This window comes from Amblyomma mixtum, chromosome 8 (genome assembly GCF_055824585.1).
Source record: "Amblyomma mixtum isolate Tamu chromosome 8, ASM5582458v1, whole genome shotgun sequence".
Taxonomy (NCBI): domain Eukaryota; kingdom Metazoa; phylum Arthropoda; class Arachnida; order Ixodida; family Ixodidae; genus Amblyomma; species Amblyomma mixtum.
Genome location: NC_143019.1, coordinates 12236346 through 12308434, shown reverse-complemented (window position 1 = coordinate 12308434; position 72089 = coordinate 12236346).

Here is a 72089-nt window from a genome sequence, read left to right as displayed (position 1 = left end):
CGTTAAAGAACCCCAGGTGGTCGAACTTTCCGGAGCCCTTCACTACGGCGTCCCTCATAGCCTCAGTCGCTTTGGGACGTTAAACCCCAATAAACGAAACGAACCGATTTATTGAATGTCATATTCTGTAGAACTTTTGTGGTCTCAGTTTTTTTTTATTTAATACACGAGTTCAAGTCTAGCATAAAAGGCCAAGCGCTTTAATGTTTAGCGCGCACTTTTCTTGCGCTTGAGAGAAAAATGAATCTAGCTTTCAATCGCCTTGTTCTCACACTTTCACCAAGTTTTAGCTCCAAGCAAAACACAGCAAAGGAACACAGCAAGAGGCCACTAAAGCAAGCAAAGAATGCCGACAATTCCTGAATCTGAGTCAAATTCAGTCTTACGTTATCTTCCGGCGGACTTTCAAGATATTCTCTATCTAAAGGGCAAGCCTTCCACCACGTATGCGGAGGATACAGGGAAGTTTCAAGTAACCGGCGCAAAATGTTGTTGTAGTGTTGTACGTAAGCGTAATCTTTGCGGATGCCTACTATCTCGAACACGATGTTTATTCGCTCTTGCGATTCCACGTATTCGCGCTTGTAGTATGCGCGCATGCATTTGGTCATTCCCGGACCGAAACACGCGAAGCCTGGCTGCCCTGCACATCGCATGCAATCTTCCGTGCTTCTGGAGAGAGCGCGAATGCCCTCCTTCCTTCTCTTGAAAGCGCGAGAGAGCTTGTCATATAATGAGTGGCGAAAGACTGTGTTGGTGTCGCTATCTGCCAATAGCATGACGTCGTGTCTCTCAAGACAAGGTGTAACTTGGTGATTGTCTAGTGCTCTTTCCAGATCGTCCAAAGTTTCCCAAAAGTCTGGTTGTACCGTTACGGTCAGACGGGAGGTGAATTATCCTCGCAGGTAGACCGAAAGAGGCATTATTGGTACAAGCCAAAACAAAAGAAACAGCTTGCGACACGACCACTTGCGCAGTAGAGTTCGGCCTTGGCACCGGCTCTCAGTCGGCGCTGAGGTAGAAAGGAACGAGGCTATCAGAAGGAGCAGCGAATCGGTGATCGGGGAAGCGTGGCCGAATTCGAAGATATTACCACTGACGAGGGCCAGCCAAGACGCCAACATGGCAGCAAAAATGAGGACAAATAGCCTGCTGGAATTTGTCAGTACGCTGAAAAAAAGAAATTCGGTGGTTGTATGAGTCCCTGGCTGTATAGAACGCATCCCAAGTGTACCCCAAAACTGGCGAAAAGTAGAAGTGGAGGAAAACATCTTTTGTGGCTTTTAAGGGCGCCATTATGACTTCAACTTCACCGCGGTACAGCGCTGTGATCGTATCAAGTGGAGTTAAATACGTCTTATACCTCAGCGTTGCATTCTGAGCGATAAGCGCATAGTATATTATGTCGTATTCCTCTGAATCGCATGATGTTTTTATGCGCTTGTGATTTCCCACATGAGTGATACAGGCGAATGTAATCCCCTGGTTTTCTTGGGAAAGCGTAAAAGGTACCTTTTGTCTACCGTCACTGAAATGACACATACGAGAGAGCACAGACACTGTCCACCCTTCCCCAGCAGTTTGTTCCGGAACTCGTGAGCTCAAGAGCTGTGGACTGTCTCCGCACAGGGAAAAACCTGCATTGAAGCTGCCTATAATATCGGCAACCACCAAGTCGGGGCCGCGCTTCAGTACAACCCATTCTGTGAAATATGCCAAAAAGATTGTGGACAGAAACTGTCGGACACAAGAAACATTCCCTGTAGAGCCGCTGGTTACTACAACCAGAGTTCGGACGCTCAAAGCTTTGTTGCTCCAAAGAGCATCTGCGAACCCTTTCCTGGAGGAAGACCACCGAGTGGCTGTTACCGGTAAAGCGCGCATCAGTAAATCATCGAAGGTGTCCCTAGGGTCAGCACATGCGAGAAAAGCAACGGCATCATTCGGGCGTATCCTCTCCTTGATAAATGTGGAGGCGCTTTTAGCGACATCTGCCTTAAAGCGCGACCGAACCAGACGCGTGCCCCAGGGCTTATTCTCTGAAGCTCGTGGCTTTACTTGTGGCATTAGGAGTAACATAAATACCGCTCTATAAACCTTTACCATATTGTCTTGACCTTTAGTTTCACCTAGCTTCAGGTATTTTCCAGTTTTTATGCCCCACACAAAATGGAGGAATGAAAGCATAGGCCGCTGCCGGCCATTGAGGCTTCGTACTGAATAAAGTGCGCACAGATAAAGCTGCTAATGGATTGCCTAGCGACGATGATAAAACCTATTTTAGGTTTCGATAGACGGCTTCTGCGGGAAAAATTGACTCGGTGGCGTTGTGTAAAGGTGAGAACTACACTATTTCAACGTATTGCGGCAATGATAGATGACCGAAATTTATGGAAGAGAAACTATCTTCCGGCGCTCACACGGCGAGCGTATCTAATGAAAGGAAGACATATAAACGTCTCCTTTTCGCAAATTCCATAAGCAGTGCCTGGTGCCGCTATAAGGATCTAGTCCTGCTACTGCCAGTGTCTTTGCTTTTTAAGTTTACATTTACTTTAAGCTTTGCGAGGAAAACACATAATAGATATTTTCAGTGTATTATGATTTGTGCGGGGGTATCCAGTCTGAATAAGGGAGAGTGATAGCAAAGGAAAAATAAATCTCGTCATCAAAAATAGAAATAATCTCCAAAAAACAATGGCGAAGATATCTTCTATGATATGAAGCCTTCACTCTTCGGCTGTCGACACCCTCCTCCAACGATGTTGTGGTTCTTTCGCTGGCAGTTCCTCTGCAGCAGGTCAGCGTCGAAGGATGATGCGGTATGGCCTGGAATGGGAAAGGTAATGTAATTCCTGGAATGTAAAAAAAAGTATATGTACCACTGCGATGGCTCTCATACTGTATAGCTGCTTCCTATTTACTGGTTGGTTGGCTTTGTAAAAGGTGTGCGTACTCTATAAGATGCAATTTGAATGGTTTATTGATTGGTTTATTGAAGATTTAACTGATGCAAATGTGCGTGAAGAAAGTTTGTAAAGGATATCCCGCAGCGATACTTTGAGGGCAACCTCCTCTAAAAATACCTAGAGAATGTGCTTTAGAAACAAGTTGGCTAAAATCACATTTTCAAGTAACTTCTCAGGAAAAATAGTGATTACTGATTAATTCTTTTTGTTCTTATACAAAGAGTATCTAAATAATAATACAGAAAGACATTCAGACAGAATTAACAATATAAGCGAGGCGTAGTACAGTACGATATGCAATTACAGTGAAATAATGACTTAATTCAACATGCGGAAATGATCTTTCAGTGAGCTCTGGAATGAACAAAACAAAGACAAGATTTCATGGTTGCAGATATAGTTGAGCGCTACCATGACGAAACATGAAAGATTTAGTTTTTGTTTTTTAATTCCCAGTTTCTAGTAATGTGTTAATCTTTACATATTTGTTATCTTGGCAAGCACTAACAGTACCATGTTATAAAACTTGCGCACCTTGAGTGGGAAAAGCTCAAACTTTGAGCTTTAGGTTACTGCAATAGAGAGAGCTCAATAGGCTTAGCCAACCGCGTACCCTACAGTGTGATGTCCCGCCGCACCATTCATTGCTTGCGAAATGTTGCAAACAGGCATCATAGAATATAATTTGATAATTTCTTCGTCCGATGATAACATTTTGAGGGAGGCGTAGACCACTTGTTTGGATGTCACAGACACGGAATCGTACTCTGCGATAATTTCACTTTGCGCCTTGTGGAAAACTACAAGTTTGAAAAGTAACAAAATCCTCGAACTGAAACGTTTACTGAATAGGACTACAGAGAGCGGCCGTATCCACATCCGTATAGAACAGTAGATTCAGAGAACAGTATCCTCGCCTAAAACATTCTTTTTGCCCAGTCAGCCTTATTAAGACGATTAAATGTATGTGTGAAGTGGCAACACTAAAAAATCAGCGTAAGCCACCTCTTTCTTTACCTGTTTGTGAGCAAACATCAGGAAAGCAAAGGAATGAACTATTTTTATATTAATTGTTTTTTTCACTTCACAAGTCAGAATCATATTTTGATCGATCAATATCTGAATACGTAACTATGGTGCCAAAGTTTCAGACATTTGACATTAACTTAAAAGCACATTTCTCCCCACGCGCGACAGCTTTCTTGAGAAAATAGGCAAATAATACTTGTTTTTCACAGGGAATCACAACGTAGTCCATGCGGTATAACTCGGGCTGGAGTTTGCCTTAGAGATGCCGGATAAAAATTCTCTGTGCTTTCTCGATGTCAAACTCAGCTTCCTTCCGGATCATGTTTGCTGGGTCTATGAGCCCAGGCCTGCAAAATCGATTCTAGGGTACAGATCTTGACTTTGTAAAATCGCCAAGAGAGGAATATACGTTTCAATCCTGGGAGGGGCTCTGTTGCATACATTTACGCATCGCATAGTCGTTGGCTTCTGGAGTACGGTTGTTAGGTTAACGAACGAGAGATTTCCGTATTCTGTTAATCGCTCTGTCTCGGATACACTGCTCAAGAAATTAAGGGTGCGAAAGTAGCATCCCAGACAAGCCGACGGTGTCTGGAGTCCAAAAAAATTGGCAGTCGCTTAGCTCGGATATGCCAAAATGTACCTAGCGAAAGCGAGCGCAGGCGACGAGGCAAGCGGTGTGACGTCATACCAAACGCCGGCGGCGGCTCCGCGGCGAGGCGTGCGGTGTGAGGTCATGCCAGATGGCGCGGCGAGTTCGCGGCGTCCGCCAGCTGCGGCGGTTGCTAGGCAACGGCTCAAGGTCGGTCTCCGTGCCTCCTCGGAGCACCGCCACAGCGAAATGGAAAGTTCGTGGCCAATGTAGCTTTCGCTAGAAAATTTATTCAGAAGAGCACTCGCTGAGCCAGAAGTGAGCGGAGCCGCACGCAATCCGAGTGCGGCGCACCGCTTTCACCCGATCGCGTAGCCGCTGTATACTGAATCGCTCGCGCCAGCCAAGCGTGCTAGTGCGTGTCGTCTTCGTGAATCGGACTGCCGCAACACGCTACAAGGGCGACACCGAGGACGTCTGCGGACTTCAAGAGGACCGAGCGGTAGAGCCCAATCAGCACAGGTTATCGACCCAATATTAGAAATCTACTGGCAAATGCTACAGAGGACCAGAGTGAAGGCATCCATTTCCAATAGTGGGTCGATTATCTGTGCTGCTTGGGAGATTAGCTTTAGTCTCTTGGCGCTCCGAAGTTGGTTCATGGTTTGAAATAATTCGGCACCCGGTTTGGTGTAAAAGTAGTGTTTTTTTTTTGAAAATTTCTAGAATTTGCCCCTGGGTGCACAAGAGAGCTGAAAAGACAAATAGGGCAGCACAGAAATGTAAGGTGTGGGCAGTGGATTAAATATGTTGCTTGCGTTGTCGGCGTAGCGTACTGAATACAATTGTCTGGCGGCAAATGCTGTGTTGAGTGGACAGGTCGGTAATTAAACAAGGACCGTAAATAGTATGATTTGTCGCTTCGTGACAGCTAGTCCTCGCATCTCGCGATTTAATGCACCTCATATAATGGCGGTACGCCCTGCTTTAAAAGGTACGTCCATGTTGCTCATGAATCTCACCCAATGCAGGTGTGAGCTTGTCGAGGTGTATCATATTGTTAAGCCTTCTCCTTCTTGCGTCAGTAAGTCTTCACGCACACTACACTGAAAAGAGATTAGTTTGATCGAGAGGTCTTTTTTGTAATCATGAGGCCATTTTGCTGTAATCTACTGGTCCCTGTTGGTTGCATGCAACGTGCGTATTTGAGTGCATCGCGTCGTTCTTCATCAGTAGAGAAACAGCTAAGCAGAGACCGGACATATAGACAAAGGCTGTCCCCCTGCAATGAATGCATACCATCTCGCCCAGATTTCAACCTTACTCAATGTGCTTCTTTCTTTGCTTGCTTCTCTATATTGCGACATGCGCGGTTGCCGCAGTTTCTTTCTTTGCATATCCATCAATAAAATCAGTGATGTCTTCAGCGCTGGGTTTTCTTCAGTGTGATTGTAGATTACTCTTGGTCAATGATAATTTTTAGCCTCACGGTTCTTCCTTGCCTGTCCAGGTATTCGGTCATGTTTTGCAGTTCGACCTCTACAATATCCGCCAAGGCGGTGCCATCACAAAGCAGAAATTGCTGACTACATATTCGTCATTATCATCATCATCATTATCAACCGTACTTCGCCCTCTGCAGTTCAGAGGACTCTCCTATATCTTTAAAGTTAACCGTGCCATGTGCCAACTATGGCCACCTCAAAACCGCAAACTTCTTAACCTCATCCGTTCACCTAACTCTCTGCCGCCCCTTGCTACGCTTGCCTTCTCTTTGTATCCACTTAGTTACTCTTAATGAGCCTTGGTTTTCTTGGCTTTGTATATTACTTGCCCTGCCATCGCATTGCATGCTCTGTGAAAGCCCAGTCCTTGGTTTCGAATGAGATCTCATTAACCAACGTTTGATCCCTGACCCATTCTGCCCTCTTCCTGTCCCTTAACTTGACACGTATTATTTTTCTTTCCATAGCTCCCTGCGTTTTCATCAATTTAAGTCGAACCCTTTTCTTTAGCCTCGACGTTTCTGCCCTATAGGTGAGTACTTGTATGATGCAGTTCAGATCCATTCAAAAGTTCCCTGGAGGCTACCGCCAAGAAGGCAATATGAAGCTTTTCAAAAGAGCAACCGTTACGCCTCTTTAATTGCTCTAGGTTCGTAGCATTGTTTGTGGAAAGGAAGTCGTACCGTCTCCTTAACAAGCACCATATCCGTGCGAAATTTTAACAATCCAAAAAGAGCCACTCAGAGCATATTTTTTCACAGTGAACCTAAATATGGCTAGCAGAGCCAATGTGGTAATGCTGTGCCTCTAAACACAAAGTAAAAATTCTGTTGTGCAAGCGTTTGCTTTGTCAGGTATGCCGAATTCTCCGGCAGTGTGGTAGCTCTCGCGTTGTCATGGGCAACTAAGGCTATGTTCTGAACTCGGAATTCAGAGTTAGAAGCTTGAGATTGAGAGTAAAATCAAAGTTGCATGTTTCCCAAACGTATTTGCATGCGGTAGGCATATAGACACTCACTAGTTCCTGCAGCCGCTTTCGGCATATTATACCGGAAGAAAAAAACGAAAAAATATTTAGGCTCATGTCCAACCGGAATCTTGTTGATGGGGCTGAGAATTGCGCGGCCTTTAAACTTTGCTGATAGTGTGGTGTACGGTGAGGTGATCCTTCCTGGCCATGTAGAAGTCACCTTAGATGTTTTCGCTGGAAATTAGATGGTAGAGCTGGCGCTTACTAACCCGTGATCAGGGCTAGGTGTAAGAAAATCATTTTTGCTCAGCTTACCTGACTGGCGCTGGCGAGTCCCTTTTCGGCTTGGCTGTTAGATGGTCGGCCAAGAGTGAGAGCCTTCCTGAAACGATGATGATGCTGCCTGTGGGCATCATGAAAAAGAAGGCACTCGCATGGTGCAACGAACAAAAAGACATTTAACACAAGGAAGTAGCCAAAGCTGTGAGAAATAGAAGTTTACGCCCGTGAAGCAAACACATGAAAGCGTTGCTATTGGATTCGCTAGGGATTATCATTGACATTCACATTACGAATCCTTCCTGATTGAATGGATTTACTGCCACTAGAAGGTTTATTCTTGAAGTGTTATATGACGAGTCACCTTTGTTTGCATTTATACTAAAGTATATCAGTTCTCAAAGCTTCCAGTCCACACTTGTTATTGCATTGCTCCTATATCTCAGATTTGAAAATTAGTGTTCGCTCTTGTAATGAACATCTCCCTGGCCACATGAACAAGAGCGCAATGCTACGTTGAACGTCGCTCGAAGAAGAGATTATACCAATGCCTCCATAGTAGTCGGAAAACAATAAAAGCAGTAAATCATGTGCTGGCCGAAATAGCCGACGCTTTCCTTTCTGAAATTGGATCTGCATGTGCTGTCATCCCTGGTGAAACAAAACACAATCTCAACCTGAGCAGAGAAGATGGGGTGCGTTACTGATCAGCGAGGTTTTTTTTTAATGCGCTGCGTACCAACGTTTTATCTAAAAACGTTGCTGCGTACAGCGCAAAGTCCAGCGAAAAGAAAGCAGTCACGAAAAAAATAATTTTTCAACTTTTCATTCTCTCGCAACACATTTACAGAAAAACTCATGTCCCTGGGATTACATAACACCTTTGAGGAGCTACGAGAGGCGCAGCTTGAGTCGCAAAAACTCAGGCTATTGCAAACAACGACTGGAAGAGCGCTCCTGCAGAGGCTCGGATACCGCGAGCATATGCGAGAAATGTCGAGGACGGCAACGATCCCCGACGAGCTTCGCAATACCCTCAAGGTAGCGCCAATACCAAAAAACATGGATCCCAACCTCCATCGAGGCTGAAGAGAAGCGAAAGCCGAATTCATCGAGAAAACATACGCTCCTCAAGCCACGACCGTGTATGCAGACGCGTCTTGGAGAGGAGGAGATACCAAAATCGCTGTAGAGGCGGTGGTCGATTCGTCTTTACGCGAAATAACCAGCGCGTCTCTCCGAGGCTGCACAGCTGCAGAGTCCGAGGAAGTAGCCGTTGCTCTAGCTGTGGCGGAGGGCTATAGAACCGGGTGGTCACTAACAATACTCACGGACTGTCAAACAGCCTGCCGAAATTACATGAATGGCAGGACAGGTCGTCACGCGCTCCGTATACTCCTCGCAGCGAGCGACAAAATTAAAAACCAGGAAGAACAAAACGACAAGATCCCACACAAAATTGTGTGGGTACCGGGGCACACGGGGGTGGCAGGGAACCAAGAGGCCGACAGGATAGCTCGAGGATACATTACTTTCCGAGCATCCGACGAGACCACGGAACTCGCGCCAGCACCCAGGGAATACTCGGCTATACTACAAAACTATAGAGGCAGAAGAATGCGATATCCCCCCCCCCCCCCGTACAAATCTCTCAGCAGAGAGGAAGCTGTCACTTGGAGACAATTACAAACAGGCTCTTTCCCAAACCTGCATATATCAAACAAAATGCACCCTACGATATACGCGGACAAATGTCCCTGGTGCGACCAAAAACCTACTCTGTAACACTTCACATGGGCCTGCCAAAACATAGACGTGGTCCCCAAAATACAAAACTGGAGTGCGGAGCAGTGGGAGACTCGGCTGTCCAGCGACCGCTGTGAAGACCAACAAGGTCTGGTACAGCGCGCTCAACGGGCGGCAGTGGCCAGCGGAGCCCTGGACTGAGGGCAACCGACCACTGATTAGAGGCGGACGACTTCGACAGAGAAGGCTCCTGCGGGTGGAACCAAGACGTCTCTGAATATACCCTCAAACCTCAGGAAAAACCATTAGTGAAAATAAAGTTTTCCCTTCCCCTTCCTTCCTTCCTTCCTTCTGGCGCGTGGGTGCTGGTTCCTTTGCGTAATTTTATCGTTCATAACACGCCGCAGGCAATCAATAACGTTGCGGGTAGTGCACTTTTTTACTAGCGAAGGGTCAGCAATGCTATCTGTGCCACCTGATTGGTTCCCTCAGGTGTTTAAATTGCAATCACGCAAGTAACCGCTCTGCTTGCGTCAATATAACATGTAATCTAGCAGAAGAAATCGATAAAGCGAGTGTTCTCCTGTGTTTATTGGACTTCCGATCTCTGTGTTGCTATTTGCTCTGCGGCCCAGTAGGAAATCAATGCAGCCTTTTCTCTAGGTGCGAGATAAAGTGATGTTTATTAGTCCGTGTGCCATACGGACATATTGATCCATATCCTCCCCTCCTCCACTGCTCCATTTCCTCTCCATATGCTCCATATCCTCACGCATTGAAATTCAAACCCTCTTAGAATGCTCTAGTAGTGTTTTTCCGTTCCATCTGAGTCTGTAATTATGGTGACAGGAGCTTCTGTCGTATCTATGTGATTTCCGCTCTCACTGACTTACCTCATTCTGAGTTGCTGCACAGGATTAATGCGGTGGTCTCCATTTTGACCTCTCTTGCGTTAGCCTCATGGCTATCGTACACTGAACACAACTGTACATGAAAATAAATACATAAATAAAAGTTCCACGCACGACTTCATTATATTAAATAGACAACCTGGAACCACATTACAAAAATCCTTCTACGATGGTATTATAGCGTGCCTCCTATTAGTGGCCACTTTGAAGATGGATCCTGCTGTGACCAATCCAAAATAATCCTTTGGGCAAAAAAGAAAAATAATTTGCTAACAGTGTCCTTTCTTTTAAAACAAGACTGCAGTAATAGCTTGGCGCTTCTCTTCTATGTTCTAGTGAATGCTGTGACATTCTAAATCTACGAAAGCAACATGATATTCAGGAAGAGGTCAGATAGAAACAGTTTTTCGGCCTTTGTTCATGCAATAGCTGAAAGTAGAGGTGGCGCTACAACTACCTCTTCTTGGAAGCTGCGATGTCATACAAACCCAGCCGCCGCGGTGGCTCAGTGGCTATGGTGCTCGGCTGCTGACCTGAAAGACGCGGGTTCGATCCCGGCCGCGGCGGCTGGAATTTCTTTGGAGGAGACATTCTAGAGGCCCGTGTACTGTGCGATGTCAGTGCACGTTAAAGAACCCCAGGTGGTCGAAATTTCCGTCTCTCATAGCCTTAGTCGCTTTGGGACGTTAAACCCCATAAACCAACCATAAACCAACCATACAAACCCAGGTTCTTCCGTGGAGGAGAGGCTGTTGGGATTAGTCTTGCTAATGTTCGGCCGGTAATTGGTCCACCGTAACGACACTAAAACGTAATAAAATCGGCAATTTTGTTCACAGATCGGTCACCTTGCTGGTTCACGTCGCCTTGCGCACAATCCCAACAGTCATCTGCTGAAGATGTCACTATGTGGAGTCGACGACAAAGTCACGAAAAAATTTTAGTCAATGGGAAGTCTCCCTTTTGCATCAATGGTGTCTACTCTGGTGAACAAGGCCTTGAAACGAAGTGTGTGGCGCTCCTGCTTTCGTGATGGAGGCGAGTAAAAGAAACATTTTCCCCCTGAAATGTGGGTAGCATATGACGTAATGTTCTATGTCGCCGCGCACACCACCTGAAGAACACAGTGAATATGACGACAGGCCCGTCTTATGTATCTGCACTGGAGTGCGCGCCGAACCCATGTGAATGCGGCGTAGTAAGTGGCTTTACGTCACTTTGGGCCGCTTAGTCACACAGCGTTGGTTGGTTGGGTGGTGGATACCTCAGGAACTGAATAGGCTGAGAGCGTTTCTTTGGAGCAGTTCTTTGCATCTTGAGCGACTCTTCTTGATGGTGTCAGAGACAGCATTTCATGGGCGAGGTTGTCCACCACTTTGTTGCTAAGGACGCCTACGTTCGAGGGTACCCATTTCAAAATATTGAGCAACATTTGCTGTGTGGATTATGCACCAAACGCAGAGAGCTGAAGATAACCGTTCGTATAGGAACCCGCGATTGAACCTACGAAGGTACGATTTAGAATCTGTAAGGATGACAACTGGTTGAGCCAGACAAGCCGGGAACCTCCGTAAGACTGCCTGCACGGCAGCACTTTAAGACATTGTGGAAGACACGACGCAAGTATGGCAGACAGACCAGGAAATATTCCAAGATTGAATATAAAATGCGCTGTGATAGCTCCGCTAACCTCGTCCACAAAGCCGTCAATGCAAACTTGGAGATGGCTTGCAAAGTCTGCTTCAAAATGCTCGAGTGTGAGCGAGCATTTTCACCAGAGGAGCAATCCACTCAGCGCGAACTCGAGAATGGTCAGTGCACAATCGATAATTTTTATTGACCAAGGTGAATTCAACCGCTGGATTTGTCTCCGTACGTTAAGATCTAGGCTACTAAGAGTGTTGAGTGCCAAGTAAGGCAGGGACAGCAGTTATCTTTTGAAGGCGCTGTAGAAGAACTCGCCCAGCACACTGTTTCCGCGACGGCCAAGCTGCATTAATAACCACCGTGAAGCCTCAAGCCTAAGAGCTTTAGACAGCGACTAATAACCTTGATTTTTCGCGGTCGCATCCTGAACTACAATGGTTTCCTTAGGCTATTTCGGATGAAGTTTTCGAGAGGTTGGAACTGAGAAATAGATGGGGTACTATAGTTTGCTGGTGTACTATGCCGCGGAACACCAGGGCTTCTGGAGTCTGACTATTCAGGAAGGATGATTTACCTATTGTTCACCTTCTACTAGACGGATCGCACTGCGGCGCGAAGACAGAGATAAGACGAATCAGTGTACAGGTCGTCGCCCCAGAAGAACTGAGGGGTGAACGACGCCAAGAAGGTGCAAGTGAATATACTGGCGAAAGCACGTGATGGAAAGTTCTGTCTTCAACCCCGCACATCGTCTTCCAACACCTGGAAACATGGCAGAACCGGACATTTTCACTGATATACACAATCTAACACGTTGAAGGTAATCCTGTACTGAAAGTAGCGTCAGTCGAGCTATCAAGGGCAACCGCTTGTGTTGGTAGGCGGTAAACCAAATAGGAATATCGTCTGCATATATAGGCATACGGGCGTTCTCGTGATTTTTCTTCAAGGCTTCTAGCAGACCAGCAATTGCAGTTTTGAAAAGCATGGGGGAAAGAGCTTTTCCCTGAGCCACACCTCACTATTAAGACCTTTCGTGCTTGAAGTAGTCCCTAACCAAACGCGGACGATCACAGATGATTGAGTGAATGAATCGTAGAAGATATCCCATTACACCCATGGCTGGCAAACTATTAAGTATTGAGCTTTCAAGAACTCTGTCATAAGCTTTTGGTGCGTCAAAAAAAAATGGTTAGTGTCGAAAGGCCAAAAGTTCTCTGTTGTTGTAAAGGGCTTACCAGGTCCGATATGACATCTTGGGCTCTCAAACGTGGGCGGAGTCTAGACACGTAGTTTCTTTCCTCTAGCCGCCTTGCTCAACAAGCACTTGCCAGCTTCTGCATCAGCTTAGTCACACTGGATGTGAGGACCACAGGACCTTACGAAGCCAAGTACGTAATTCCCTAGGCAAGCTTAAGCACCGGTACAGTACAAGCCACCTTCCATGACTGTAGACCATCGGTGGTGTCTCAAACGTGATTAAAGTCCTTCAGAAGATCCTTCTTGTGGCCAAGAAAGAAGTTATGCAGCATTTGGCTGCTGAAACCGTTGGGACCAGGTGCACACCGATGCCGAAGGCCGTTCACAGCTGTTTGGAGTTCCCTAAGTATAAACAAGGATTCCATGGCAGTCGTAGACAATGCAGGAGGAGGACAGGGATCAATTCCAGAATTCTTTTCTTTCTTCCTTTGTTTCTTTCTCTGCTTCTTTCCTTCTTTCTTTCTTCATTTCTTTCTCGATCTCTTTCCTTCTTTTTTTTCTTTCTTCCTCCCCACCTTCCTTCCTTAATTCCTTTCTTTCTTTCTTTTTCTTTCTTTCTTTCCTTTGTACTTTCTTTCCTTCTTCCTTTCTTTCTTTAGTTCTTCCTTTTTTCTTTCCTTCCTTCTTTCTATCTTTCTATCTTTCTTTCTTTCTTTCTTTCTTTCTTTCTTTCTTTCTTTCTTTCTTTCTTTCTTTCTTTCTTTCTTTCTTTCTCTCTTTCTTTCTTTCTTTCTTTCTTTCTTTCTTTCTTATTTTCCTTCCTCCTTTCTTCCTTCCTTTGCCGCCGCGGTGGCTCAGTGGTTATGGTGCTCGGCTGCTGACCCGAAAGACGCGGGTTCGATCCCGGCCGCGGCGGTTGAATTTCTTTGGCGGAGAAATTCTAGAGGCCCGTGTACTGTGCGATGTCAGTGCACGTAAAAGTACCCCAGGTGGTCGAAATTTCCGGAGCCCTCCACTACGGCGTCTCTCATAGCCTTAGTCGCTTTGGGACGTTAAACCCCATAAACCAACCTTCTTCCTTCCTTTCTCTCTTTCTTCTTTTCTTTATTTGCTTCCTTCTTTCTTTTTTTTTTGCATTAAATTTATAAAACCGGTACACACACAGTTGATTGTATCTATACCCTTTAGGACTATTAATGCGTTCAAATGCTAAACAAGCACAATAACACTGGCAGACCTTATCATGACGGGACACAATCAAAGCTCATTTGAGTAGTGGACAAAAAACGTTGGAGAGCTGAACTACAAAACTATGGGGTATGGTCGATTGGATCACAACACAGTCAGCTGTAAACAAAATTTCTGAAACAAATCACAAAAACTTCTTCATTCCTACATTTCCATGGAAAGCATTCTGAAGAAACATTCTGAAGATGCGAAGAAACGCGAGAAGGACGCTTGAAGTTTCATAGTAATGGAAGGTTTGGCAGGCCAAATTTGTGGGAAAAAATGATGAAATGCATGGTCAACAGGAAAAAATCTTTTTTTTTTCTCTCTTTATTGCTGTGTCATTGCAGCCACGTGAAGCATTACACAAAAGTCCCACACACGCACATATTTTTTTTATTTGTGCAGAAATGCCACCTACCTCAAGAGTTGCAGTGACGGAGTTGGCAAACATCAACATAAACACTTGAATAATACACGCCCAGAGAAATGAGTTCACTGCATCGAGAGTGCACTTCTCTCTGCACTTCTCTGCACTCTGTCTCTGGTGGAAGTAAAAAACACATTTCTCAAAATACAATGTTTAGCAGCTGCAGCTCCCTGCCGAAGCTCTAGAAAACGCTTCCCTTGCACCAATGGCTGATGGTAATGAAGCCAGGGGGAAAAAATAACGTCAAGCACGATATGCAGCGAGAAATCAGGATTATTAAATTTTTTTTTTGCGGGCCTGGTGCAACCCCATGATGCACTACTAAAACTTCAGTCACGTATTTATTTTTTCTTCACATATACACTGGCCCCCAGGAAACGCTGTCGCAGGGTAGGGCCAAATAAATCTGCATTTGAAGTATGCAGAGCGGCTGAAATGATTCAATGAATATGATAATGCAGTTCTGAGGCGCACAAAACTAAAATGAAAGGTGGTCGACTATGATAAGACTTGAGTGAGGTCATATTTCAACAGTTCAAGAAGGCAAACATCAATTGACTTTTAGCATTTGTGCTGTTTGTGTGCCAGTTTTAGGTATGTTCAGCAGACTACCCGATAGACAGAAATTGCTAGAAAAAATACAGCCCGCTTTTATTGTTTTAATATTAGCTTTAGGGATTGTACGAGCACTCTAGTTAAATTGACAGTTATATAGTTTGACAAGCTATAATTGATTCATTCTTTTCCGTAAATCGGGCAAGAATGTAGTCAGCGTATACAGCTAGCCTGATTGGAGACAGCATGCTTCCATTTTGTCATAAAATTTCAAGCAATGTTATTTCCGAAATTTTAAGAGTACACATTTGTCGCTTTCTTCACCGACTTGAAGGCGAACTTGTCGCTCAATCTGCCGGATGCAGATGCAGGCTACCAAAACTGTGTACATGACGACCATATACACAGCGCAACGCGGCAATCGACGCTACGATCTTCGAGGCGCAAATGAAAGCTGCACTAAGGGTGAAGTGCATGTTTGATTTTATGTCGACCTGAGTGGGATTGCGCAACAGTGTACAGGGTCGTCCACTCTAAGTACGAACACGGCGCAGCGTGGCCGCGCTCCGCGGGGCGCGAGCGCATCCGGCGCGGTCGCGCATCGAAGCTGTGCGGCGCAGGCGCACGCGGTCCCGGAGGCGGTGCTTCGTGTCGTCTGCTACAGCGCGGGTGCGCACAGTGCTTGCTCTGCGGTGAAGCGCGCCTAACTTTCTGCATGATTACAGCGCTCGTGTGCACCGAGACAGTACTGCGGGAAATCGCACTAACTACAGCGCGTGGGCGCTGGTTGCGCTTACAACTCAGCGGCCTCTGGTCTCAATAACCTAACAAATAACCTAACCTTGAGAGTGTTCATCAGCGCCACCCACGTTCTTAAGCGGCGGACGTAGCACGTCCTGAGTGATTTGTAAACATAAATACTCCGAAAGCAGGAGATTTGACAGCCGTCACCGTAGCTCAGCGGTAGAGCACCGGATGCGTAATTCGGAGGTCGTGGGTTCGGATCCCACCAGCGGCATGTGGTTGTTTTTATGCGAAGCATATTGCTAGAGCTACCACTCACGCCGTCGCCGTGGGACCCCTAGCCGTGAAACCACGTGACACCGTGACGTCACACCACGTGACATCGGATGAGAGAGCCGGCCTCCACCTCGCGCCGTCGCCGTGGGACCCCTAGCCGTCACGCCACGTGACATCGGATGAGAGAGCCGGCCTCCACCTCGCGCCGTCGCCGTGGGATGCTTCGCATTCCCAAGGCTTAGCCAAGCTGAGCCTCAGCAATTTTTCTTCTGCTTTTCTAATCAATTAACTTTATGCGATAATATATTCAGTAATAATTTAAACCGAACTACCGCGCAAAATAAATAACTAAATAAATAAATAAAATAAAAAATCCCCTGTGCCCCTTGGTTTCTATGGCTGTTGGCTTCTCTCATATTTATAACGAGCCCCTCATTCCCCTTCCTATATATATATATATATGAGCCCAGTGAACGGGGGTTGCGGGCTATATCTTGCACCTCTTGTCCTCTATGCCTTGTCTCCTTGCCTTGGTGCGTGGATATACAAGCTTTCCAGCGTGCGGTATCCAAAAATGCTCCTGAGAAACAGACCACGCGAACACTACACGAGACTCACGGAAAGGCTCTCTGCTAAAGGGAAAGTGAATCGACAGAGCTCTTGTGGCAGGTGAAGCAACTGTCATACACCAGCACTATGAACCACCGACATGCAACGTGCTGCAAAGTCACCGTCCACGCGAACGCTACCTTTCGGTCTAGAAAAGGCTCTCTGCTGAAGGGAATGTGAACCCACAGAACTCTTTCGGTAGGTGAGCAACTTTTATACACGAACACTATGAACCGCCAACAACGCGACGTGCTTCCAAACCACCGTCCACACTAACGCTACATTTGGGTTAAGAAAATGCTCTCTGCTAAATGGAATATGAAGCCACAGAGCTCTTGTGGTAGGTGAAGCAACTGTTGTCCCCCTAGAACTATGAAGCAGCATCAAGGCAACGTGCTACTAACCACCTCCACGTGAACACTATACTTGGGTCAAGAAAAGTCTCTGTACTGAAGGGGATGTGAACCCACCAAGCTCATTTGGTAGGGAAAGCAAATGTTATCCACCAACACTATGAACCCCGACACGGCAACTTTGCTTGCAGTCTAAATCCTAACCTAAGCAATCACGGGTGATGAGCTTGCGAAGAATCAGTTCTAGGCAAAATACACCAAATGAGATGAATAACGAACTGAAAAAAAAAGCAAAGAATGTTGAAATGTCAGGAAATTGTGTAGAATAACTTTTTACGTCCACTTCAGCATGGCTTTCAGTTACTGAGATATCCAGGCTGCACGTTTTCCATCCTCTGTAACTTGGGTACAACCCTGTCTCCAGCAGTTGGCGTAAAAGATTGCTGTACACTCGTGCATGTGCATAATCTTTTCTCGCATACGGCGTATTGTATAGTACTCTCAGCCGATCACGTGATTCGACAAACTCTCGTTGGTAGTGTCTACGCATGCATTCGTTTAATCCCAGCACAATGCAGGCGTAACCTGACCGGCGCGCGCAGCTAAAACAGCCATCCACTGTACGTGGAATAAGCCTGGGAACCTTTTCGTTGTCCCCTAAAGCTTTGTGCAACTTGGCATTGAGGGTGTTAGGAAAGACTGTTTTCGCGTACTCAGGGTCCCAAACCAAGCTTCGAGCCGAATGAAAACACGGTGTGATTTCCTGACGGTCTAGTCTTTCCCCCAGCTCTTCTAGAGTGTCTGTAAAATTCGGTGGCCGAGTGACGGTAATTCGCGAGGTGAGTTCTCCCCTGAAATAGACCGACAGTGGCATTATCGACATCATCCAAATCAGCAAGAACACCTCGCGATGCGGCCATCCGTGGACAGGAGCTCGCACGCGTCCGCGGCGCCCACACTCCAATGGAACGGAGGTTGAAAAAAACGATGCTATAAGGAACTGCGCCGTGTCAGAGTACGGATAATGCTGTCCGAATTTCAGGACTTTTCCGCTCACAAGTACAAGCCAAGATAAAAGCCCTGTGACCAATATCAGTAGAAATACCCAATATGAATGTGTTAGGAGAACGAATAAAGAAACTCCGGAGCTGTACGCGCCCCTCCATGTGTAGAACGTTTCTGGCCTGTACTCCATAATTGGTGGAATGTGAAAAGAGTTTAACGGGTACGAAACCTCTATTTCTGGAGACACTACCACATCAGCCCAACCGTAGAGTGTGTCAAGCTGCGCATGAAAGAGGCGCTGATATTTGCGGAATAATGTTGTTGCGTTTTGAGCATGAAGTGCAGAGTACAAGACTTCATACAACTTTGGGATGCATGTCGTTCTTGGGCGGTCTCTGTCGCATTTGTCAACCTGATATGCAAATGTAATCTCTTTGCCATCAGGTGGCAGCGTAAAGCGTGCTTTCCCTGTCGTGTTCCGGAGTGAGCACAATCGAGATATAATGGAGACCCCGATAAGTGCCAGACGGGTTCCTTGTGAGGTTGCGGAGCTCCAGAAGAGCGGACTGCCGCCGCACAGCGATAGCCTGGTGCGGTATGCTACTAGTAGACTAGGCTGCAGCAACCAGCTGCTATTATGGAATACGATCCATTCAGTTAAACATGCAACCTCAGGGTGTTTTAAAAAACTGTGGATGCACTTAGCGTGGCTGCTAGATGAGGCAACGACTACAACCACTGTTCGCATGTTCCAGTCTCTAACGAACACGGCACGATACGGAATTGGTCTCTCGCCAAACGACCACCGCGTTGCCTTTCCCGGATAAGCTCGCACGAGAGCATCTGCAAAGGGCTCCACGCTGTTCCCACATGAGAGGAAAGCCACTTCGTTGTTTCTGCGGACTCGGTCCTGAAGAAGCGCTGAGGCACGCCTAATGAGCTCTGTAGAATAGCGCAAAAAGGGCGGTTCTACTGATTGTTCCTGGTGGATACTTTTGGCCAAAGCAAGCATGCTGACCGATACGATAACTTGAAACACTGTTCTCAAAGAAGTCGCCATCGGCTCGAAAGTTTTCTCACGTCCTCACTGCAGATGCATCTCCTATCTGTGGAAGGAAATGGTAAGCGCCCAGTATACTGATTTGACTTAAGGATACATTCCGGATACCTCACAGGAAATGATAGTATCTATATAATGGATGTGATAGAGAAGAAAATGTCCCTGAAAAACAAAGCTTGTGCCAACAAGAAGTAAACAATGCCGATAGTGTGTTTGGTACCTAGAGTCAGCTATCTTTTTGCTTCAACTTCGAAAACTTTTTGGTTTTCGAAGTTGCATTTGAAAGAAAAAAACGTATGAATCGTTTTGCCTTAGGCCGTATATTTGCACACTTAATAGACGGAAGATGCTGAACAACCACTTAAATGTTGGAAACTTCAATAAAACACCTTATTTCTAGTAAAAAAAATCGAGGAAACGTGTCATGGTTGTTAGAAGGACATAGTTTCGTAATCTCTTTGGGTACCCTTCTTTCTTACACTGCGCGCTTTTTTGCCTGAGCTGAACTATCACGATAAAAAATTCTCGCCTTTGCCACCAGCGAACACAGAGATGATGTTATTTGACCACCAGCGAGCATAAAGATGATATAGATAAGGAAAACGCAAAAACAACGCTGCCTCAAAGATAGGAGACACTTATGGGCAGCACATACACATTTTCAGTGGACAGTAGGATTCAGTCTTAAGGTGTTGAGGCCTCTTTCCAGTGACGCTTAGCGCCTTCCTGCGTCTCCTGGCATGCGATGTGGCTTTGTCGGTCGCTTAAACAGCCTGGGTCTGGAAAGGGAAATGAGCTCGTTCTAGCAAGAACGTGTCAGCACTGACATTCATGTTTTGAAATCACGTTTTTATTTAAGACACCTGAACATATCTACAATCTCCTAGAAGGAAGCCGCAGACATTCATTATAGAAGTTCGGCTCGAACATTCACTAAGAAAAATCCACATAGAGGATATTGCTTTTTCGTTAGTATACGGCTCAGCAGAGTCGAAGTGCAATGCATTGATTCCTGGCTTTCCGCATTGGTGTTGCTTATAGATAGTTTTAACCAAGTTTTCTTGATACCTAGCCTAAAAAGCTTTGATATAGTGTTGCCCGCATCTTCACAAGACTCAGGCGAACAGCGTCATAACAGCCACATTGTGTTCGAGCCTTGAGAATTTGTCTCACTTGTGAGGCTGTAACAGCTCCGGCGTCAATATGAAACAACATAATAACGCTCTGATCTTTCATACCGAGAGTCTCAGCGAACACTTTAAGAAATATTGAAAAATAGGATCTTTGGGGTAAAAATGTGGCTTTTGCGCAATAGTATTAGCAGTGTTGGCAGACCCCAGAAAACTGGTTAATCGTCTTCAGGAGTAAACTGGTTAACTAATTTATAATAAATACCTTTTCAACTAGTATAGTTAGGTGTGTAGCTGTAATTAGCGATTTGTAGCTGGTCGATAGTAATAGCCATATCATTCTTAGAATTTCAAAAACGCGCTTACCCTTGGTGCTGTGGCTCGACAAAATCTGGATTTTCGACTGGTTAGCGCACTTAAAGGGTTGCTTTGCCTGCATGCTTTCGAAAACGCATATTTAGAAAGCCACAGCAGCGAGTGTAACCACGTTTTCTAATTGTAAAAACTGGCATGGGTATCACTAAATACCGACTACAGATCTCCAGTTGGAACTAGGAGGTAGGTACGGTGGAAGGGAACTAGGTATTTTCGCGGTGCACAGCGAACAGTGGGCAGTCAGGTGAAGTTCTGGTTTTTTGGAGAACGGTACATACACTCGATGGGGACTGGCGACAGTTATCAGGAGAAACCATTTGTCAAAACGTACTTTTGTTTCTTGTTTATCTCTCATTGCGCTGTCACGACAGCTCTTTGCCGTTATCTTTTTTAACGCGTTTTATGGAATCAATACGGCACCCCGTTCTCTGTGTTCCAGATCATACAGTGTTCGTGTTTTTACAGTTTTTACAGTGCCGTGCGTGCACTGAAATGTTTAAAGGAACAGCGCTGAGTGCAAAGTATAGGAATTTCAATCCCATTCAGGAAGCTTTTCAAGGCGCATATGGAACTTGGGCTCCTAGTGAAGATAGTTGTTATGCCAATACGCTTCTTATCTATGCTATACATAACTATACTAGAGCGTCAAAACTTGCCTGTGGTGTTATAGCCTTGACAGTGCAGTTTTTTACATGGGGTATAAGGGAGGGCGCTAAGACAAGCACCTTTCATAGCAACTGCCGAGGCCTCGAAAGCACGCGACATGGACCTCCTGAGAGCCGTTTTCAAACGTCGTGATTCGATTTTGACTGTCAGTATGAAGAAGGTGCTGTAAACAGGACCGTGAATCCTTGGCACTAATCGAACATTTTTCGGCGCTTTCTGCAAAGAAATCCTCTGTGCCGGCTTTTTATTGGAGAACCAAAACATGCGTGCGTGTTGCACAACCAAGGTTGACCGCGACATTATTTTGGTGTATTGGCACTTGTTCTGACCACACCTGGTTCTGGAAATATGACAGAAGCCAACAGCCACAGATACCAAGGGGCACAGGGGATTTTTTTAATTTATTTATTTTGTGGTGTTGATCAATTTAGAATATTACTGAATATGTCATCGCTTAAAGCTAATTGATTAGAAAAGCAGAAGAAAAAACAACCACATGCCGCCGGTGGGATCCGAACCCACGACCTCCGAATTACGCGTCCGGTGCTCTACCTCTGAGCTACGGCGACGGCTGTCAAACCTTCTGCTTTCGGGGGTATTTATGTTTACAAGTAACCTAACCTTGAGAGTGTTCATCAGCGCCACCCACGTCCATAAGCGGCGGACGTAGAACGTCCTGATTTACCGCAGGTGTGACGTAGAACGTCATCGAACGGAGAGGGTGGAAGCTGTGTGAGAACCCTCTTATGCTTCTTATGGCATCAAGGCTGCCAGAATCGAGGCCCTCGCTAAGCAATTAAGCAAACAAGGAAGGGGAGTGAGGGGCTCGTTGTAAATGTGACAGAAGCCAACAGCCACAGATACCAAGGGGCACAGGGGATATTTTTATAATTAATTTATTTATTTTGTGGTGTTGGTCAATTTAGAATATTACTGAATATGTCATCGCTTAAAGCTAATTGATTGGAAAAGCAGAAGAAAAAACAACCACAATCCGCCGGTGGGATCCGAACCCACGACCTCCGAATTACGCGTAAATTAATTAAAAAAAATCCCCTGTGCCCCTTGGTATCTGTGGCTGTTGGCTTCTGTGATATTTACAACGAGCCCCTCACTCCCCTCCCTGGTTCTGGAAAGTCATCTAGTCTAGGATAGTGTTCTTTCGCGAAGTTATTGAACGGCACTTGTTATCTCCTCGAGAAGTACTTCGCCACGATGGCCAGGATGTTTTACATATCGATGTTCAGGATCCCGGTAACTTGTCATGTTGGCCATGTCCGCTGAAATAGTTTATGTTCAGACGCTGATCACGAAGACGCGTTAAGACGCCATTGATCCCTCTCGACAGAGCCCCGGTGGACTCGAAATAGAATTTGCTATGAAAAACGCCCCATGATGCGTTTCCCGCCTAGGAGATGTGGCTCAATAAGTGGGCTACTCGAAATTTTCCATATGACATGGGAGCATAGTAGACCACTCCAGTGGTATACTTCACAATCAGCGTTTTATGTTTTTTTCATGCATCAACGTTTTTTGGCACAGCGGCTGCGTGGCCACAACTTTGCAAGTTTGCTTGGAGCCAAGAAAAGAAGAGGCATGGCGTGCTTTCTTGCAACTTTTCTGATATTGTGCGAGATTTGGTTAATGTAGTGAAGAACTTTAGGCCTAGAGGCATTTTTGGAACCTTCTGCTGTTTTTCTTCTCTTCCATGTTTAAATTTTTGGAGGAGGGTTTCAGAAACCGCTGTCAGGTCTGAATAGCGAAACCCTGCTGCCAAAAGCCGGCATATCTGATTATTAAAACTCGGAGACATTGAATGCGGGCATGATTTTCGGAGTGCTGACTCCATACAATGCGGCGCTATAACTTCGTTTAATTATCTTGCAGTGCCCCGAATCGAATGGCAACTACTCCTTTTTGGCACTTGGGTAACAACCTTAGAAAACGTCTCCTTCAAAGAACAGTATTTGAAGATTTAAAAACTCTAATTGTAGTCGCGGCAATATTTATTTGATTTATTTATTCGAGATCCAGGTCAGTGCCAAGTCTTCAGCTATGGTTCGGCTTTTGCAGCTTTGGTCGTGAAGTTGAACTTTCGCCCTAATACAAAAATGTATGAAAAATCACGAAACACCTTTGGGAAGTGTTCTATTGAAGTCGTATACTGTAACCCTATGTCATGTGTAAAGCTTTATTTCGGCCAAACTCACCGTTGTGTCAATGACCGTTTAGGAGAACACAACCTGAAATAAAAAAAACTGAGGGGAAATTCCGCACACTTAGTAGCGCACGTCAGTAAGTGCCAAGAATCTGTGACGCGAATCAAAGGGACAAAGATTCTTAGCAGGAGTGCATAGTAGATGATGTGGATTAGTTTAAAAGCCTGTCTTATAAAGAAAATTGTCAAAATGCTTCAGTACTCCGCTATTACTCTTTTTGAGTTTGACTTTGTAGACGCGAATAAATGTTGATGGTAAGAAAATAAAAACCAAAGAAACTTGATTAGGTGTGCTATGCTTCTGTTTGCCTGCGCGTGCGTTTTTCTCTGGTGGTTGCGTCGTAAACTTTTGTGAATTATCCTCTCCATCCTCTTAACGCATCACATCCCCTTTATGAAGAGTCACCTTCCGGCCGCAAACTCAGTTGTTAGCGTTTGTCCGTCTCGCTCTGGTTGTCCGTGTTTGCGGTATAACTTCTTGCGAAATCATTATGCACCAACTTATCCAAACAGAAGTTTTAATCACTCATTGCTGCTAGCCTAGTTCCGCGATCAAGAGCCTTTTCTAACTATCGTCGTGCTTCTGGGGTCAGTTATTCATGGGGTGTTTCATTGAGCTCCATCAGTTTTATTTGCTGAGATCTGTAGTTGCCTAGAAAGTAAACACCGCATTCTGTCGATGTAACTCTCATTACAATATCTCATGCTCGTTCTTTACTGATTTGTTTATCATAGAAACTCTGCCTTTGTTTCACACCATCAGAAACACAAGACCACCAGTCAGGTAGATCGAAATCAGGAAAAACAGAGGAACGCTCATCTAATGGTAAAAAACTGCGTTCAATGTAGTTACAAAAATGACAAAAGAACTAATTTTAGCTACTAGAGAAGTTTACGATTGCCACGTGAGCAATCCGGCACTCTTGCTGTTGAGAAAAAGGACACGCCAACATGGTGTCTTTTTCTGCAGGCGCAAATTAAAATACAAAACTATCCGAACCTTTTGTCTTAAGTAGGCTCACTCTGACGCATGTAAAGACAACGGGTGAAAGCATTTTGTTAGGCTAGAGAGTATTTTTTTTAACTAGAACCTTCACTTGCCTTTAAACAATGAGGTAGTGTAGCTCGGTTCAGTTGTTTCCTTTCTAGTAGGACGTCCAGCCTGCCAAGCTTAACTGAAGAATGCTCGGTTTGGCGAAAGAAGAGCAGAGAATATCGCAAAGATGTTCGTGGCACGCAAAAAGAGCAGCGTCTGGAAAATGACTCGCAAACATGCAAACATGGCACCTAATTAGTGTGGCTGGGCTGTCGCTAGCAACGAAATTCTAATTACATTATCAATAGGGAGGCTTCGAAAAGAGTCTATATACATTCCGCACAGTAAACCTCTGGTACAGGTGTATTCGAGCTCAGGTAATTAAAATCGACCACTGTCCTTCATCGTACTCTGCAACACAGCACCAGAGAAGGAGGTATTCTGAGACTGAGATGACTAGAGTGGAAAGAGATCAATATCGATGAGACATATTAAAGCACTAAATCTGTTTCTCCTTTCGTGTGGTCCGCCAGCTAATGAGTTTTACAAGTTCCTATAACTGTTAATCAGGAGGAGACAAAACTGCAACTTCAAATAACTATTTGTTCTGAAGATTTTTCGTTTCCTTTTCTCATGTCTCATGTCTTCAGCAAATTCTTTAGCGATTTATATACTTGAAACACATTCAGAAAGATGCCATGATATCAACGTCACGTTTTTTAAGTGAATAGTCATTAACAGAGGCATACCTCTATTATCGCTTTGGGAATTTCCGTGCAATGGTTAGTATTCTTTGGAAGCGGTGTAGGTCGTCAAGTGTGCGCCGTCTACTAAATGAGATGCCTAATATTGTTCTTTAAGACCCAAAACTGCAATGCAATATTTCCCTTTACTGGTTCCCCTGCCCACTGTATTTTTATTGAAATCACCCTTAAAAATCCCCCATATTGCTAATAGAACGTCTGTTTGAGGTATACTATGTTAGGAGAGTTAATTTCATTGTCAGGCACTGGAAGTTCCTCTTCTGTTGATCTTGTTCATCCTTATGGGTTCTCGACCGTGATTACAGAGCTCTCCGCAGGAAACAGCGCAATGAAACTTGAACGAACATCTGTAAATAGACTCTGAGGAATTATTCCCTCGTGGGAATGTTAGCTCAAATAAAACGCAATAGTTAAGGTTATGTCTGTCTTTAATAGTCTTTCCGGATGAGAAAGACGTAATTTCTGCTGTGTCGTTTTTTATAGCCTTTTAAATTAGTGATATCTGAACTTCGATCGCACATGACTGTTGCTTTGTGCCAACGGAGAACAAGTAGCCCTCTTAGAGGTCTGCAAGAGAAGTCATCTGGAGCGTGCATTACACAAAACATGAGCTTGTTTTTTGTTCCGTAATTTGGTGCAATACAATATCAGTTTTTGAGCAGCGCAGTTTCTTCTTAGCGTTCTTACAGTGTAGAATAAGATGAGCAAACAATACGCTGGTGAGCGAAAAGTACTAATGGGAGGGCTCATAAAGAAGGAAAAAACATAAAGCAACAAGTTCGCATCATGTTAGCTTGATAGTTGAGCTGGAAAATAAATCAAGTGGTTTGGTTTGGTTTGGTTTGGTTTATGGGGTTTAACGTCCCAAAGCGACTAAGGCTATGAGAGACGCCGTAGTGGAGGGCTCCGGAAATTTCGACCACCTGGGTTTCTTTAACGTGCACTGACATCGCACAGTACACGGGCCTCGAATTTCTCCTCCAAAGAAATTCAGCCGCCGCGGCCGGGATCGAACCCGCGTCTTTCGGGCCAGCAGCCGAGCACCATAGCCACTGAGCCACCGCGGCGGCTAAATCAAGTCGGGAGGGGAGTTAGATAATACACCATGCTTACACTTCAATTAGAAAAAAAGGCTTGACCGCGCAGACCAGCTGGCCCGGAAAATTGGTGTTTTGCGTTTCTAACGACCGACATAATATGCGTACTCAAGCTTGTTGTAAAACGGTGTAATGTTGTTCATAATTTCTGACTTCAAAGTTTTGCTGAGAAATATCTGCGTTTATGCCGCTAGAAGCGATCCACTCAGGATGGAATACTATTTTTTAGCTTACATAAAAATTACGGCCTATTAAGTGTTATGCGTGCAGTAGCCCATCCAGAATCGCAAGTTGCATGCGCCGTGTCTTGTTGCCAATGGGCCTCAGCGAGCTTGCGCCGCTTTACATGGCCTTATTAATCCTTTGGCTTCTCTTGTCGTTTGTTCGCCCCTCAGAAACTCAATCAAGTGGTTATAAAGCCTTACCGTGTGAACTAGCCCAGCGGTTTCCGCGGCCGAGTGTCGAATGACGTCATGAAGGCTGATTCCGTGCGTAAGACGCAAGCATACAAGATGTCCGCCGCTTCTGAGTTCTCGCCTACAACTTGAGCAGGCGATCTCTTTTTCTATTCGCCATGCCAGAGACTCTGCTCTGCTGTTGTTTTTGTTTGCCGTTCGTGACACCGAGCTAAGTCAAAAGGGACCTCCATGGGCTGTTCTTGCCCATCGCTTTTTCGGGATTGACGCGACGAGACTCTTTACACGGCGGCTTATGTAGCGTCCGTTTTTTCTATAGGAACTGTTGACAGACGCCATGGCGGCTTCCATTCTTTTGCCTGTGTCGCACTGCGAAACACCTCTGGCATGTCGAAAGAAATTAGCACTCCATGGTCATGCCGGCACTGCTGAAGCTACGCGCTGTACAAAAAATGTGTGCCTGCAACCTTGCTCCCGTTGTCCTCCAAAGGAAGACATTGTGCCATATCTTCAGGAAAGCTGAGAAGCCTTCTTCTGAAGACAACTTTCTCGTTCCGGTGTTGAGAATGCACCCGTAAAAAGAATGGAACGAGTAAATACCAATGAAACAGGAAATGGAATCAGTGAACAATCCTCCGTGATACGGAAGGAATGCTACAAACGAAGTGTTTGCGTTACACCAATTAACCCTTGCCCAGTTGGACTGCAATCGCCATTCGCCTGAGTGCAATGGCATTCCCTCGAAGCATTCTGAGGCGCCGCTGCCATTTACCGCACACTTTGCGAGTTACTCAGAATACATATCAGCCGCGTTTTTTTTGCATTTCTGAAGTTCAAAGTCCGGTCTAAGAGAGTGAATATTTAATTTACGGCATGTAGTATTTGTTGTAGTGTGCGCAACTCGCAATTTTACTGAACGAAGAAAAGGGCAGCACTTCCTCCAGAGGAGCTTGAGCTAAACATTCTCATTTGGTGCGCCATATCCGAAGAGAGTGACTGATTAAGAGTCCAGCATCATTCAGTGACAAGATTTATTGACTGCAACAAGATTTCAGAGAAAAAAACATGACGTCGGCTTCAGAATGAAGCTCGTTGTAGTGTGTCGAACAAGTCAGGAAGCTCAGTTGAAAGTGCCACAGCTGCTTTCTGAAAATTCTCATCAGAAGTGAGTTCATGACTCTATGAAAAACACAGCCTTGGCGAAGAAAACTAATGGATGCGTGAACACAGAGGCGGAGTAATGTGAGCTCTTTCTTTGCAGCTATATATAAAAGGCGCATTAAAAGCCGTAAAGCTTCAGTTGTACACACAAAGGCGTCTGGTTTGTTCAACATCCCAAAAGAGGAGTGGTGTGCTGATGCGCCTAGAGGAAGGGGATGCGAAGTAAAGAAGAAACAAGTGACGTGCTCGAGTTTTCCACGTTATTGGCTGCTGATAGTGCGGTGAGTCTGTAACGTAGTGGTCGGTCAATTCTAACGGCATTCGTTATTTTACGTCCACCGGGCATTCATGGAGGTGGATCCTTGTCACAAAATATGGCTGCACAAACTGGAAACTAGAATGACGTAAACGCTTGGCTAAGACGCACAGCTGTAGCACTGGCAGCTCAAAACATCGGCTGCCACAAATATCATGAACCTATATATGGCAGAGACTGTGCTGCTAAACTTAACGATGTTAATCCCATTGATACTATTCTCCCCAAATATTATGGAGTGCTCACAAGCACAACCTGACAGTGCATCGGACTACATCAACCATCGCATGATTAATGCGGCTGTGCTCCCCACCGTCAATGACCTCAACACTGCGGAGGCAAAGCTCACAGGTCTGCTCAAAGCAGCGCATTCGGGCTTGGAAACATCAAAATCGAGAGAGGTGGCTGATTCCCTAGTGCTTTCAAGAGTATTTTTCTTTTCGGTACTTCAAGCATTTTTGAACCGTCTTTACTGTAATGGCTTTTTACTTAGCTCATTCTGGCTATGCCTCCACTGGTAGCCTTCCTTATGGTTGTGCATCTGCATCCTACAACACCCCTCCCTCAACGTCATTCATATCATGAATGGCAGTTTACCATTATCCCTCAAGAGAAAAGTATACAACAGCTGTATCCTACCGGTATACTCACCCATGGGGCAGAAATGGAGAGCATAACGAAAAGGGTTCAATTTAAGGAGAACGCAGCGAGCTATGAAAAGAAAAATGAAAGAAGCAACGTTAAGGAGAAGAAGAGGGTGGAGTGGGTGAGGAAACAAACGCGGGTTAATGACATCCTTGTCGAAATCAAGAGGAAGAAATGGGCTCGGGCAGGGCATGTAATGCGAAGGCAAGATAACCGGTGGTTCTTAAGGGTAACAGAGTGAATTTCAAGAGAAGGCAAGCGAAAGTTAGGTGGACGGATGAGATTAAGCAGTTTGCGAGGACATGATGTGCGCAGCTGGAAAATGACAGGGTTAATTGGAGAGACATGGAGAGACCCTTGCCTAGTAATAGGCGTAGTCAGGCTGATGATGACCATGCCGCTCTGACCCGAAAGCTTTCTGTACAAAGCCCATTTTATTGAATATAAAAAAAAAAACTATGGAAATCCATAAACCTCATCTTTTAGGACTGGTAGAATAGCGCTTTGAAAGATTCGAATTTCGTACCTGAACGTGCAATGTGCAGTTGCAATAATTAAGCTCCGAAATGCCCCGGTGTCTTATTACTCCCAAAATACTGCTCCATGCAAAATACAAGGGAGCAAAATAGCAACATACAACCGAAGAGAGCGAAAAATCCCGACAGTTCGTCCATCTGAGTCCTTATTGTCGTTGCCTGGTTGTCTGCCGGGTTTTCAATGATAACATTACCAGGAGCGCATTCCTTCCACAGCGCGTAAGACGGATACAGACCGGTTTCGAATATCCGGCGCATGACACTACTGAACGTTTGTGCGTGTGCGAAGTCCTTCCGTGTGCTCAATGCTAAAAGCGAAAGTTTCAGCCGTTCGCGCAATTCGACGTAGTTCCGTTTGTATAGATCACGCTCCCACTCTTCTAGTCCCACCACGAAGCAGGCGAAGCCCTGCCGCCGTGCGCACCGAAAACACTCTTCCTTGGTGCCGAAATCAAGCTTCGTGTTTCTCATCGCCTTTTGGAAAGCATGCCACAGCTTGGCATACAGGTCGCTGTGAACGAAATCGTTCTTGTTAGCAAGTGGCTCTAGTAGGGTATAATTGGCGTAAATGCAGGGTGCCAGTCTGTTTTCGTCCAGAGCGAAGAGCAGCTCTTCCAAGGTGTCGATGAAATCCGGCTGTCCTGTTACGGTGAGACGGGAAGTCAGTTCTCCCCGAAAGTAGATTGACAAAGGCATGATCGATACAAGCCAAACAAGCATGAACACTTTTCTAGCTGACCATCTGCGGGTTGGATCCTCTACTTCCCGTTCACTGCCCACAGGAGATGATGTGGAAAGAAGAGACGCTACTAGAAACAATGCTGAATCGTCGTTGGGAGCCTGGCGGAATTTGAAGAGGTTGCCGCAGCAGAGGACGAGCCAAGAGGCAGATGTAGTGATGACAATGAGCAGAAACGCCCACCAAGACTGTTTCAACAAGGTTAAGAGGGAAATTTCTAAAGAGTATGACTCTCTTGATGTGTAGAGGGTCTCTCGGCTGTACTCCAATATGGGCAGAATTTTCAACGTAGAGGATGTTTGTGGAGTCACAGGTATCAGCATCGCCAGCACGTCAACTTCTGCACGACAGATGCCCGCGAACGCGCGGTAAGGATTTGAATACATCCTGTTCCTCAGCGTAACGTTGCGAGCACGTAGTGCTGTGTATATTATGCTCCGCTGAAGAACCCTGCATACATGCTTCGCGCCGCCCTGCACGTCTTTAGGTGGGTAACGTGCGAATGTGATTACTTCACCTGCAGGTGGTAACGCAAAAGGCCTTCTTTGACTGATTTCACTTAAGGAGCACATTCGCGAAAAGACAGAAACCCATTGGAAAGCAAGAGGGCTTCTATCGGCGTAAATGAGGTCATAGAACACCGGACTGCCACCACAAATTGAGAAACCTGTTCCGAGAGCAGCTAATTCTTCAGACCGCAGTATTTCGCGCTCGTCGTGAAATACGACCCATTCTGCAAAATGTGGCATGTCATACCTGGCTAGAAATTTGCGAACGCAAAGAACTTTGTCCTCAAACACGCCGGATACTACAACTACAGTTCGAACGCTGAACATTAAGTTCGAGGTGAGAGCATTTAAGAATCCTTTGTTACTGCTTTTCCAAGACGTTGCCTTTCCTTGATATGCGCGCATTAGGGAATCGTCAAAGCGGTCCCTGTGCTTCCCACATGTGAGGAAGGCCACGGCATCATTTTTGCGGACACTGCTTTCAAGAAGAGACGATGCCAGTCTAGCAAGCTCGCCCGACTGGCACTGCTCCAGCGGCCGCTCAACGCAACGTCCCTCCAAAAATGGTCGCGTGCTAGCGGATACAAAAGTTAGGAGTAACATAATTCGCACTGCATGAAAGGTTCTTGTACATATTTTCTCCGGTGCTTGGGTCATGGTGACGAATATTGCTGTTTTTATGCGTTCAACCTGGAAGAAAGAAGACAGGTCATAATCGGCATAGCTTACCAGTTCTTGCAAAATCTGCTGAGCCCAAAGTTCGCAAAAATTAGGCTAGGGTAGCAGTAAAATTCTGGTTTACTAATAAAAAACGCTAGAAGTCGCCGGGCACCAGTCTACAATTCTGCCATAAAATCTCAATGGCTTTTATTTCGGTCGAAAGCAGTGAGACCCTATATTGCTAATATATATGTTTATGGATGGCAATTCTACATTCTCACAATGTCCCCCCCCCCCCCCCCTGAGCCTTTGTCCTTTCAGTGAAGAAAAACCTCTCCAGGAGAAATGGACATTACAAGGTCGCACTTCTCATTAGATGTGGGTATTCTATTCTTATAAACAACAACACTTTCTGATCAGAAATCAGAATTTAAAGTGGAAAGTTTTTGCGCCTAGACATGATAAAGTGGTATCCAACTTTGACCCTGATTAGGATTACGCTGGCTCAACATGGAATTGTTAATACATTAATACAACATGGAACAGGTAATACATGATTGCAAAGTCGAGGATGTCATAGCCTTGAAGCACGCACCTTTTTATGGATGAAATGGAAGTTCTCACTCCATATCTGATGAAGTTCTGACTGCGTATCTGATGAAGCCCTCGTGCTTTGACGTCGTGTCGATTCCGGGGATAGTTTCTTGAGAAGGCAATCGCGACAGGCCTATAAGTTCGCGTGTCGTGCCCAGAATGCCTCTGTAAAGGGGCGCTATCTGAAAAGAAAAGTGCTCTTTTTGCAACATATATTGTCGAAGTTAAAATAGAGGTATCCGCTGTCAGCGCTCACAGATATGATTATTGTGTTGTGGGCTATCAAATAACGTGATATGTTTTAGAAATAAAACTGACTTTTTCCGGGGAGAAAAAAATTGGAGAACACTTATGCTTATGCTGTGTATCTCGTGCTTCCTTCGTCCCTCGTCTGCCAGCGCTACATTGTTCAGTATGTCAAACCAACTTGACTAGCAACACACCCTGCTCAGGTTTATCTCCAGTGCAACTGGCTGTTTTTCTTCGTTCTGTGTTGATCCGTGCCGTTCAGCGACCCTCAATTCAACAGACTGCGTATCTCGTCCTTCCTTTGTCCCTCGTCTGCAAGCCCTACAATGTTCAGAACTTATGCTCCGCCTCCAAGGTTATGAGGGGACAGCGCTAACGGCTTCCTTCAGCAATTTTCTTTCTCGCACAGTCAGTTTACGGTAATTTACGATTTACGATAATATTTACGATAATTACCGCAACATTCCTTCCACACTCTTGTGTTTGAGTCTTTTAGTCCAAGCGGTATCTCACAAACTATCCTGTCGAAAGTTTACTCCTCTAATTATCACATTACTAAGCTTCTAATTAAGCCAACAGCCTCCATTCATCACCGTCTCATTCTTGTGACGTCTGTGAAGTCAGCGTGCATACGTCATATAGGCAGTAGCGCCCCTTGCTTGTACCAGAAGGGTCGTGGGTTGAAGTCCGGACTGAAACTGAGGGAAATTTTCCCCTCCCTTCACCTTACAAGCCTTCTTTTTAATTAGTTCCATTTCAGACAGCCACACGTGAAGTGGGTTTTTCAACGCAACAACGTTGCCACGACAACGCTGGGTTTGGGTTTCGTAACACAGCTATGCTAGGACGACGCTGTGTTTGTCGCTTAACGGGGGTGTTAAAAATTGTATTTTTCTTAACAACGCTTACTGCTCCTTTCGTGCGAGGATGTTGGAAAAATTGATTTTTTTTTCTGAAAAGGGAACAACGCTGTAACTGGCTCACATATCTCCGAGAATATTACAATATTTCTCCTAAACAGACTTAGGTATTGTCGCCCAAAGCGAAGTGACATCATGTGTGCTGTTTACAGGCATAATAAAAACTTGACCGATGGTTAGGGTGCTCCCTAAAGCGAAATTTCGGTCCAAATTGATTTTGTCATATATAGAGGTAGAAAATACGGACGAAGCTAACAGCTGCAGTTAAGCAAAAGATTCCGAGGGTTGGAACATTGTCGCACTTGGCCTTTTGTGAGCAAGCAGACAACTGTGACAGGTGGCAAATAAATTTATGATTAGTAGAGCTCACAAGACGGTGTGACTTCAGCGAAACCAGCCCACCAACTTATGAGCGCCCTATCTGCTATACAGCAACCTAGAAAGAGAATTGAAATAAAAAATGTGAGATAAGATAAATGCAAATGTCAGCACTGTCAAAGCGGAGCGTATACTGCCGACAGCAGTCCGAAAATGGCGGTTGATATACTGACACGTGTAAAGAAGCTGCTGCTTACACAGAAGCTGCCGCTTTGAGCAGCGACAAATGTGGAATCTAAAGCTGTCGCACTCAAGTGTTAAGGCGACCTAAGCGTTCTCATACTTTTTTTGCGCACTTACCGCGTTGCCGGTGCGACACACTGTTCTGTCAGGTGTGAGATGTGCGGCCGGTGCTGAAAGATTTGCTACAGTGTTGATGAACCCGCAAGTAAGTGGCATGCATGAAGTGGATACTCATCACGCACCAGAGAAAAAAAAAAAAAAGAATTCTTACCAGCAAATACTTGAAGCTATGAAAATAAGCACGTCATCGGTAAGAGTCCAACGGAGTATAATGAATGAAATGATAAGAAACAACTCACCTTTGCGTAAGTTCACAGATAATGTTAGAGGGAGCTCTTTAATTACAATTTTACATCTTAACTTGCCTTGATAATGTACAACCTTTCGAAGATTGATAATTGGATTGCGCTCTTTTCATGTGCGTCCTTTTCGAGGAATGGACGAGTAGACAATGAGCCCTTGAGTCTAGAAGGAAGGGAGTATGCCACGATCTCCGTAACAAGGAAAAAATGAGTTGGCAGATTAAAGTCACCCGCCGCCCATACTAAACATTATCACTACAGTTCCGCCCATAAGATCAAAACAGTGTTATAACTCCGAAATAAAAACAGTGAAAAGAGGTTGGGCGTGCTCTCTCTTCAAAAAGGCGTTGTGCATGTGTTGTCCTCTGCGGTCGAATAATATCTTAACCTAAATAGTTTATTTAGCGGAAGGTCCGCGCTGAGGTGTTTAGTCCGACAGTTACGTTTGCATAGTTGTCTGACTTCCCGTCACGCTTGTGAAAGTTATCGTTGGGTGAAAACAGCCTGTAAACTAGGGCTTGTATTGGGGAGGCATGTCTTCCTGTCATGTTTATTTAAGTTGCACTCTCGCTGGTATTTATTCAGTTGTGCAGTAGGCAATAAAGAGGGTTCTTGGTGTAAGTGCTAGATAAGGTGGTATTGTACTAGGCGGTGCCCCATATCACCTTATTCACAGCGAGTTCATCGTCTCTCCACGTATCTAAATTTCAGTCTTTTTTCAAAACGCTTTCGAGATGTAGATGTTGCACGCATTGTACACGTGCATTGTAAACGTTGCACACGTGCTATTTTACCCTCTCGGTTTTCCACAGCCTTTTACTTACCGGATTCTGAGGTTGTGTACTCGATCAATGCGGTGGCCTGTACTTAGTGCCGGTTGATTATATTTAATCTCGGAAACAGAGGATCTACCATGATTTTGTGTCTCCTATCAAAGTTTCGAGCGAATGGCGGTGATCATGATAACTTGCCCGACTACGCCCACTTCATGACAGTGATATCTCCGATATCTCTGAAATTAACCATAACCTGTGCTAGCTGCGCCCTTCGAACCTATGGAAACTTGTTAATCTAATCCGCGTGCGTCTCTGCCCCCCCCCCCCCCCCCCCCCCCCCCACCGTGTGCTACGCTTCCCCTTTCTTGGAATTCTGTCCGTTACTCTTAAAGGTGCACTGAAGAGGAATCTGAACTCGTCTTTTTGCCGCGGGAACTCAATCTACACGTTCCGAGCATTCTTAGAAACTTCGATTTATTGCCCTGTGTGGCCGATTTCCCTAATTAAATCGAATTAACGCCCGGCTTCCGCCTTGTTTTCTTGAATTCTCCCTCGTACGGTGGGCGGAGTCGACCAACGCGGGGAGTGCCTTTCACCCAGTCCCGTGGTGGCTTGCCGCTCTGCCATCGGCGGAGTAATACGTAGTAGTCCGTAGAAGCAAATAATCCGCGCGTATTTTTATTTCTGCGGGCTTATTTTGCGGTTATATTATCTGCAAATGAAACTATTTATTCGCGGAAACCTAAAAAACAAAATGAAGCGAAAGCATAGCCTCCACGGAGCTGGCTGAAAGGCACTCCCCTCGTTGGTCGACTCCGCCCACCGTACGAGGGAGAATTCAAAAATAAAGGCGGGAGCCGGGCGTTAATTCGATTTAATTAGGGAAATCGGCCACACAGGGCAATAAGTCGCAGTTTCTAAGAATGCTAGGAACGTGTAGATCGAGTTCCCGCGGCAAAAATACGAGTTCAGATTCCTCTTCAGCGCACCTTTAAGGACCATCGGTTATGTTGCCTTCGCATTGCATGCCGCGCCCAAGCGCATTTCTTCTTCTGGATTTCGACTAGAATGTCATTAAACCGCCTCTGTTCTCTCACTCACTCTTCCCCCTTCCTGAGCCTTAGCGTGAACTCATCATTTTCCTTTACATAGCTCACTACATTCTAATTCTAATAACTCGCCATCGGCATGGTAGTTTGCTCCCGTGCTCAGTGCGGGATCATGTGCTATCTCAGGAAGAAAATGAAAAACAACGATGATGCTGGTCTGACTTAATTTTAACTGTCTAGATGGCTGACAGGAAATGAGGGTGTCTAAATAATCGGTGTGACAGAGAAATAAATATGCCTAAAAAAAAAAAAAATTCTGCACCCCCCCCCCCCCTCTCCCGCAAAAAAAGAAAAAGCTACGCCGGTAGTGGTCTTGATGACTGGACTGGGCTAAATGTTTCCGTCAACTTTGAAAACAAAAAGGGACTGCAATTGAAAAGAAGGTTGTAATAACCTGTTTCCCTAAAGTAAAATACTCTGGTTCCCTACAGTAAAATAATTAAACACTTCCCAGCCGGTAAATGCTTACAAACGCCTAGTTTTTGGCAAATTTCTGTAAAGGATTTCGTCTGCTATCAACAAACAGGATAGGAATTAAGTAGTGGTTATTACCAGGACAGCGTTTGGCAATCTTCTCCTTGAGTACCCTTCTATTGTAAACTCTGTTTCTACCTGAGGTCAGCAATTATTCTTTAAATTCGTTGTCTTTGCCACCAGCGAACACATAAATGATACATGTTATTTAACAATATTTAACAAACAAAGAACATCTTGATAATACAGACATAAAAATTGCAAACAGAGCGCTGGCTCAACATTATGAATCTATTGCGCAACACATGCACAGCTACACTTTCACTGAACTCTTGGATTTAGCCCATCGCTGTTGAATTCTTTTTGCAGAGGTGCTCGTTGCCTGCCTGTGTGTGTTGGCATGCGAGTTGGGATTCTGAGTCGTCTGAGCAGCGACTGACTCGAGAGAAAAACGAATGCTTTCTAGGAAAAATGCGCCAGTACACACATTCTAGTTTTTAAACCCACTCTTTAATTGTAAGCATCTGAACGCATTATTAACCACCTGCGCGGAAGCCGCAGAAATTTATTTCAGACGCCCGCGTACCAAATTCATGAAGAAAAACCACACTTGCGATTTTTCAATTTCGTTAGTACTCCTTTCTGCGGAGTCTATGTAGATTACATTTCTTCGACAATTTCAGCATTGCTATTGCTTGTGGACGGCATTTACGAATAGTCGCCTCAGAGCAACTTAGTGCACCAAGCTTTGCGATATAGTCTCATAAGAGGAGCTTTTAGAGCTACAGCGTCTATACCAAGCAATATGCTGTTGACGCATCTGAAGACTGATATACTGGAGAATATGTGACGCATATTTAATAAAAGGTCGCTTTTCGTCGTGCCCCAATTTTGCGTTATGTGTATTTTTTTCATGTTTTGGGGACTGCATTTCGATATTCCTAAACCATGTAAACAAGACCTACTACAATATATCAATATGTATGTAGACAACACGTTAAAGAACCCCAGGTGGTCGAAATTTCCGGAGCCCTCCACTACGGCGTCTCTCATAGCCTTAGTCGCTTTGTGACGTGAAACCCCATAAACCAACCAACCAACACTTTTTGAAATAACGTCAGCGTTTGGCGCACGCAGTTCTTGAGATAAAGCGCTTAAGTGGACAAAAATACTCTCCATTTAAGATTCAAAAGTTATGAAAAAAAACTAAAATTTTCAAAAAGTAACAATGAAAGTGCGAAGTGAAGGATTGACCTATTGTTATTAATTTTTTTTATGCATAATCATACTTGGGCGAAGCAGCAATGCACGTAAAGTTACGGAAAGAAAATGGTAGGTGTAACGTAATGAGAGCGGAAGCGGGCAGAGTGGGTGAGAGAACAAACGCGGGTTAATGACACCCTAGTCGAGATCAAGAGGAAGAAATGCGCGTGGGCAGGGCATGTAATGCGAAGGCAAGATAACCGCTGGTTCTTAAGGGTAACGGAGTGGATTTCAAGAGAAGGAAAGCGTAGCAGGGAGCGGCAGAAAGTTATGTGGGCGGATGAGATTAAGAAGCTTGCGGGGGGATACGGTGGCCGCAGATGGCAAAGGACAGGGTCAATTGGAAATGCATAGGAGATGCCTTTGTCCTGCAGTGGACGTAATTAGGCAGAAGAAGAAGATGATGATGATATTAGTTACTGTCCACCTACCTTCCTGGTAATAGTAATACTAAAACTCAAACCCGCAAAGGTAAATGAACACTTCTCTTTCGCCGATGTGGAACGTTCTTTAAACGATTCGATGAACGCATTAATCATTGAAAAAGTGGTAAAAGGCAATTTAATTGTATGTACTCACGCTGAGGCACGGTCTTACGGAACGAGGTATTCTCGCACTGCGCTGTGAACAGCGTGAAATCAGACTTTGTTCTTCTATGCTTTGGAGAATAATACAGTCACGCGATGGAGACCGGTCAGAATGATCGAGAGAAACTGGCTGCCAAATCCATTTTTGCTTACTGTTTGTCTCATATAGCGTGTTTGTGAGAGCTCTGTTCCGCTATATATTTTAATGCTTTTTAAGGGATCAATACATCACCCCATCCTCTGAGTTCCAGGCCATAATGTGTTCACGTTTTTACTGCGCCGTATTGCTACGTTTAAGCAATAGCTTTGTCACCCAAGATATCGAAATTGCAGTCACACCTAGAAAGGATTTCAAGGCGCATATGCAGTTTGGGCTCTGGGTTGCGGCTGTTGTCACGAAAAATTCTTTTCCTACTGATATTATATTCACTTATATTGCAGTGTCAAAACATGGCTTCGACATTATCACCATGGAACTGGACTATTTTTTTACGTGGGAAGAAGGGCATTGGAGCGTTAGTTTGCCGGCGGTAAACACGGCCGCGCTAAGGCGAGCACTTTCGTGACGATTACTACGGCCCAAAACGCACATGGCATAGAAATCCGGAGAGCATTTTCAAGGGCAATGCTTCGATTTTGATGTTCATCGAAGCACGGGAGCTGCTGTAAACATAAGGATGAAAACCCTGGCACTCATCTAACATTGCTTGCCATCTTTGCAAATACATTGCTGAATGTTGTTTTGTTATTGGCGACTCAGAACATGCTCGTGCGTGTTGCACTTCTAAAAGTTAGTCCGCAGTATTATTGTCGTACATCTGGCATTTCTTCTGAAGAAATCTGAGGCTGGGAACACCTGTCTTGTAGGATAGCGTTCTTCCACAAAGTTCTTGAACAGTACACGCTCACTCCTCGAAAGTACTTCTTCACGTTGTCCACAACGTTTTGCATATCCATGTTCAGCGTTATCAAAATCATATCAAAATTCTTCTTGCGCACCTTCTTTGAATTCAGTTCTATATAAAACATTAATACGTCCGAAGCTAGAATATTCAACAGCAGTCTTGGATTCTAGCCATGACTACTTAATTCGCTCGAACGTGTTCAATGTAACTGCGCTCGCTTCATTCTTTCCAACTATAACCGAGGAGCTAGCATAACGGAAATGAAAGCTAACCTTAGTCATTGGCTTCACGACAAAAAATATCTCGGCTAACCCTATTTCACAAGTTATGCTATCACTCCAGCCAACGCAATAATTTCTTTCATAGTGCATATTACTTATCATGCCGCATTGATCATCCCCACAAAGTTGCCATCCCTTTATGGAAAACAGTTTCTTTCTTAGGCTGATTTGTTCCCCGTACTTCTAAGGAATGTAACTATCTTCCTGATGAAATTGTATCTATTACTCATGTAATTGGATTGGATAGTAAAACGTTTATTGCCAACAGTCTGAAGGGCATATAGGCCCCCCGCCTAAACGACGGCCAGAAGGTCTTGGCTCCTGGCGGCGTCTTCGGCCAGTTGGACGACTTTTGTTTGAGTCTCCGGATCGGAGCTGAGTAGGAGAGCCTCCCATTGTTCAAGTGACTTTATTTTTTGTCCCTCCAGGGGGGCAAAAGGGCATTTCCAGAGAAAATGGTTGAGATCCGCTTTGGCCTTACATTGCTTACACTCGTTTGAATATTGTCCCGGATAATAACGACTACACATAACCGATAATTTTCGCGAAGCTTTGGCTGGTGTTGTATAAACTCTGACGATTTTATTCTGTACTAATGTATTTTTTTTTGTCTTAGCTAACATTGTATACATAGGAATAATCTTTTATGTACCCGTTTCTTTTTTCTCCGTTGTTTGTCCCATATTTTCTGCCCACTCCCCTCTGCAATGCCTGGAAGGCCCTGAGGGTAAAATAAATAACTAAATAAATAATTAAATAAATAGATAAGGATCCCGCTAGGTCGTCAGTCTGGCGCTCAAGCTTGAAACTGTTTCTGCTAAGACGCTGATCAGGCAGGGTCTTTCAGTCGCCATTCAGCTTAATCTCGAAAGCCTGAGTTAATTAATGAAGGAATTAGCTCTCAACAAATCCCCATTGATGCGTTTCCTGCCTATGAGATGTGACTGAATCTGTGTGAAGAAATATGCTGCTGTTAACACATTTGATTTTGGACACTGTCCATGTCACAAACGTTTCCGTTAGGTGGATTACACAGAAAAAAGATTTATAAAATGTTGACGGCAGTCTACGCAGCATCTACTACAGTTCAAGGAGTTTCGACAAATGCCATTGTGAAGAAATAGAAAATAAGGCCAGGCTTCCCCTCACATCCTATCCTTACATATACCTTCGATGGGAAGATGACCGTTAAATATTTAGGTTCGAGAATAGTCTCACGATTCTTTGCTGGTGGTGGCAGCCTCTAATTAGCTACACAGTCAGAGAGAGAAAACATGCTTGGGTCGCCTTCTACGGGAAAGTACTGGCCATCCTGGCGCTAAATCCGCTGTTAACCGCTCTAAGGGTTGAGACCACGTGCGTAAGCTGAGGCGGCGCGCGCACAGGAAGGCTTCAGCTTCCAATTCTTCTTGATTTTTCTCCTTCGCCACATACGGAAGGGGGGGGGGGGGGGGGGTGTTGAGACGAGCGCATACTGGCGTTATATTCTGCTTCCGAATTGCACCACAATAAACTTTCACATTATTACCCGTGTTCCGCTGCATAATCCTAGACGTTTGCGAAAATTTAGAATAACTAGTTAATTAAATTAGTTCCGAGGAGCACGTAAATTAAAGATCACGATTTATTCTTGCCACTGACTTGTGCATCCGTAGAAAAATAACGAACAGGCAACCATATTTCCTACCTATATGTATTTTTAAGGAAGAAGAGAAAAAGATATATCTTTATTTGTGCGAACTGCAATGTCAGTAAGGAAAGATGGGTGCACTTATTTTCAAGCGGTCAAACAAGCATTCGACCTGTGGAAAGCACATCCACAACAAAGCTTCTAGCGCTGGGAATCCGATATGCAGTCAGCTAGGATTGACATGGTTCATTTGGCTGATATTTTACATTGAACAGATTGGAAACATATTCCTTCTTTCAATGTTGACAAATCCCCGTCTGGTCAGGCGAGATGAAATATTGTTCTTTCCCGTCTCGCACTTTTTAATGACTCATGCGCATTTTCCGGCTCACCGAAGCTTTGCTGTGTTGGTTCCAGTGCTGCGAGCCACCACCAGTTTGGCCAGGCTGGCATTAGCACCTTGTAGGTCTGTGTTTCTTCTCTAGAAACGTTACCTATTACTCAGAGTGGTGAATGTACGTTTTCATAAGCACTGTGACCGTTTGAAGCGAAAGGCTTCACTACGCTAGTCAACACTGCGCTTCGCGTGAGCCGGCGTATGTCGGAGCACGAGTGACGTCACGCACGGCGCAGGCTACTGCGCATGAGCGCCGCCGCTTCTAATCCTCGCCACCGTTTTACCTTTCGCCGCAGCCGTGCGCAGTGCGCATTTGAAACGAGGGGTATATAAGGCGCGCTTGCCCATAGAACAGGCGCACGCTGCCGCACGCTATCGTTTGACGTTCGCCGCAAGCGCGTGTTTATCGCGGATAACCGCAGCTTTTCGCTTCGCGATATCCAAGCTTAACCTTAGCTAAGCCCCAGCCAATTTTTTCCTAAGGTTTACAGTTGGAAGAAAGGGAAGGAGTTTGCGAATTCGGCGGCACCTTTAGCACACCTTCTGAACGATGAAACGTGCTCATATATAAGGTCACTCTGCGCCCCTTTATGCTACCAGATACATGGCAGGCTCATTGGAGGTGCATATGTAGATGGGAGGTGGCCCAGCTGCCGGTGGAAAATGCTGTCCAGGTTGGCCTGCCCGAGCGGAGCCGTGGATACTCGGCGAGGCAGTAGCAATTAACGCCTTCCTTCGCACGGAGGAGCGGCGAAGGTGTCAAAAAAGGTGACAGAAAGTGCCTGATTGTGGCGGAAGCGTCGCGAGCAGCGGATATGTGCATGGCACCTCAGATCTCTCCAATGCCTTCACGTCCCACGTTGCACCTTTGGGTTAGAGTGCACGCATCGTGCAGGCCTGCTTTGCTGCGATATAGCGCAGGCACCCCAATGTGTGAAGCGCGGCCGGACGGTGCAGGTAACAAGAGTCGACCTTCCCTGACGTCCCGGAAAGGAATGGATTATGATGGCCAGTGGCAGAGGGCAGTTCTCCGAGGTACTGGGGAATTGCAGCTTATAGAAGTGTGCCTTTGCCACAGACACAGAATGAAATGCTTGCTGGCAGTGAATAGCTCCCCGAGGTACTGGGGAATTTCAGGCGCCAGGAGCGCAAATTCGGCAATTTCGCCGATTGCGAATGGAACGGTTGGTGGTAGAGTGCTGCTTCCCGAGGGACTGGGGAGCACGTCACGATCGCGATTCAGTCGCCCCACCACGACATTTCGCACTTAATCGGGGCGGGAAGAAAGGCGTCTTACCCTGTCGCACGTGATTGAGTGGGCTGCTTTGGCCGTAAGGGATGAGGTCAACCTGGCTCAGTTCCACTGCCATATTTTTTTGGAAACGCTCTAGTGTATTGCCATGCTCTCCAAAGGGCCACTGCCTCCGACACGTCCACTCAACGAAGCGAAGTGGCAGATAACGCGAAGCACCACTCTTGAGACTGGGCCCCTGCCAGCTCTGTTGTAGCTGCGGATCGAAGCGGAGGCGGCGCCGTCCGAAGCGAAATGCCGCACTTCGCTGAAGCCTCTTAATTAAACTTGGAGCGGGGCAGCATACACTGTCGTCGTCTCACGTAGGGGTGGTGAGCGAACCCCACTGCAAGCAAAGACCGCCAGCACAGAGGTAACGACCACAGCTACTGCACTCGACTGTAGCCGCGTTTACATTTTCGTTTTACACATGAAGTTTTTTCACTTTCCCTCAAAAAAATAACTAGAGCCGACTTTTGCCGCATTCATGCAAACGCGGCTTGCAACAGGCTGACACTCAAGAGGATTCACGGCGCCAGACCCTCGCCGCAGGCCATGAAGCAGAGGCGGAGGGTAACGAGAGAGGGGCGAGTTTCGGAGGTCACGAACACCAAGCCAAACACTACCGAAGATGTTACTGGACTGAAATTATGAACTCATGAAGGGATACAACGTCAAAGTGACACGCCAAAGACATGCGCCGCTTGCTACGGGGCAACGGCCAACCGCGGCGGGGTTTGAAAACTCGAAACGGATAGAGATACATACCAGAGCATTTTCCTTCTCTCAGAATCCTCTCGTTCTGTATCCGTACACCAAATGTGGGGAGAGTCGTCGAATTAGCCGGGCGCAAATGGCTTACGCTTTCCTTCCTAATTAGTGACAATGCGTGCCATAAGTCGGACCAGCATGTGCTATAGTGATATGTGCGGGGCTTACAACACAATTTGCCTCTCTCTGCAGTTTCTTCTGTTTAGAAAAAAATGCCAACTATTACATTACTTCCTACAGCGAAATCTGAGCGCAGCTCATCAGCTGTTTGAGCTTTTAGATAGATTGAGGCAAATAACTCTAGCAAGACATGTATGTATAATTACCGACAACTTGTTATTTTTCACACATAATCCTTCTTCAGGAAACTCTGCACTAACAGTTCTTGACTTTCATGAAGGAAGCTTTGTGGTTGGAGAAATAGATGCATATATGCTCGATTTGCTGCACCAGTGCCTGCTTCTCAAAGAGGAGGTCCATGCAAATACTTTGCGAGGTTGTCACAGCAGTGGGAGGCTTTACGTGCGAGAGGAACGGGATGTTTTCCCGCTCAAGTGGTGAGAAATTCTTGTTTGTATCTACATTAATGTCCCCACTTAGCCTGCCACACTGGCAAGTGGCAGGTAATGGTTGATCGCGAGGTTTCGCACACCGTTGTCACCGCCAACGCATGCAGCCCACATTTCTCTACTCGACTTCTTATCTCCACCTACGGAAACAAGAGGAGGATGCGCTTGAGGTCATCCTTCGCAAAACTATGAAGCCTGCCCTTAACCTCCCCATCACTACTTCAAACAGCCGGCTTATGGCTCTTGGGGTGTTGAATAATTTCCAGGAGCTCCGGAAGGCGCACTTTACAAAGCAGTACACGCGCTTGTCGCTAACGGAGTCGGATCACTGCCTTCTTGCTCGACTCCATATCCAACGCACCACTTCCATAGAAGACAGGTTTCACATCCCAGAACTGTGGGATGTGAAACCTACACAGTTCCCTCCACGTGCGGCCTCTCCCAGCCAACATGTAACACGAAGACCATAATGGTCGGCGCCTGGAACGAGCGGAAGCCCTAGCACGACATTATGGCAACAAAACAGGTGTATACTACGTGTACGCATCCGGTCCTCACCCCGGGGGATGGTACACGGTCGCGGTAGTTCACAACAGCAACACAGTTAACGGCCTCACATTCAGATCCTGTAGTGCAACACAAGCACAAGAGGTCGCGATTGCTCTCGCGGCCTCACATTCCGATTCAAAACACATAATCACCGACTCGCGAGGGGCCTGTCGGAACATCGAACAAGGCTACACTCCCTTCCTAGCCAATCGAATCTACCAAAATTGCATACGGAATACGGACCCCGCACACCGTTACCTTATATGGGCCCCTTCTCATCAGGGGTTGGCAGGAAACGAGGCAGCAGACACAGCCTCCCGCGCGCTCTCTCACCGGGCTGTTTTCTCCTCCTCACCAGATCAGGAACCCGATCCTAATCCGATCTGTACCTTCAAAGATATCATAACCTTCGATCAAAATAGTCATCGCCTTTACCCTCGACTATGGAAAGGCCTGAAGAAGGCGGATGAACGGCTCCTTCTCCGCCTTCTCACCAATACATTGCTGTGCTCGGCAGCACTAAAACATTTTGGCCCCTCCTTTAACGGCAGCTGCCCGCACTGTAGTGCAGTGTCTTCTGACACCTATCACAAGGTGTGGGCCTGTCCCTCCAATCCGGCTATTCCCACCATCCCCAACCCAACCCGGGAGGACTGAGAAGAGACCCTGCTCGGCTGCCACGACTTACAGGCCCAACAAGCCTTAGTCTGGCGAGCCCGGGCGACCGCCACCGCCACTGGGGTCCCAAACTAGGGATCTCCTCCTAGTGCTTGTGAGGATAGGTCCCTTACGGGCTGATCCAAACATACCTCCTGTTTCTTCTAAATAAATGTTTTCACCATCACTCTCTCTCGTCATCCCAGGGCGATTTAGGCGTGCAGTGCGATTTAGGCGTGCAGTGAACCAGGAAGCCAGTTATGCGCATTTCCTTTCCTTAAAATGATCGGAGTGCAAAACTTTGTTGTTGTTGTTGCGACTGAGAGAAGGATGAAAAATTGGAGGCTTATCAAGGTTAAGCCCAGTGGATGCGAAGCATGCCCTTAGCGTTTGGAGGCATCTTGACCGCATACACGCCCGGCGCAAAGACGCTGGCGCGGTTGCGGGCACAGAGACTGACGCGACGGCGGGCGCGCGCCGCTTCATCCCTGGCGTGACGTCACATATCACGTGATGCAGCGATGGGGGCGCCGCCGCCGCGTCGCGCGCGACGGCGCGAACCGAAGCGTGGAGGCCTCCGCCGGGCGACGTCCGACGGCGCGATATGAGGCAATACCCGGTGTGACGTCATCACGTGACGTCATGTCACGTGACCTACTTGAAGGTCACTTGAAGGTCAATGGTGGCCACCGCCGGGCGTTGCGCGAAGGCCCGAAACCTACGTTAATATGCTTCGCATAAAAGGAAATTGCAAGGGCCTGCCAACTGTCTCAAGCCGAGCCACCACCGCTGCCACGTGCAGATAGAGGAGAGTTAAAAAATAAGAGGAAAGAGTAAAACTTTGTCAACACGAAAGCTAATGAACACGATGAGCGTCGACGGCCTATGTCTTCAGTGCCGCGTTTCTGCCAGAACGTTTTCAATGCCAAAGCATGCAGCGCGCATGTCACGACCGCCAAGTAGGTGAAAGCGCGATTGAGGTGTCCACTGTTCCAATTGCGCCTTCCCTCTGCTATCCAAGCTTCCGCTCCATTTGTTTCGCAGCTTAAAGCGCTACCAAGGTGTCCACTGCTAGTTACAACGGACAACGGCGACGCCGCGAAACGCAGAAACGGGCGCCAAAGAGCTGCGCTCTGAAATATTATTTACATAAGTACGCATGGCAAACTTGCCGGATACATTAACACTCACAAGGAGACGTGACGCGAAGTAGATAACGCAGCCAATTAAAGAAGAACAGTAAGCATATTCAAGTAACAGGAATTGTTCATAGGTGATGTAAAACATACGGAATAGCATAGAGAGAACAGTTCAACGACGATGAATTCACTAAGACAACGTAAACAAAAAAAAAACCACTAACGCCAAACTCGCAACGCTCATGCAGTGTGACATTACTGACAGAATCAATGAATTTAGGCAGCATACAGTCCATGCCACTATTCCAATCCGTCCAAGGTGCACTGGTGATATAATATCGTAGCCACATTTTTCTCTGGATTTGAGTAAAGCTGACATGAAATTTTATTGCCTGTCATTACTTGCGTTATTCCTCATAATATGCTTTAAAAACTGATGACCACTTTCATTATCGTAGTGAAATTTGTCGAGTTAACGCATTTTTGTAGCCGCTGCGGTGGCTCTGTGGTTACGGCGCTCAACTGCTGACCCAAAAATTGCCGGGGCTTAGCTTTGGGTAAGCCTAGGTAATTGCGAAAGCAAGATATCCTTGGCTACGCTTTGTGTTTCGCTTAAGGGTAGTGCACATTGCTAATGCCCGTGTGTACCCATGAAATGAAAGCGCAGTGTTGCTGCTTGTGTCACTGATGTGTGGTTAAGATGTTAAGCTTCGCCTTTAAGAGTGGAACGCGACAGCGTCTTGCAACGCTGCCAGGGAGTCCACAGAACGCCATCGCCCATTCGGCTCTACGCCTTGCTCGACAGTAAATTGGTTTTTGATGGAAGGAAATGTATCTCTCCCGCATATCTCGGTCGACACCCGAACCTCGCCTAAGGGAAGGGAGAAAGATTGGAGTGAACGAAAACGCCGTATTAGCTAGACGCGCCTTTGTTCGGTCGCAGGTGGTCAACCGGCCACGAAGTTTAGCTGCGGCGCGCTGAACAGCCGACATGATGCCTAGTCTCTCGCTCTGGTATGACGTCAGTGGTCACATGACCGACTACCGACCGTGAAGGGTAGGCTGCGGTACCACGAAGAGGCGACACGTGGCGTAGTATTGCTTTCGCAATAAAAGACGCGGGTTCGATCCCGGCCGCGGCTGTCTAATTTCGATTAACGGGGAAATCTGGTGGCCCGTGTACTGTACATGCGCTGTCAGTGTACCTCGAAGCACCGGGAGCTTCTCATCAGGCCGCTCCCGAGAAATATGCACCCGTCCCACCATGAACAGCGCCGCAGAGCCCGTGCGAAGGCACTCCATCGAGCGTACGGCTCCGAGCCGGACGCCGTATGGGTGGACGCTGCCTGTACGGGTGATTAGTATTTACGCTTCTACGGAAATGCATCTCCGAGATATAGAACCCCTAGTAATAGAAAAATGCATATAGGAAGGGGCGACCAGAAAAAGTATCTGTCCTCGCTTTGGCGAGCGCGGCTTCGGCCGCTTATCTGTTTTTTCAGCAGCGTCCGCTCCGGCGGACGCAGTTGTTGCTGCGACGCGCGTCTTTTCTTTCCTTTTTCTCTTTCCTGATATCTTTCAACTCTCTCCTACCTGCACGTGGCAGCGGTGGTGGCTCGGCTGGAGCCAGTAAGCAGGCCCATGCAATATCGAGCAAGGTGTGTTGCTGGGCGAGTTGGTTGGGATTCATCTTGAGAAAAAACAGCGCTTGCAGACAAAGGACCAGAACAAGAAGGACACACAACTGCGCTGCGCAGTTGTGTGTCCTTCTTGTTCTGGTCCTTTGTCTGCAAGCGCTGTTTTTTCTCAAGATCCATGCAATATCCTTTTCATCCTCTTCTCAGTCACAACAACAACAACACCAGAAAGCGGGATGAAGAAAAGGGGCAGGAATCAGCGTGTTTATTCGACAAGGTTGGAGTTGGCGGCGCGGAAAAAAAACATGCAAAGAACATTTGCATGTTTGTATTCCTGTATGCTAAATTGAATTAATTTTTTGACCGGCGCTGACGGTGCCTAAACAACCGCGTTTTTTCACAGCCTGATGGTGTCGGGTATCAACTACAAGATGGAATTCTTCCCAGCTCCATCAAACTATTTGATGGGAAAGTATAAATATATAGCACAGCACTGCGCCGATAACTTCACAGTTGACTCTTGGATTTGAACTTCGGTGTATCAATTTAACAAAAATTGATAAATTCAATATACTTGCGCTTATCGAGCTACGTGAAACTTACCCGCTGTACGATGCAACTAAAGAAATGCTCAAGTTAAAAGCTATAGGGGACAGAAGCTCTGGCGTGAGCACATGACACGATAGCGTAATGGTTGATAGCGTAATGGGTTAATTCCATATACATGCAGAAGGTCGTTCTGTACTTTACGTTCATAGATCCCTGGCAGTTCTCATACCTCTCCTGGCGCTGTGGTGCAGCGGTTAAGCGATGCGCCGCTACCCTGCGATGGCAGGCGTTCCCTGCAGTGGGCCCTGTGCGTCCCAGGTTGCTCTTACGGAGCGACCCGTCATTAAGCGCTATCTGCCAAGATGGGCAATATCACTTTTTTGCTATCATGCAGTGTGTCGTTTGTTGCGCATTTTTTATTAAAAAGGTAATTACAAGAGCTTTTTAACTTGTATTTCATTTACTGTGAGCCGGGCGAGCACAACACAACGTTCTTCAACACAAAGCCCTTCTTTAAACGGAAGAAAGACCTGCTTGCAATGAAATTTAGAGATTATTTAAATAGGGACAATCACTGTGCTTTTTAGCTTTTGTCTGCTGCATCAAAATTGCAGCTTATGTTGAGTGCACAACTAAGGAGCAGCTGGTGGATAACACTCATACAGGATACATAATAGTTCCCAAACGTATAGACCACGTGCTTAACCGAACGACGCCAGGAATTTTTTAAAAATAAGGTTGGTGAGGTGTAAGGGTTCCTTGTGGTACATTTGTACACCTGGTGAATCTTGTTTAGTATAGCAGTTTCGGTCCTGGTTGTAATTGTAGATTTTCACCTGCCTCCTGGCCGTTAGTAAAGCCATATTATGTTTTATCATTCTGAAAATGCGATTGCGTTCGGCACTGTAACCGGCTTCCGACTACAGCGCTGCTGAATATAGCCGGTAGGGGCGCCCAGTTGGTGGCGTCAATATGCTGCATACATGTAACGTGGTGGTCTAACTCGAGCCTATCCTCGTGACCTGGGGCAACGAGCAAGAGCACTTACTATGTTCAATGTATCTTTGGCCACTCTATTCTAGAATAGAATTCTCGTCCTCGGCGCAGGTTTTTGAGCGTCACTTGATCACTGAAAAAGCACACAGCAAGATAAATGTATGTTCCTCACCTTTTCAGAGCGCTCGAAGGTGCTGAAAGGGACCACGTGCCGGGCTACAAGAGCACTAACCATGGTGGCCGTAATCTATTGATGATCACAGGAACAAGAAATATCCGACCTCACAAGATTCTGGGCACATGTGTCGCCAAGAATCGATTTCCGTGTAGCCTCAGCAACTGCCCTAAATTAACAACAGCTAGCAGGATTTAGGCCCTGAAACAAAGCCTGCCGATTTTCATAGCAGGGTACATTTACCGGCTTCCAGAACAATTACGCTTTTCGCTGCTCACGTGCTCTGCAAACAATTAAAGCCGGCTGTACATAAGAAGTAATTAGACTTCACAAAACGGAAGAATACGAATGGGAACAGAGAATGTGAGTGTTAATGCTAACATGAAATCTTTCGATAATTTTTTTAACCAGGTGCTTGAAAGTATGAATCCCAAGCTGGATAACGACTGGTCGCTGTCGCGTGCACTGCCTTTTGCTCTGGGCTGTTGTAACCTTTGAAGGCACTGTAACAGAAAGAGACCCTCGGCTCGATGTTTAAGAGTACTGAAAGAAAGTTCGCGAAAAGCAAGCATTGATGTTGAAACGAGCTTTAAACTTAGTAGCATGGTTGTTAAAGATTTCAAAATTACTATCCGCAAAGGTTACGATAGGGCAGACACTGTTGTGCACTGTCTTATTTCTTGATCTCGAACAGCGCATGAGCTGACAGCTGCGGCAGCGGCCTTTGTTGTCATCAGTGTAGGTCTGTGCGCCGAACCATTTTTGGACATTCCTACAGCTGCCTAAAAATGTCCATCTGTTCTCTTTATTTTTACTCAATTCCGCTCCTTCGGTGCAAATTATGGTAAAAGGTTTCCACATGACAGATCTGCTTTTCCTGTATGGATTGAGTGCCACTGAATAATACACGTAAATAAATTGCGGTTTTGCATAAACCAGCAGCCTTTTCATCATCTTACTATCGACAAAACTCAAATCAGGCAGGGAGGGAGGTAATATTGCACTTTCTGAAAAGCCTCTTAAGGCCAATTAGCTTTTAGAGCTTTTCCTTGATGCTTTTTTCTACGGAGGACACCAAACACCAAAGAACAAAATGCACAATCACAGTTTACACCACTTAATTTTTGCCGCAACCAAGTACTCTCCGAAGGTAGAACGCGAGGATACGATACATAGAAATCCTTGTTTGTATAATCGTTGAGAGGCAATCACAAGCATTGTCTTTAATTACTACACGCCTTTCTTTTCATTTTGTCGAACGTCTTTAAAAGGCCTAGCGCAAACGTTTGAAAGAAAGTGAGTATATGCTTTATCGGTACTGCTCCATTTTTCAAATTTCTCGTTATAAATACGAGAGAAGCCAACAGGGCTTCTCTCGTATTTATAACGAGCCCCTCATTCCCCTTCCCTTGTTTGCTTAATTGCTTAGCGAGGGTCTCGGTTCTGGCAGCCTTGACGCCATAGGAAGCATAAGAGGGTTCTCACACAGCTTCCGCCCTCGCCGTTCGATGCCGTTCTACGTCACATCAGCGGTAACTCAGGACGTGCTACGTCCGCCGCTTAAGAACGTGGGTGGCGCTGATGAACACTCTCAAAGGTTAGGTTATTTTGAAACATAAATACCCCCGAAAGCAGAAGATGAAACAGCCGTCGCCGTAGCTCAGCGGTAGAGCACCGGACGCGTAATTCGGAGGTCGTGGGCTCGGATCCCACCGGCGGCATGTGGTTGTTTTTTTCTTCTGCTTTTTTAATCAATTAGCTTTAAACATTAATATATTCAGCAACAATCTAAATGGAACAACAGCACAAAATAAATAAATTAAATTAAAAAATCCCCTGTGCCGCTTGGTTTCTGTGGCTGTTGGCTTCTCTCGCATTTATAACGAGCCCCTCATTCCCCTTCACCTGTAGAGAAAGTGACTTACCTTCGAAATAGTTTCAGAATTTAATGTGATTTTTTCACTTCTCACCTGTTTAGTTGTGGTAGTTGTGCTTTCTGCTAAGCTGCTGCAGCGCAGCCACTTGCTGTCTGCTTTGTGAATATTTTGATACATAGGCAATTTAAAGTATATAGAAGTGTGTTACAGATGTCAAGGTAGAAAAGAAGGCAGCGGTGGTATAGCGGGCAATAACAAGAGAAAAATTGGGCAGCGACACTTAATACTGATTACGTGTGGTAATGCGAAAACGTTGATGACTCACTGTTCACGGCACGTGCACATTCACAATTGGCCGCAAAGAAATCCAGGGACGAAATGCCGCGTCGCAGGCACTGGGTTCCACTCTCTGCGGCGTCTCCGGTGGCTCGATGTATGGCACCACCCACGCACACACACGGGCGTATGACACCGCCCGGAACGTGCACAACGAGCGGTTGCATCACAGTTTTGATTCGCCGGTTCGACACACTGTCACAAGTCAGCCTCTGACTCTTCTATCAGAAGTAAAATATGCAAAGGGAAATCGTATATGGCACCACCCGCGACGCTCTACGGCAAACGGTTGCGACGCAATTTTGCTGCGAATGTAGAGAAACCAGGCGCCACACAGAGGTTGGCCAGTGGCGAGTACACTATACAAACGAAGGACATGTATAGGATTGTCTGAAGTGGCGGAGATGTGCTTGCTATGTGCGTCACAGCTTGATGACGTCACCCTAGTTTTCTTTCCATCGCTGTGGTTTTCTGTACTGTCTGCGAGCACACACACTCACCGCCGGCTTCTCTCTTAACGGGGCTAGTATAATGTTATCGGATTAAAAACGGCAATCTAGTGGACAGCAGGCTCGACTCCTAACCGAAGAGACAGTGGTTATATTCCTACCTTGCGTATGAAAATTATTTCGTCGTTCAGTTCTTGCTCCCTTTCGATGCACAATTACAGCCAAGTGTTGGTCGCTTCGGACGGACAGATGCGCTTTAAAGGACGGTTCTTTGTTCAAATTGGGCTATTCTCCTATCTATATATTCCCGAGGAGGTCTGGTAGAGATGGCAACGCGTTTTGTTCTCAAAAGTGCCAACGTTTTGTCCTAAAGGATGAAAAATCACTTAGAGTGCATCCCAAGTAGATCTGCATCCTAAGTTTGGATACCGCGTTTCCGGCGCAAAAATATCATCTTGCTTCGGTACTGTTAAAGAGGGAGGTGTACAATTTTCAGCAATAAACTTAATTTAGAATTTATTTACGTACAACAAGCTTTCTACAGGCTCGCATTGAAAGCGAAATGCAGGGTTGGCTTAACTGTTTCCTTCCCGCTGTAAAAAGGAACTTGCAGTGTAGTGTGCAAAAATTTTCACTTTGAAATCGAACATTTATTATTATGGCACCACATTATAGCGTACGTAATAAAATTCTTAAAAACAGAGAAATCAAAAATCTGGAAAACCGAGATCTCGGCACCAAAAAGTTTCATATAAATCTAGATTATTCGTTCTGTGCGCTACTATGTCAGGAACGAGTGTTAAGAAGTACATAACTCTTCACGCTGAACTTTCCGGTAGAAAAAGAAAAACAAACAATTGCTCATACAGAGCGCTTTGCGCTAACGCTTAAACCGTGTCTTTTTTTTTTTTTTAGAATATACCTCCGCTGCAGTGCTGCTGGCATAGAATTATTCAGAACATGCCGAGTACCTTAAGGGAATTCTGGAATCAGCACTTTGCCTCGGTAAAGCCGCGAAAAAAAAGTCACAGATGGACACTCGTTAATAAACGGGGCTGGGCTGAACAATCATCTCTGACCAAACTAAAAAAATAATTGGCGCTATATTTCTGCAAACCTGTCTCAGCCTTTACTTATCCCCTACATCTTATACAAGTACTACCTGAAACTGAACAGAATATTATTTGGCCGGAGTTTCAGACTGAGGTAGAGCACTGGTGGACTGGACAAGCACCGCATTGCCTGGCCTTCCGTTTGCGGATGATGTGGTTATACCAGCCGAACACACCAGCAGAATGCAGACATTGCTGGAGGTGCCACAAGCGGAGATAACCAGACTCGTTCTGTGTTTCAACGGTAGGAAGAAATCATTTGTTACACCTGGGCCCAAAAAGGCTCGCTTTTCGATGCTCAAACTGCCCGGAGATAACTTAAACATTGACATACCGTAGCCATCTCTAGGAGTCATCTTATGTAAACATGTCATGTTTAATTACAACGCGCCGCCACCCTCCGCTTGGTGGCCCATCGAGAAAATTTATATCTCATGCGAAGGGAGTTCATAGGATTTTCTACGACAGAAACCATGCACTTGACCATTTTGTCTTTGCGGTCACATCTGTTCGATACGAACCTTTAATCACACTGAAATAATTGAGCCCAGTCAAAAAGGCCACTTGTAACTGCTAAAAAGACAGTCGGAAGCACCCGTGTTTCTTTTGGTTCAAAAAGTGTGTTCTAGAGTTCCCTTTGGGCTAGGTAACTTATCTTGGTTCCATTCTTTGCTATCCTGCTCGTGAGCCTAACTTCATTTAAAGTAGAAGTGCCAGTTCTCGGATACTTATTTCTAAAGGTCATCTTTTCTTTAAAAGTAGGTCATTTATGTTGCTTCCTTTAAATAACGGCTGCGAGGGGTATTGCATAAACGAAAGGAAATAACCTCAGACTCAGCGATTCTCATCCTGCGTTGTGCTCAATCGACATGCAAGCAACGAGAATGTTACAACTTTGCATCAGGGAAAAGGTTTCTCAGGACTAGAATAACGTGAGGCACGGAGGTTGGAGGTATCTATCGTAGCACTCTCACTGATGCTCCAGGTGGCATTTTTGGTGTGTTCCCTGGAATGGGCCTGCTTGTCATCTGGCTCTCCGTTCGCGTTGTACACGTAACGCTACTATCCCCGAAATGTTTTATGTGGGCCAGTCTGGATGTGATGTCGAGATTTTTGCCCAATTCACTTCCTTTCTAGTCGGCAATGGGCATGGCTAAAGAGAAATTTCGGAGTACGCAGAACGCCCTTTTGCAAGAAAAGAACGCTTAGGAAGCAGACATTCTTGTTTCATATAAGGCGAAATATTAAATGGCCTGATTTTGCCGCACGTAAGCTTTTGTGTTTCGTTTTGCGAAAGTATGCAACAGTTTGCGGTAAGCACCAGATGAAGTTTATAAGAGAATTGTGACAACTTTTTGTTCTCCCTGTAACTAAATCTGACCGTTTTCCTCAAGCCTTAAAAACTAAAAGGAAAGGCTATCTAAACGGCAACGGCCTTTAGTGCCGTAGACCATAATCGCGAATGCGTCCGAAACTACTGCGGCGTGTTTAAGTTTGAACTGTTTGGGTGCTTGCGTCATGTGTGTCTGCTTTGTTCCAGTCAAATTTAACGTTTTCTACATCATCCCGTACTTTGCTCTGGGTTGCTGCATAACCTCGGAACGAGGCGCGAAATGATCCAATGTGTCTGAGCATGGAAGGGGATAAAAATATCGGATGGCTTTTCACCGGCAATACTTTCGAGGTGGGAAGGAAAAGTAACGAACCCGGTGACTTTCAATACAAGAGCCAAGAATTCCATAGACTGAACACACCAAATTTCTATCTAGGGCACTTTCCTTGTCGGTGTTTGAAAATTCACCAAACTCTTTTTTGTACTACTCTAAAGTCTTTCTTTATTATTGACTTTTTGTCGCGATTAATTAGGGCAAAAGAGCTCGCGTTTGCGGGGAAGTCGTCCTTAGGCATGTCTGTTTTTTATCAGCGTTCCGTTAGGAATTTCAAGTTCGGCGACCCATTGGAAAGTTCGGGCCTATATTGCAACCAAGTGCAGCACCACGTTTGAAAACAAAAAAAGTTAATATCCAGTTTCAAGCTTTATTCAACAAGAATGCAATAATAATTGAAGCAATGTAAGTGAACATTCAGCCGAAAACATAAACTGGTAACTTGCACCTGAATTTCACGAATTAGGTGAATGTCAGCTCAACAAGGTAACCCTGTGTACTCGCAAATAGGGTAATACAACGTAATATCAGCACCCTGAATCTGCGGAAGAGGATAAAAAAGATATGGGTGCTGATATATCGTGTATCATCGAATAAATTTCTTAGCCGCCAACAGGGGATTAAGTTGAGCGGCACAGCTCATCGCACGTAAAAACACAAAATTCATAAAAACGAAATGCTGATATGTTAAAACGAAAGCCTGCGCACGTAAGCGGCGAGAATCTATCTGGGTAAAGAGAAATTAACCACGCACTTGAAATTAGCGGTGCTAGAAGGTGAGCAGCCACTGGTAGGAAGGAGCAAGGCTGATCGCGGAAGCAGAACAACATGAAACGCTCAGTAGTTATAGCTGAGGCTCATAAAAAAGGCCGCAGAATCAAAATGATTGGTGCTGCGCATGATGTCGCAGTGAACTTTATAGTGAAAATAATGGTGCGGAAGGTGAACTACAGCAAAGAGCAGGAAGATTGCTGAAGGGTCATCATCATCATCATCATCATCATAATCATTTATTTGTCCCTTAAATGCCCCTAGGGGGTATTACATATGGGGGGAGTAGTACATTCAACATGACTCACATTGGTGGTGAGAAAAGAAAAAGGAATAAATAAAAAACAAAACAAAAATGCACAGACAACAAAAGCATAAATAGAAATAAAGTCACGAAAGGGAAAAGAAACAATTTCACGTGGCGTATCTCTCTCATTTCGTAGAGGAAGAAACGGTGGCCGAATCTATAGGTAAGAGCGTGCAGTTTGTGCAAACAGCGAGGAGCTGCGGGCGCATCTGGAAATCGAGGAAATCAGACAACGCGCATTGACAATGGGAAAAGAAAGGGCGCTAGAGAAATGACTGGCAGGGTTTGAAATACTGGTTTAACAGTTTGTCTCACACACTATTGTTTGCGGTCGGGTCTCCATGCTTACATTTGGTCGCTGGTTCGTAGGCCTTTGGCCATTTGAGGTCCTTATACCATCTAGCATCTCTAGAGAACTGTTACACGATATGCAAGGAGACCAGCTGAGAATCGAGAGTGCAGTGAGATGTCATCTACGCACAAAAGCATTGCGCGAAACACCATGCTTCCCTTCGTGCCTAGACAGGAGGAGAAGGTCTACAGGCCCATAGACCCTATTTTTTTGCAGGAAGTTTGATATCCACTTTATAAAATGCGAACCGTGAATAAGGTAATGAGTAGGCAGACGACCTTTCAAGAAGAGTGCGCAATCTACGACGTACGCAATCATAATAAACAACATTGTGTAAACATATTTCCTTCGAACCGAAGTGACGCCAACAAAATTGCGAACAATGCGAATATTAAGAAAAGAACAATGAGAAAAGAAAACAAAAATGGTCATCCGAAACGTGGGTCCGATGGGCACGCTATATCTGTGATAGATAAGAGGTACCTCAGCAAGCTATTTCCATTGCGGTACTCATTTGTTTAATATGCCGCTCACAAGACATCAAAAGGAAAAAGTTGCCGACGATTACTTCCGTTCCTAATGCGAAATTTGAGCGCCGCTCAACAGCTTTTTCAGCTTTTCGATATACTGACGCCAAGAATTCGATGGCGGCGACGGTAAGCTTCTGCTTCGGCGGCACGAACTTCTCGATTCTGGCGGTGACGCTGCTGGGCCTCTGCTCTGGCAGCTCGTTTAGCAGCAGCGGCAGACGAAGGACTTCCACCTGTTGCCTAGCTCATGGCTCAGAAAAAAAATTGCCGACGATTACGTTACTTCCTAATGCGAAATTTGAGCGCAGCTGATTAGCTGTTTCAGCTTTTCGATAGATTGAGGCAAAGAATTCGAGGAAAGCATGTATGTACAATTAGAGACAACTTGTTATTTTTCACGCATAATCCTTCTACAAGGAACACTCCACTAACAGTTCTTGACTGTCATGAAGGAAACTTTGTGGACGGAGAAATAGATGGATATATGGTCGAATTGCTGCACCAATGCCTGGTCCTCAAAGACGAGGTCTGCGCAAGTATTTCGCGAGGTTGTCACAGCTGTGGGAGCTGTTACGAGCGAGAAGAACGGGATGTTCTCGGGCATAAGTTGCAAGAAATTCCCGCTTGTCTTTATATCTACATTAAAGTACCCCCCACCCTGCCACCCTGGCAGGTGGTAGCGTTTCTGGCACAGCATTGTCAATGCCAAAACATGCAGCGCACATCTGTCACTACCGCCACGTAGCTTAAAGCACGATTGAGGGGTCCACTGTTCCAAGAGGGCAGTTATGCGCCGGTCCTCTGGTTCAGCTGTCTACCGAAATATGTGGGACAGATACTGCGCATTTCCTTTCCTCCAAACCCAATCTACAAATTTTACCCTCTGGTTTCCAAGCCCCTCTGTATTGGTTTTGCAGCTGTGGGAGAGAGATACTGCGCATTTCTTTTCCTAAAAAAAAAATACCGAAGACACTTTGTAAATTCTAGAGTGTGCTTGGCGAAAGCCTTGTGGTCAACCCACTGCCGCTTCTTGGATCCCCTTAGCGCGGAATCACTGGGCCGCTTCGGAGCCATGCGTCTCACTCACTCGACTGCAACGAGACGTCTGGCGAAGGAGCGCCGGTGTTGCTGCCACCGCCGACGCGCGAGCGCTCGGTCTACCGCTACTGTGTGACGTCACGGTTGCTGTGCAAACCTACACTAGAACATGTCACACGGACCTGCCCTAAGGCAGACTTAGAGCCAAGAATAAACAACCCGAGTGTGAAGCAGTGGGAGCACTTGCTGGCCAGCGAGGACGGGGAAGCGCAACGATTTCTCGTGCGCCGAGCCACGATGGCAGCAGTTAAGTGCGGCATCATGGACCAAGGATCGACCACGGCGCCCAGTGACCCGTAAGGTTCAAGAAAACTTGAAATTTATTAACAATAAAGTTTTTTCCATCCATACACAGCTGCACCCCCCCTGGCGCGCCGGTTGCTAAGGGGGGGAGGAGGTCGCACTTTTATTTTATCTTTGCCCTCTTAGCATTAAGCCCGCGATCGGTGACCCTTCGGTGGATCCCTGGTCACATGGGCATCCCCGGCAATGAGCAGGCTCCACAGCTTGCCTGGGAAACTATACACCGGGCGCCGGGGATCCCATGGACGAGCCCACCGACGGAGCAGGCGGTCAGGGCTCACAAACGCACTGTCGACGAATACTACGCGCAGCAAAAATTGGACTTAGCTGATTTACCACCACCACACCCATCCTTATTGATCCGTTAAGCTCGCATTCTTCGCCGAATGCAGTTTAATCTCCTACATACACCAGCCAAACTTTATCTATACCGGTACACTTCCACACACATATGCAGACATAGACCACTGCCTTACACAGTGCCACGCAGCCTTCCAGTGCCCCGCCTATCCTTTCCCCCCACCCCCACCATGTCCCATGTGGCTCGCCTCCGTGGATCTGAGACTGCAACGTGCCCGCGTCGCCTTGGCCCAGGACGTATTGTACGCCTAACAGAAAGGATGTGCTAATAAAACTGTCACACCACCACCAGCTTTCCAAGCTCCCGTCCATTGCTTTCGCACCTTGAAGGGTGTCCACTGCTGATTATAACAGACAACGCCGTCTCCGTCGCCGCGAAACGCCGAAACGGGCGCCTAAGAGCTGCGCTCTAAAACTGGCAGAGAATAAACTATTTATATAGCCAGGCGGTTCGCAGTGGCGAACGGCGGCGCCTACGCGTTTCTGCCCGGTCGGTGCACATATCGAGACGCGCCGCCGTCGATCCGGCGCTCTGATTGTCGCCGCACAGGGTTGGCATTGGAGGAGGAGCTAAGAGAGCAATTAACTCTTTCGCTACTGTGCCATAGGCCATCAGTCACATATGAATGATTCAAATCACCCGCGGAAAAAAAAGCTAAATTCGGAGCATCGTGGACGTGCTCCGCCATCTAGTTTTTGTGCTCAGCAACTGTTATTTTTTATGATTTCAGTTTTTGTTTTGGTGTTTCGACATGAGGGGGCGCCGGGAAAAATAAAACTGAACGGCCGCAGCAGCGTCAGCTGGAGAAAATGGCGTCCGCATCGCCGCGCCAAGGAGCAACGTTACTAGATTGTAACTATAGTGAACTAGAATACTATCCTAGTGGCGCGAACGGAAGGGCGCGGGCGTGCTCTTTGGCGTAGAAGCCACCAGGTGGCGCCACTGCAACTTTTTCCAGCGGCGGCGTCGCGGCTCCGTATGGAGTATAGTGAACGAGAATACTATCTAGTTCACTATAATTGTAACGTTGCCAAGGAGGTTATATAAAACGCCGTGCGCTCCTCGAAAACGAAAGCTGACACCGAGCACGTCGCTGTTTCTGATTTCGTTTTTTGTGATGAAAGCAGCAGTTATCAATCAGGCAACAATGTACAAACATTGGATTTCGGTTTCGACCGCAAGACTCTCTTCAGGGGCCTGGAGCATCAGCGCGTACTTGCATGTGAGTTCTGTTTTCGTTCGCTCTGTGTTTTCTGCGGTGCATGCGGTTTGTAATTGATGACAGTGGTTTATTTTTGTGCTTCAGGGTCTTCCCAACGTATGGCCAAGACAGTTTGCCAAATGCTCAAGGTCGCATCGCGTTTTTCAACCAAGACGAGACCCAGGTCCATATCGGCGCATTGCTGCGGAGCGGCGCTCGGAGATTCGCTCGGCCTCTCGACTTTTTTTTTATGTTCTTCATGATGGAAGTGGTGAAAACCGTGTGCAAAAATACTAATAAGTATGCATGGATGAAGATTTTGGACATGCAAACATACGCTCGGCGTGAAGGCTCATGGAAAGAGGTGAATCTTTTGGAGATGCTGAAGTTCAGTTGAATCATGTACATTGGAATTGTTCACCTGCCGCGACTATATGTCTATTGAAATACAGGAGTAATCTATGCTGGCCTTCTGCCATCGAAAATCATTTCCCGAAATTGCTTTTTCGCTTTTCTTTATTTTTTCACTTGGCGGACCCGGAGGATTCAGTGGCGGCAGCATCTATTGACATGACTTGGAAAGTGTCCGCGCTTTTGAACAATATCAGTAAAACCTCATCCATCCTGATGTTCTAGAGTTTGCCTAAAATGCCGAATTTGATCGGCTGGCTTTCAGGAAAGCTTATTCAACGAATCTTTGGGTATGGTGAGTTAAAAGTAGTCCAGGCCCCCAATCCTCGCATAGAATCCATTGTTACCAACCGAAAAAAATGGAAAAAAAAGAAGAAACTGCAAGCTCGGCTATCAGAGAACAAGACAGGAACAAAGATCAAACGTTATGTGAAGCACCTGTCAGTCTACCACTGCTTCACATCTTCACCCCTGATTGCTTTTCACGGTGGCATCTTCACCCCTGAGTTGACCGCCCATGGAAAGTGCAATAATTTTTCCTCATAGCTGAAACTGGGAATAATGACAGCTGTAAATATGTGCAGCAACAGTTTGTATATTCCAGTATTCCTCTAATCAAGTTGTAGTTCAGCGCATCCGGTATATTTCACAAATAAATGTGCATGTACTTTTGCGCGCACAACTCTGCTGTTTATTTCATTCAGAAGTGTAACTAATAAGCTGCAATTTCATGCATTTCAATATGCGCTGGGTGTGTTACTTCTTGTGAGAAAAATTTTCCTTTCAGTACAGTCCAAATCGTCCATTTTTCCGCGGTAGCGAAAGAGTTAAGCTATCAGGAGGTTGCGGGTGATTGAGGGAGGAGGTGGCGGGGACCAGCGCGCGGCCCCGACGGCGGAGCTGGTTACGAGGGGCAACGGCGACGGCGACGCCGGTAAACGCAGGAACGGGCGCCAAAGAGCTGCGCTCTAAAACATTTTGTGTGGAAGACAGAGTACTGCGCCTTAAGTTGATTGCGCTGGCTACGACGCAGAAAACGCGTGCGCGCCGAGCCTTCATGTGATCCTTCGGGTGTGCGCGCAGCGGTGTGTTGCGTACGGCGCCAGTGCGCGCCGCGGTGCGCCGACGGTCATGCGAAGTGCCCCGCGCGCAGGAATGTGATCATCCTGCATATGTGTTCTTGTACCCTGCCGAAGGAGAATAAACTTTCATGACTCTTCAGGCCGCTGTTCCGTCTGCTTCTTGCCTAGCCACCTCAGGCGGCATAGCGCATTATGAAGTGTACAAGCAGAAAGAATATAAATATATTTTCTGCAAAATATTGGTCGACTTGTTTAGTTGTGGAAAACTTTCAGCTTACGCTTCTTTAAAAGGCACCGAAGAAGAATATTACTTAGTCTTTATAAATGGGCAATGCGTTCTAATAAAAAACTACAGCTGTCATCGAAAACGGATCTTCGATGGGGTAAAAGAAGAGATAAACGAATGAAATGCGGGTGTAACCCTTACTGCCAACTTTCAAGTAAAATTCAGGAATTGACACCGATTTGTGGACGCAGATCCCAAATTCTAGGCTACAGCGCCACTAACTTTAATCCGGTGGGGACCGGTCATTTTCGGTAAGCATGTCGCGAGTTTGAATCGACTGCCTTGAATATTGATAAAGCCAGTTTGGTCGCCTGTTGATACGATTTTTTCTGCCGGAGGAAATTCACTGTAACAGCTCCAACACGCTCTCGCGCTGTGCATTGCACATCGTTTTCTTCATGGAATAATAGATACACACACACATACACATATTCTTTATTTCTCTAAAAGAGAAAAAGGCCCCTGGGCAAAAAGCTACTTCAGAGTAGCTTGACTAGGCCCAGGGCCCATTACAAGGCAGCAGGACATACAGAATTCGGACATAATAAAGCACAACACTGCAATGTCGAACGCAAAAGAGACGAAACATGTAAGGTCTTTTTTTTTACCAATTACATCAAATTGAACATGACACAATATAACAGGCAAGAAGAACAATAAATGAAATCATAATCAGACATCTAGAATACAACGCTACTAAATAGTTCTAAGCGACAGAAATAAGTACAATGCTACTATAAAAGTGGTATTCGCACTTTGAGCTACGTGGTGGTGTCGACAGAGAGATGTGTGCTGCACGCGTTTGCGTGGACAATGTTGCGGCAGAAAGACGGCTCTAGAGCAATACGCGTGGGCGTTGACAACACTACTGCAGAAACACGGCACTAAAGCATAGGCCGCCTGCATACATTCAGTAAATTGGCAATGACGATGCAAAAATTGAAGACATGCATAACTGGCACCACGGCTGAGTGGACAGCTGAATCGCGCTTTTAGCTACGTGGCGGCGTTGCACGATATTTCGAGCTTAGCAGTACTAAAAGATTGGCCATCTTTATCTTGAAAAAACAAAAATTACAGAAGAATTGAGACGAACGGATAATAAGCGCACATTACGACAGAATTCAAGACCACTCAGTATTCGCGTGAAAACAGCTGCATGACGAAAGACGAAGGGTTGCCTTGCCTCCCCTAGAGGATCATTTCGAGTAGAAATATTTTTGCGGTTGTGCAGCAACTGTCGACTGCGCACGAATACAATGAAACGAAAATAGATAAAATGAGCGCTCACATAAATAAGAACGCTAAATATTTTTCTTGGCGAAAGACGAAGGGTTGTCATGGCTATCCTAGAGGATCATTTCGAGTGCAAATATTTTTGTGTTTGTGCAGCAACTGTCGACTGCGCACGAATACAATGAAACGAAAATAGATAAAATGAGCGCTCACATAAATAAGAACGCTAAATATTTTTCTTGGCGAAATACGAAGGGTTGTCATGGCTATCCTAGAGGATCATTTCGAGTGCAAATATTTTTGCGTTTGTGCAGCAACTGTCGACGGCGCACGAATACAATGAAACGAAAATAGATAAAATGAGCGCTCACATCAATAAGAAAGCTAAATATTTTTCTTATCCAACAGAACATGGCATGCTAAAGTCATCGAACGAGTGAACTTCTAGCAGCGGAATCTCCTTTCCAAGCACAGGATGGTGCGGTTCACTGTGCAGGCATTTGTAAATATAAGCTGCTCTGAAGTTAGAGACAGTAGAAAGTACTAGATTAAGTCATGTGCATAGCTGGATAGCGGACCACTACCTGACTCTCGTCACACGAGACTCCGAGTTCGTCCGCTTTTAACGCAGAAGCTCGAAAGCGGTTTCGCATGTCGTTGAAAATTTTCGAGGCTTTCTTGAACGATGAGTCGCGGGCTTATGAAAACGTCGGTGGCGGCGAAGTTGTCACGTGAATTTCACAAGTTGCCTCACTCCGTAGTTGCTGCGGCCGCTGCTGGGCGGGACAGGGAAGTGTATATGGCAGTACGCAGGCGGGCGGCTTTTGTCGTGCAGACAAAGAGAATAACTTAACGACCACAGCAGCCAGAGAACTTTTAACATACGCTGTCATTTTTGAATACTGGATGGATGGATGGATGGATGCATAGGAGCGCCCCCTTTGAAACGGGGTGGTGGCAATTGCCACCATGCTCAGCTTTTCTTCTTTATTTTTTTTTGTTTACTGTGTTGGCAATTCTCATTAAGAATCGCCACCATCTTTACCTACGGTTTCCTACAATTCTAACCTTATGCCACATCTCTGCTTTTCAGCCACCAATCCTCCAATCGCTTTTTGCTGACTTCCACTGCAGATTTATTTACATGACCATTGTTATCTTTAAACCCTAGGGCCTCAGGAAGAGTGACTGCGCCTGCATCGACAACCGGATGGATACCGTCACATTTGATTATGAGGTGCTCAACAGACAAAGAGAAGCGCCATCTTCAGGCGCACTTATCCAAAGCTCTACCACAAGCACCTCTTTTTCACCACATCATATCCTGGATGCTGCCCATCATGCGGCAGCCGTACATCCGCACTCTGCCATTCCCTATGTGATTGCCTCGGCACCTTGAGGCACCAACCACCCATCCTCCGCCCCACCTTCTCTTTTTTGGAGGCTGTTCTGTCCAGTACGCTGATGCAGCGGAGGCGCAGGATAGCGACAAACAGTGGAGTCTAGGACTAAGGACCCCGCCCGAAGAGGATGGTTACGAATTGCCAATTCGCCACTGATTATATGGATACTTTCCTCTTGCTCTTGAATGTAGGCAAACAAACATGCACAGCGTGGATGCACCAGTAACCCCAGGCATTATTTATGGACACTCCTAAACTTCCTGACTGTGACGTATCTATCCTTGCTTGCGCAGAAGGATAGTACGTTATTTGGCGTTCATTTCATGGATAGTTGGCGCACATTGGCTGCGCCTTTTACCGTCTACTTACTTTTATGATAATCTTATGCTAAGACGAAGGCTCCTGAATAAAAAGCATACGAACAATGTAGAGTACGACTGCACAAAGCTTTCTGCTGACTCGCCCATAGGAATTCTACAAAATATGGGGCAGCATTCCCGCCGTGAAGGTACCAAGAAACAAATCTAATGAAGTATGATGAATCTGTTAGGACAAACAATGGATTGCACGTGTTTAAAGGCGTGTAGGCAGTGTAGTCTACAAGAAAAAAAGTTCTTTATCGCTCTTCTCGCCGTTGCCAAGACGGTTATATGCACTGTTCCGAAAATGGCACGTTGAGCTTACCATAATTCATTGAACATGCTGCTTTTTAGGTAATCTATTCAGCACTATAACGCCAGTGAATTTAACGACGGTTCGTTTCTTTTCTTAGGAGGGATTCACGCCTCTCCAAACATTGTGATTCGGTGGTGGTGAAGGAAGAGAGGATCGATGATGCAGATGATGAAATGAAGAAATATATTGTTACGAAGAAGAGGAAGCTGGCAGTGGCGCGGGACGGAGCGCTCGCGCTAGGCCAGCGGCCATTAAATCATCTCTTATCCATCGTTCATCACGCCTCATTCTTCGGCTGGCCGCCACGTAACGATATTTACAGAATTTACACGAGTGAGACCTGCAAGTTACAGAAACGAAGTCACTCAGACAAAATAAATAACTTCAACCTAAGCGAAAATAAATCTCACACAGGGAAACAACTGTGTAAGAGCGTACGTTGTTGGGCTAGTCAGTCAATCATGGTAAATAAAAGGGGGTACTGCGCATAAAAAGACACGGACAAGAAGATAACACAACAAGCGCAGACTCGCGACTAACTTTATTTGAAAAACGACACTCCTTTTACAGTTTCAAACTGTCACATCACACACATGCGGGAACCAAAAACCTGTTTTCATTCTGGTACAGTTTGATAGAAGGGTCACTTACGCAATCTTTACCCTTCTGTTTGATGCAAAACGCCTCCGCCAACTAACGCGCCCCCTGGTCACGGCTCCTCCTCAAAACTTTGGTATCTGTCAGCAAAGACAGGCATGGCTTATTGCGCGTAGCATCCGGGCACGCGCCACAATGCAGGGGTAAATTCGACCCTGTTCCTGATTTCATCGGAAGCTGTTGTTCCCTTAAGCGATCATTCAAACATCGGCCTGTCTGACCGATGTATACCCTGCCACAGGTGAGGGGAATCTGGTATACGACACCCGTCTGGCAGCTGACAAAACGAGTGGCATGACGCTTCTCGCAGTCCGCCTTCCTCTTTCCTCCTGTACAACTGTGCAGCTGTACAACTGTACAGTACCTGACTTATCGGCTAAATGCGTTAGTTAAAGGGAAGGTGAAGTGGTTTTTCTAGAATTCGAGGTTATTCAGAAATTCGAATCTCTGAAGCTTCTTGGTAATGCGTGCAAAGTAGTTTTGCGCTAGCATTCAAAATGGCGGCGTGATGACCGATTACAACCACGACGATGTTCAGGCTTCTCCTCACTGCGCTGCAGAAGTGCGGAGAAACTCATGACGAAGTCATAGCTGCTGAAATTTCAGATGTCCACTGCCTTCGTCTACATGCTTCCGTGCGTCTTCCGATGGCATCAAGCAATGCTTCGTGAGCTTCACCTTTGACGGCATTCGTTTTTTTCCTTGAAACAACCGCTTCTTCGCTGGAAACTTAAAGCAACCGCACGTGACGTCATCACTGGGGCTTCTGCCTGTCGCTGTGCACTGCAAAGAGGCCTCAAAATCGATGCTCGTTTAGTCGCCGATTACGTCACCATTTCAAATCCTACCGCAAAAAGATTTCGCATGCCTTACCTGCAAGTTTGGCACATTCGGCTCGTTTAAACTCATTGAATTCTAAAACTTCTTCAGTTGCCCTTTAATGCTTTGGTGCTGTTAAAGTCGCGTGCTAAGCACGGAACCTCTCACTAGGCTGATGTTCAATGGCTTTGCACCCCACAATAAGGGTTTCACGAATAAAAAGTTAGGGCCGTCATGTTCAGAGGGCCGCCCTGACTTTCTTTAACCAATGAAGTTTTATATAGCCAGAGCCCCTGTAGGTTGGGCACTATCTCGAACACTGCGCTTGGCTAAAAAGGAAGCATAACAAAAAAACATTCACGACACCCTCTTCGCGAGGGAGTCCTTGCGTTCTTCACGTGACGCTCTCTCCATTTCCCCTTTGCATGTGTGTCCTCGCCGCCGGCCTAGCTGAGCTAAGGCCCTGCCAATTTTAGTGCAAAACACTGAAATAAAAAAAACACAAAAAATTTGAAGGAGCCCGCACAAAACCACAGGTTATCGCAGGCAAAACCAATTCAAACCAAGATAAAAGGGTGCAACGCCCAAGAAAAAAATTAACAAAATCCAATTGAAAAAAATGCAGAATTGACAGCCAGGAAAACGGGATCTACAGGGCATAGAGGCCCCAAAAGAATTAATAATTACGAAGGAGGAAAAGAAACATCGTTGGGTCCAGCTGCCTATGAGCTTCAGACGCTCTGGAAGGTAGCCAGGTGGAGGGAAGGTGTGGGGGTCTGTAGGAAGGAAGAAAATGCAAGGAAAGAAAACGAGAAAAAAAAACAGGACATAAACGGGCTCAGAAATAAGCGGGGTATATCAAAAATGGCAAAAGAGGAAAAAGAACAAAGGTAAATGTAAAAAAGTTAGGGACAGAAGTAGAGTTAGAGAACGAGTGAAATTAAAAAGGAAAAAATAGGTACAATATGACAAAATATAACCGCTAGGAGAAGTAAAAAAGAAAACAAAAACAGAAACGAAAACAAACAAAAAATTTAAAACAAATAGACAAGAAAAAAACGAGAAAAAAATTTGCTGTGGCTTAGCCCGGTAATTGCGAAAGCAATATCCGTACGTACGCCATGGTACAGCTGGTAGTGTAGCTGGTGGTGGTGCTTGTGGTTAGACTTGTGGTGATGCATCGGTTATATAATCCAATCCAAACCAATCCAATCCCATGCAATCCAATCCAGTCCATTCAAACCCATTCCAATCCAATACAATCCAATCCACTCTAATCCACTGCACTATAATCTAATGTAATCTAATCTAATCTAATATAATCCAATCCAATCCAATCCAATTCAGTCCAATCCAACCCAATCCACTCCTATCCAATCCAATGCAATCCAATGTAATCGAATCTAATGTAATGTAATCTAATATGATCTAATCGAATCCAATCCAGTCCAATCCAGTCCAATCCAATCTAATCTAATCCAATCTAATCTAATGTAATGCATTCAAGGCCAAATGAAAGTCAATGGTGGTCACCGCCGCGGCACGATGGTGGTCACCGGCCGCGGCACGATGGTGGTCACTGGCCGCGGCACGGCAACGGCGTGAAAGTGTAAGTAGTATGGCTTTCGCAATAAAACAAATCTGCGGGTGCACGCACGACGAGCAAACACGAACGCCCCAATGCCATGCCAGTGAGGCAGGGGCAGGGCCACGGCCCACTAAAATTGGCCTCATCATGCTCCCTGGACATGAGACATGTGGGAAACACAGTAAAGAAAAGTAGGCCTGTGACCCATCTGGGCAGGAATAAACACATAGACGGCTGAAAGGAAAGAAGAAACGCGAACGGCAACGCGAATGAGCAACGCACGAGACCGAGGGCAGAATAACAAAGACGGGAAGTCGTGAGGGGAAAGAAAGTGCGGGTAGCCGGGGAGCCGCGCTGCTATGTCCACGGTGAAACGACAGGCGCGTAGGTAATGACCCCCCCCCCCCCCCCCCCCCCACAGCTGCACCGCATGGACAGGAAGGCGAGGAACGGAGTGCAAAGCGATAAAATTACGAGGGAAAATGGTCGTGGCGAGTAAGAGAGGAACAAGAGATCGGGGTGGAGGGAAATAGAGCGGGAGACGGAGAATGAAGGGGGACAAAAACAGCAAAGAGGGTTTCAGAATGTTCCGCGGTCCAGGTGGATGCCCAGAGCCTGAGGACGGTTGTGCGCATGTGGATGCGCATAGACAAGGTCGACGGTCACGACGGCCGCAGGAGGCTGCGCGTAGACGCCAGAGGAGCGGCCCAGTCTCTTAGACCGCTGCCCCAGACACCACAATGGGCTGGGACATGATACAGGAAGACATGACGGTGAAGAGAAATGGCGGGAGGGTTGCGCTTGATGTCTGGGACGCGTATGTCGTTGTAGCCAAGAGTCTGAAGAGGCTGAAGGAGAGAAATGCAATCAGAGTAGACATGCAAGGGTAAAGGAGAGGGGGCGCGCAGGGCATAACAAGAAGTATCGGGAAACGCACCAGCTTCTGCGCAGAAGGCGCTAGTGGCTGTCTCAAGACGAAACCGGGCTACGTTTCGCATCGCGTCAGAAGTTGAGAATGTGAAATAAGCAGCACCAGCATAGTGGGACGTAGAGGAACCGGCCGTGAGTATATGAAGGCCGGGAAAGCGGAACTGGGAGGGAAGTGAGGCAGGATAGAACGAATGAAGGAGAAAGAGGAGACCAGAGAGGGATGGCCGCGTCAGGGATGATATCGGGGTAAGATATAAGAAGGTAGATAAAGGCCAGTAACGAAGGAGGAAGTAAAGAAAGCCTTAGGAGCAATGAAAAAGGGAAAAGCAGCTGGTGAGGATCAGATATCAGCAGATTTATTGAAGGATGGAGGAAAGATTGTGCTCGAAAAACAAGCTAGACTGTATACGCAATGCCTTGTGACCTCGAGAGTACTTGGAGCTTGACAAAACGCTAACATTATTTTATATCATAAGAGAGGAGACGTCAAGGATTTGAAGAATTACAGACCGATCTGCTTATTGTCTCTTGCCTACAAGGTATTTACTAAGGTAATCGATAATAGGGTCAGGACAACCTTGAACTTCAATCAACCAAATGATCAGGCAGGCTTTCATAAAGGCTTTTCACAATAGACCATATTCACACTATCAATCGGGTAATAGGGAAATGCGCAGAATATAACCAGCCCCTATTTATAGTGTTCATTGATTACGAGAAAGAATTCAACTCAGTAGAAACCTCAGCAGTCATGCAGGCATTGCGGAACCAGGGAGTAGAAGAGTGTTATGTGAAAATATTGGAAGATTTTTATAGCAATTGCACAGCTACCATAGTTCTCCATAAAGTCAGCAGTGAAATTAAAATACGAAAAGATGCCATGCACGAAGGCACAATTTCGCCTATGTTTTTCACTGCCTGTTTACAGGAGATGTTCCGGGGCCGGAAATGGGAACAGTTCGGGATAAGAGTTAACGGAGAATACCTAAGTAATCTGCGATTCACTGATGACATTGCCTTGCTAAGTCAGTCTGGACATGAACTGCAAACCATGATCAATGAATTAGACAGGCAGAGCAGAACGGTGGGGCTAAAAATTAACATGCAGAAAACCAAAGTAATATTCAACAGTCTAGCTAACAGAGCAGCAGTTCGCAATCGGTGGCGCGGTGCTAGAAGTAGTAAGGGAATATGTCTGTTTAGGGCAGGTAGTGACAGGTGATCCGGATCATGAGAAGGAAATAACTAGAAGAATAAGAATTGGGTGGAGTGCGTATGGCAGGTTCTCTCAGATCATGAATGGCAGTTTACTAATATTCCTCAAAAGAAATGTATACAACAGCTGTATCTTACCAGTACTCACCTATGAGGCAGAAACGTGGAGGCTAACTAAGAGGGTTCAGCTTAAGTTAAGGAGAACGCAGCGAGCTATGGAAAGAAAAATGATAGGTGTAGCGTTAAGAGATCGGAAGCGGGCGGAGTGGGTGAGAGAACAAACGCGGGTTAATGACATTCTAGTTGAAATCCAGAAGAAGAAGTGCGCTTGGGCACGGCATGTAACGCGAAGGCAAGATAACCGCTGGTCCTTAAGGGTAACGGAGTGGATTCCAAGAGAAGCAAACGTAGCACGGGGCGGCAGAAAGTTAGGTGGGCGGATGAGATTAAGAAGTTTGCGGGGATACAGTGGCCGCAACTGGCGAAGGACAGGGTTAATTGGAGAGACATGGGAGAGGCATTTGTCCTACAGTGGGCGTAGTCAGGCTGATGATGATGAAGATAAAGGTGAACTCAAAGGTGACGGGATCTGTACCGTTTAACAGGTGGTACTCCGCACAGAGGCGGTCCAGTTCCAAGGGAACAGGGGGTACACAGAGGGGTACCTGAAGCACAGCCGTGCGCGTTGTGAGGAATGCCCCTGTGGTAGCCAAAAGTGGTGCGCTCTGCAGAGAAGCAACCTTCTCCCCAAGGCTGGAATTAATGCTGCGAGACCACCAAGCACGCGGCGAATGTAAGAGCGGGTTGTGTTACCTGGAAATAAAGCCTACGCAGAGAAGAGGACCGAGGTTCGAATCGCGGTGCGGCGCATTTCTCCACCAGGTTAAAAAAAAAAAAACTCCGCTTGTCGATAGAATTGCATAACCAGGCCTAGGGTGCGGCCTGATCTCGGTGACCGGAACCGATGACAAAGCACTCCCACACCAGAGCAGGATTTGGCCACCCTGGTGTAGTATTAGGCAACAACAATCTATGAACAAGCCAATTAATCATCTGCCCTCAGTGCCCAGTGGCTGCGGAGCAACTGATCAAGCCGGTGGTCAAACCTGTGACGCAGCGGATGGTGCTAAGAATACCTGGCTACGGACAGGCCGGCATTAGAAATTTAGGGGCCAGCAAAAAGTTAGGGATATCAAGAGATATGAGAACCACGGGCGTGCAGGATGCGCGGAAATTTTCCATAGCTGTTCGCAACGAGGCCAGAGCTTGCACGGCGCTGCACTAATGGTGAAACCCAAAATGGTCGTTTTGTAGATTGCCTTTGGCGTGCAAGAAATAGTAATGATGTCCGTGAAGTAGGCCGTTCCTGCTTTCTTTGATTGTATTTATCCACATAGATTATATGGCTCTAGATTTTTGCCTTTTTTCTGTCTCATTGCGAACGTTAGCCATCCTGAAAACATAGCAGCACGAAAAAACGGGTACAAAATAGACACAGGTACGACAGGACGTATGCTGCACTTCCAACTGAATTTTATTGCGGAGACCAAAGCTTAAGTACAGCGCTACTATCGTCTCGTGGCAATCAGCCGCAATGGTCCGAAAAC